Source organism: Magnolia sinica, chromosome 17, assembly GCF_029962835.1.
Source record: "Magnolia sinica isolate HGM2019 chromosome 17, MsV1, whole genome shotgun sequence".
Taxonomy (NCBI): Eukaryota; Viridiplantae; Streptophyta; class Magnoliopsida; order Magnoliales; family Magnoliaceae; genus Magnolia; species Magnolia sinica.
In genome coordinates this window covers 42476244-42548332 of record NC_080589.1, presented here as the reverse complement: position 1 = coordinate 42548332, position 72089 = coordinate 42476244, and the positions used below count along the sequence as shown (strand labels likewise).

At 40.3% G+C, this 72089-nt stretch overlaps 1 protein-coding gene across 1 annotated transcript; it reads left to right on the top strand.

Moving 5' to 3' along the window:
* Positions 1-32495: 32495 nt before the first annotated feature.
* LOC131231243 (protein TRAUCO-like) lies at positions 32496-65148 on the top strand. Its single transcript, XM_058227376.1, has 2 exons — positions 32496-33576; positions 64471-65148. Exons 1-2 carry the CDS (start codon positions 32577-32579, stop codon positions 64770-64772), a joined length of 1302 nt encoding a protein of 433 aa, XP_058083359.1. The 5' UTR covers positions 32496-32576; the 3' UTR covers positions 64773-65148.
* The last annotated feature ends 6941 nt before the right edge of the window (positions 65149-72089 follow it).

Sequence of the window (72089 nt, the reverse complement as noted above, 5' to 3'; positions counted from 1 at the left end):
CATACAAACATCATATTGGGCCGCACATATGGGCCACACAAAATTCATATTGGGCCTCACCAAATGAGCCATATATACATCACAATGGGCCTCATTCAAGGGCCACACATACCTCACATTGGGCCTCACTCATGGGCCACATATACATCGCATTGGGCCTCGCATATGAGCCTAATGGGGCAGCCCATGGTTTAAGAAAAAAAATGAATAGGCAGCTTGGATATACAACGCATTCTTCAGGGTGGGCCACTGCCTTGGACGGCATGGGTTAGAACACATACATTAGGGCCCCATGGATGCACAGTGTGGATATACATCAAGATAGGGTCCACGTCCAGCTGGACTGGATGGCATAGATGAAATACGTACAACATGGTGGGCCCACGTCCAGCCCATCAGGATGGTGTGGATGATACACTACATCATGTGGGCCCGGCACAGTTCCACGCTAGATGGTGTGGACCGCACACACATCACAGCAGGCCCCACCATCTGATGGCCAGCGTGGATGGGACACATACATCTGGTCAGCCCCACACAGCACCGTCCAGAGATGGATGGTGCAGATACAGAATACGTACATCAAGGTGGGTCCCACCCACTGCCAAACAGATGGATGGCGTGGAGAAAAACATACATCATGGTGCGCCCCATTCAGCACGTCGTCTAGATGGACGATGTGGATACAAAATACATAAATCAAGGTCGGTCCCACCTACCCACACATGTCATACATGTGGGGTGGGCCCACACCTCAAATAAATAGGCGGTGTGTATAAAATACATAGTCAGAGGTGGGTTCCACCGTCCCGAAACAGATGGACGGTTTGGATATAACACATCCTCATGATCAAGCCCACCATCTTGGATAGATGGACGGTGAGGATCGAATAAATACATCAAGGTGGGTCCCACCTCCACACGTACAACACATGTGGAGTGGGTCCCACATCCTAGATGGATGATTCAGATACCACACATGCTCACGGTGGGGCCCACAGAACTTGCTAACGCAATACAGCAGCTATATAGTTGGTTGAGGCATACTAGCCAATCCGCTTCTGTCCCACAGTCCATCTGTGGATGGTGGGGATAAAATACATATCTCAGGGTGGGTCCACAACAGTGTGGCCCACCAGATTTTTGAATCAAGCTGGTATTTGTGTCTTCCCTCCCGTCTAGGCCTGCCCATACGGACAGCCAAATGGCTGGATGAACGATATGGATAAAACACTCGCATCATGTGGGTCCCACGTCCCGCCATTAGACGGTGAGGACATCACACACTCATCAAGTAGGCCATCATGTAAGGAAAGGAGAGAAAGAGAGAGAGAGAGATAAAGAGTCGAGTGATGGAGGGCTCCGCCACTATGAACCCTCCTAGAATTACAATACATACATCAAGATGGTCCCAAATAGGATCCACACCATCAATCGGTAGGCCCCACTTGGTCCATCACAAAAATTAAAATCTAACCCTATAAAACTCACACTGATTTCCACTTCTTTAGTTCCTTGGAATTCTTGGCTCCTAAGCTCTCCCTTTGATGGAGGATGATAAGATTTGAAGGGTTGGATGGTGAGGATCTTCAGGTAGGAAGTGGGCCACACCTAGCTTCTCCTCTTAGAAAGCTTGGACATCCACCCTTGTTGCTTGGAAAGAATGGTGGAGAGAATGAGAGAGAGAGAGAGAGGAGATATAGGGAGAGAGGGATGGGTGATGGATGGAGTGATGGGTGATGGGTGGTATGGGTTTTGTAAGAGAGTGACATGAGAGGCATGGGTTGGTTGACCTTTGGGTTAGAGAGGGATGGGTGTGGTACTTAATTGATTGATGAGATTGATTTGATAGATTGTAGAGATTCTCTTATCGGGATTTTCAACATGCGACGTTTTCTCAAAATAAACGTGAGCCCATAACTCCTGGCCTTCGCATCAATGCGCAAGACCTAGCGTTGGAACCGCGGTAACTGCGCGGTCGGAAGGGTATAAATCTCGGATCGAGTCGACTTAGATTGATAGGATGCGACTCAGGGTCATACGCAAATGCAACCTACTCATCGCGGGTTGCCGAAATTCGACTAGGAGGACCCCAGAAGTCTAAGGAATGGTACCAACTAAGATACGTGTCATACAAATTAGGCCTGTTTCAAGGTGAGCTGCTCACCAACTATGGCCCAATCAATGAGGCTTAGGCTAGGCCTAAAATGTCCCTACCCAAGGCTCGACTGGGCCTGGACCAGGCCCAACCCAGAGCCTAGGCCCGTACCAAACTGAGTGTGGCCCACCAACACCATGCAGGGTGTGGCCCACCAGCACTATGCAGGGTGCGGCCCACCATGCTGTACAAAGTGTGGCCCACCTGCGCTGTGCAGAGTGCGGCTTGTTGAGTTGGCTAGAATGTGGCCCACTTGATTTAAGGTGAGGCCTGCTGTGGTGTGCAGTGCGGCCTATAGTGATTTAAGGTGAGGCCCATTGGGCATTTGGCTCAAGCGTAAGGCTGGGCTGTCTGCCTGGCCTGGCCCATCTTGTGCTGCCTTGTGGCTTGGCCCACAAAGGTCTGGTTTCGGCCCAGTTTTGGGTTAGTTTTCAACTCAAATTACTGCCCAATGCACAGCCCAGTTGAGAGTCTATTTTGGCTCAGATTGAAGGCCCATTTAAAGGCCTATTACAGCTCCATTTACGGCCCACCAAGAGGCATTTTCAGTACAGATTGAAGGCCTAGTTGAAAGCCTGGTTTCAATCCAGCTTTCGGCCCTCTGCACAGCTTGATGAAGGCCAATTTCTAGCCCTTTGCACAAACTGATGAAGGTCGGATTTCAGTCCATTCTAGGGCCCAGATAGAGGTCTGTTTTTAGCTCAGTTTAAGGCCTATTTTTCAGCTTGTTACAAGGCCTAGCTAATGCCTATTTTTAGTTCAAAGAGAGGCCCTGTTGGGGGGTGTTTTAGCTCAGGTTCATGGCCCACTTAAAGGCCTATCTTCTGCTCATTGCACGGATTGATCTTAGCCTGCTTTCAGCTCAACTAAGGAGTGTTTTCAGTCCACCCTTCTGGACTGATTTCGGTCCAGAGCATGGGCTAGGTTCGGTAATGGTCTTAGCCATAGTAACTATAGCCGGATGAAGATGGAAGGGTAAGGAGTTACCTGGTCATGACTCGGACCTGGCCTAAACTCGGTTGAGCTCGATTTGGAGCGGAGCAACACACGCACCCGCCCTCACTTCTCTCTCTCTCTCTCTCTCTCTCTCTCTCTCTCTCTCTCTCTCTCTCTCTCTCTCTCTATTTCTTTTCTCTTTTCTCTCTTTGGATGTCCCTTACTTCCTCTCTATTGTAGTGCTACAGATCTGCACTGACCCAACTTGGTCCGATCTTGTGCGGGCTGAGTTGGTGCAGTGCGACACTGAGTCCACTCGATCGCACCTAGCCACTCTCCTCACTCTCTCTCTATCTCTTTTCTCTCTTTTCAGCTCTGGTGTGAATCCCGAAGGCAACAGTGACCCTTTTATAGACATGGGAGAGAGACGTCCAACGATGGGGAAGAAAACGTCTCTTGCAAGGACCATCTTAGTAAATATGTAATGCATGGGGTCCATCTAACCCTGAGGATGGATTCCCACTACAATGGTCCACCAGGAAAGTAAACTTTCAGCCCTGGTGGTGTCCATCTCGTGATGATGGGTCGGATGGGTTAACGGAGAAGATGAAGTGGCAATTAATGGCAAATCATCCTCTAAGGTATTGCAGTATGATTTGGTCCGTTTAAGCAGACCAGATGGGACTGTTAATCACTGCGGGACCCACTTTTTGGGCCTTTTACGTGCATTTCAGAATATCTTACAAGATATTTTAATACTTGTTACCGCCCTAAGATGAGGGGCTAGGATCGTTCCACGTGGCCCAAGGAATTGCTAGAACCGTACCAGCACCCATTTCCCAAAAGGGAAAAACCTCCTTTTTTGCTTTCCTTGCTGCAACGGTTTGTCCGGCTGTTTTTGGCAACGAGAGAATGTACTCTGGGATTGCCTGGCCAATCCGATCATGGGTCACTCATGTGGCCCCCTATTGGTCCACCATCTGATGATCTTAGTCGTTCATGCAGTCTTGACCATTCCGATCTCAAATCCCCATCCCTTTGCATGGGTTCAGACAGACTATAAGGTTTTGGTCATCTGGGCCCCATGAGTCTGATGGACGGTGTGGATCAGTCTATTAGTGGCCAAGGTGGGCCATCTTGAGAGCTGACGTCTGTCAGATTTTTTAAAAAAAAAATCAAACAGGCAAGAGAAATCCTAATTTTTCGAGATGGGTCGAGTCAGTGCTGGTTTGACCCGCTCGGCCCGACCGGTGCACTTCGTGCATAGGTGCACTGGGTGCACTCGCACCTTGTGTGGGGTCCACCATGATGTTTGTGATCAATCCACTCCGTTCATTCACCTTAGGAACCCCTTAGGGGTCTTGGCCCAATATGGGGCAGAGGTGAGGCCCAAGTGGGTCGTATCACACATTCCAAGGTTTGATTGGTCAGTGCACTCTGACTGAGTGGTCAGATTGGCTCAAAAATGGGTTTCAATGATTAAGTGAGGGTTTAGGGCATGATGATTGTTTGGTTGGCCTCTAGCTAACCCTCTAAGGTTGATCATAAGTGCATTGTCCTAATATCCTTCGATCAGGTAATCTATAAGTTGTTTTAACTTAGAGTGTTTAGTTAAGCTTACCCTCCTGACTGATGTAAAGTTCGAATCTGCTCACAGGGCCTCTGATGGATGGCTTCAATGATGACTGGAAGCCCCATCCTACATATGTTGAGTTCAAGTTGTTTGTTAACTGACTCTGGATCCCATTGATGTAGGTTTTAAATGGTAACGCTCGTGTACCAGAGGTGTGGGGTGTTACATAGCCCTTTATCCATTTTTTTCTTGAAGTCTGCAGCTCCCTTTCCATCTAGTGGTGAGGGAGGTGTTGCACTGCCTGAGGCTTGCCCTAGGACAGCTTAACCCTAACTTGTGGCAAGCTATCTTTGGGTGTTATATCTTATGACACCAACTCGGCCACTCTGAGCTTACTGCGGATGAGCTTTTGTACTTATACCAGGCTAAAAGCAGCTCGGGTTCTTTCGGCTAGTATCGATCAATTCGTATACCGAGAGGAATGATATAGGGCGTGCTAGTCCAAGTCAATAAATTCTACCATCCAATAGATTTTATTGTTTTGAATATACAACTCGTCATTGATACTAACACTCAGATTCTTGTCATCCTTGGCTGACCATTCCTAACAACATCAAACGCCATAATCAATTGTAGGAATCAGATTATAAAACTATCATTGGGAATATGACACTTGAGTTGAACGTGTTCAACACAGGTGAAAATAAACAGGAGGACAATGTTGATGTCCACGAGATTAACTTGATAGATTCATTCGTGGAAGATAAGTCAGTTTTGACTTTATACTCTGACACCTTAGAGATGTGCTTGGCCCACTCCACCAATTTAGATGATGACATGATAAGGAAGATAGATGCCTTTCTTGATACTACGCCAGTACTTAAAACTAACCGGTGGAGCCTGAATTTAAAAGATTACCTTAATCTGACTCAAATCCCTACCGTTTAGTGTCAAGGCACCGAAGCTTGACCTGAAACCGCCACTTGTTGATCTAAAATATGCCTATTTGGGTTAAGATGAAACATATGCAGTGGTGATTTTTTTACACATGGATGAGAAACACAAGAGTATGCTAATTTCTACTCTTAAAGAACATAAAGGAACCCTTGGATGGACAATTACAGACCTCAAGGGAATCGATCCTCTAATTTGTACTCACTGCATTCACCTCAAAGATGATGTGAAAATGCCTAGACAACCACAACGTCATCTAAATCCAATTATGAAGGAATTGGTTAAAGTTGAGGTGTTAAATTATTAGATGTGGGTATCATGTATCCTATATCCGACAGCCAATGGGTGTGTCCAACTTAGGTGATACCTAAGAAATTCGAGATTACCATCATAGCTAATGCAGATAATGAACTCATGCCAACCATAGTCACTACTAGCTAAAGAATGTGTATTGATTACTGGAAATTGAATATCGTCGTGAGGAAGGACCACTTTCCTTTACCTTTTATTATATAGAAAGGTTAGTGGTTCATTCCTATTATTACCTCCTTAATGGGTATTCGGGCTACAATCAGATAGAGATATCCCTTGAGAACCAGGAAAATACCACATTCACATGTCCTTTTGGTACTTTCGCCTACCGAAAGATGTCATTGGATTGTGTAATACCCCCACCACATTTCAGCAATGCATGTTGATTTTTTTTTTTTTTGACATGATAGGATAATTTTTAGAGGTCTTCATGAACAACTTCTCTATCTTTGGTTCATCCTTCAGCAAGTGCCTTGAGCACTTGAAATTGATGCTAAAGAGATGTGAACAAAATAATCTTGTACTGAATTGGGAGAAATGTTATTTCATGGTTTAGAATGGGATACTCCATTGACACATTATATCGTCTAATGGAATTGAGGTAGATAAGGCTAAAATTGACATAATCTCTAACCTACCACCACCCAAGAATATACGCGATGTGTTTTGGAAGATAACCGCGAAAATTCTGTAGTACGGCTTTTATTGGCCCACTATGTTCAAAGATACAAACAAACTCTGTAAAGCATGCGAGCGATGTTATAAATTGGGAGGATTAATTATCTCGTCGAAATATGATGCCACTAAACAGAGGCAGCGATTTCATGGGACAATTCCCTCAATCTTTTGGAAATCTCTATACTCTACTCATCATGGATTCTATCTCCAAATGGGTTGAGGCAATTCCGTGATGGAATAATGACCATCGTGCGATCATTAACTTTTTAAAATATATTTTTTATCTAGGTTCGGAACACCTCGAGCCATCATAAGTGATGAAAGATCTCACTTTTGTAATAAACCATTTAAAACATTAACGAAAAATACGGTATTTCGCACAAAGTGAGCACCCACTATCATCCTTAGATGAGCAGCCAATCTAAAATATCAAATAGTGAGATTAAACAAATTCTTGAGAAAATGTTTTACTCAAATCGTAAGGATTGGTCATTTCGACTGACTGATGCATTGTGGGCTTACTGTACAACATACAAAACCTCTATTGGTATATCACCCTATAGACTTGTCTATAGGAAGGCTTGTCACTTGCTTGTAGAGTTGAAACATAAAGCGTATTGGGCTATAAAGAATTTCAACTTTAATGTCGACAAAGCCGGCTCACTACGTAAGTTACAACTTAATTAACTTGAATAAATCTGGAACAAGGTTACAATAACTCTCGGATATACAAGGACATGATGAAGGTGTTCCATGATAGGAACATTCTTTGAAAAACTTTCAAACCAAACTAGAAAGTCCTCTTGTATAACTCAAGAATTTATCTTTTTCCTGAAAAACTGAAATCTCATTGGACGGGCCTTTTTAAGTCAAAATGGTTTGTCATCATGGGGCTGTCGAGATAAAAAAAAATATATGGCAAATGATAACATTTTCAAAGAGAGCGGTCATCGCCTTAAACCATTTCTTAGGAAATTCAATTCAAAGGAAATGTTCATCCATCTGAATGATTCTGTCTATTATGACTGACCTTCTAGTCTTATGGAGGTCCATCTATCCATTTATTCATTTCTTAGGATTAGGTTAGAATAGATCATGTTTGTTTTAATTTGTTTTGTTTAATGCTAACCCCTTTAGATGGTGGAGACTTTACACCATCACATTGATCTTCTTTGGGTACTCTCTCTTACTCATTCTTATTTTATTTTCCCTGCCTCAAGTTATAATGTATTGCATATCTTTTTACATTGAGGAGAATGTAGAGTTTAAGTTGGGGTGAGATTAGATTTAACTAATCAGTATTTTCTTAGTTTTTGAGCAAAAATTTTTAAAAAAAATTCAAATTTTAGATTTCAAAATTATTTTTGAAAATTGATATTTTGTGTATCTGAATATATTTGAGTGTAGGATGATATGATATAAGGTAATTTTTTAGAAGTATAAAGTCTACTTAATTAGTAGATGTTTTAATAAATACTTTTTAATGAATTAATTGATGGAAAATTTAACCATCAATTGAGCCTATTTCACAATGTACATTTGACTCATATTCTTTTAAAAGTTAACTTGAACTCTTAGTAGTTTAATTTGTTTATTACTTAAAAATGTTAAGAACCAAGTAAGATGAAAAGAACAATTAAAGATAAGATTTAATGCTCAAAGAATGACTGAATAAAGATTTGGAGATTTGGAGGCGATTAATGAAGAATTCGAGTGCAAAAGATTCAAGAAAATCAGGTGCAAATGAGAGAAAAGACTTGAAAATTCACAAAGTATATCAACAGAAATAACATACTGTTTAGTCTCACATGAGGTTGGTTCAGTCCGACTGAATATGCACAGAATAGTCTAGTAAGAAACTGTGATTTTTAGAGTTAATTTGGCTCGACAATTAGGTGTGACCGAAGGCATGTTCGGTGTCACCAAATGAGAGTTTGGTGCAACCTAAGAGAGACAAAGACTTCAGGTAAATATTAAAGAAATTCAACTATAACCGATAAGTTAATTCGTTGCCAATATTCGGTGCGACCGAAACATAACAAAAGTGCAAAAATTTGAAGTCAGTTCCAAATCAGTGCAGATTTTTCATATTAAAAGGGGTGTTTTCGACTTTCCTAGGGACGAATTATGGTAGAAGGGATAGAATAAGGAGTTGTAGAGCTTATGTGGAGTCTTTCTCTAATCCTTTAGTTTTTCTTCAGTTTTTATGTTTTTCTTTTGAATTTTAGTTCAATAATGTATTTGGTTGGCTAATCTCTTAGCTAGGGATAAGAGGTGAAGCTTGTAGTTATTTTTTATGTCTTATTTACTTTGATTCAAGTGATTAGTTTGATTATTTAACAATTTTTTATATTTGGTTTGAATAAAGGATTATTTCTAGTTTACTTTGATACATTGTCGACTTCGGATGCATTAGATACTTAAGAAAGCTAAGAGTAATCACTTATCTATTTTGCAAATGATTGATCTATAAAATTCATTGATCTATCGTAGACTACGGGCATGATGAATGCTCCAAATTCCATGAGATTAATACTTTGGTGCTTTACGTGGGAACCAATTCCATTGAAGTTCAAATTTATTTTGATATATGAATGATGATTTAACCACTCTATTATCCAGCTAGACATGATATGACTTCGATTTCAGTTGAATTATGTGATTGAATCAAGTAAATTAAACATTAAGGATGACTATAAGTGGATCATTGGCACTCTAATATTTTATCTCTATTAAATTTCTTATCAATCACATCATTACTCCTTAAATCAGTTTCTATTAGTAGATTTAGATCTAGTTATAGTTCTGAAAGTATTACATAAATCTCACAAGTCCTTGTGTGAATGACCTCGGTCTCACCGAGTTATTACTACATCGCAGCCCTGCACTTGGGCTTTGTCTCGATCAGAGATAGAGAGTCATGAATGGGCAAAGAGTTTAATTAGGGGCATTCTCATTATTTCACATGATAGAAGACGTTTTGATCATTTCTCTATCAGAAAATGTCTATCCATAAAAAAGCGACGAATGCTAGACCACCATCACAGGGTGGTGGTGGTTCCAGGCATTGTTTGGGTAGAGAAATAGGGTGGTGGTTTTGGGCATTGTTAAGGTAGAGAAACTGATAATTTAAGGCATGTTTGGATTACTGGAAACAATAGAATGTGGAGTAAAACTCACATGATTACTTCTTTCCTTCAATTGGATATTGTCAACAATCAAATCACTATAATCCTTTGGAATCACCTCATAGTGTAGATAGGGGGTGGGTTGGCATGCACTACACCAAAATCCCTCTTTAGGAATGGTTGAAAACCGTTCTTAAACCAATTCGGAACGGTTTTCAACCATGACTAAATAGGGCGTCGCAAAAAATTAGGGACGGTTGAGAACCATTCCTGAAATAGGGCGTCGCAAAAAATGGGGACGGTTGAAAACCGTCGCAAAAAAAAATCCAATTTCTAGCCCAATTTTCAAACTTTCAAAACTGACGTTATATTCCACACCCATATGCCACCGAGAGATGGCTCTATCAAATTTTCAAAACCATTTGTTTGCATATATTCATTAAACAATCATCTGTGGAAGGGAACCATTAGTGTCCAAAAGTGCTAAGATCTCATTTGCCTCCAGTGGCACACCAATTGAACGAGTCATGTAGGACAAATGAACATCCATATAGGAGACAGACAAATCAGGATTGACACAACTCTTGCCATTGGTATACTGAAAACATTGTTACCTACACACTATAGCTGAGTATTTGGCTTTGTAAGAGGCTTGATAGCTGGAGACTCAATGTTCCGTTGATCCCTAGCCCATCAATCTTACTGCAAGAAGAGAACATGGCCTTAGAATAAGCAGAAAATAGGATAGTGTGTAGTCCAAATGGATCCTTGGATTAAAAAAGAAAGTACTGGTTACAATACATGGATTGAATTGAAGTTCCAGAGCATGATATTCCCTTCTAATCTTCCCCGCAGGGGTCATCACTGACAGATTTCCATATACTTAGCTGTGGTGGGAAGTTCAGGTTACATCCTAGGTTGGAACACAGCTACTTGTTTTAGTCATTGTCTTCCTCTCTTGTTGGTAGCAAGTGTCACTATATGGGGGGGCAAAAGAACACCTAACCATTAGCATTAGAACAACCCTGCAATTGGTAAATATTAACAGAGACTAGCAACCAGAGCTATAGTATGAAAACTATATGCTTGATTTAGTGATTTAGCAAGTTAACATGGCATCTTTGTTTTTATCTCTAAGGATATTACTTGAACCTGATTAAAAAATTATATGCCTTCTAAATTATGCAATGCGGGCAAATATTCTAGCCACCTACTTAAGTGCCAATATGGAGTGGAATGCACAACTGGAGATCCTTAGGGAATTGATTTCTGGTAGCTATAAATACAGGCTGTTGTATTTCGGTCCAGAAAAGTTGCCAAGTGAGTGTTGGCCAATGAATCCAGGTTTTATCTGTTATACTAGTTCATTGGGAATACTTGATTAATATTTTGGAGAGAGCTTTCAATTTCTGACTATGATTTTAAAAAAAAAAAAAACATGGAAACATACATTATAAAAAATTATGCTGGCACAAGGCTCATGGCCATCACATGAGATGTGGAGTGCCTTTTAAGGTCTAAAATTTTGTATTCTTCACAAGAAAACGTTGGGCCAAGTTACCTCCTCAACTCTTATGTTCTTCTAAATTGAAAACCCAGCAAACACAAACAAACACTTAATTTCTACATGTGCTTGGCAGGGCTGAAAATCAAATTAAACTATGCGTCTAATGAACATTACTTGATTTCTAAAGACAAGTCGCCTTTCGACTGGAGCAACCCATCCATCACAGAGAAGTAGGAGTGGAAACAAACATCAGCAAAGTCATGCACGTTAGTACAACCTCTCAATATGGGGCTCTAGGTACCATCCTATACATTAATTATAAAACCAATCATTCTCTCAGCAATATAAATTTGCAATGTAAAAGCACGACCATCGTAATTCAATGCTTAGCCCAACTAAATTCCCAATCAGGTCCGTACTCTATAGAGGTGGGCCATCATTCTGTGATTCAAAGCATTTATCTGGTGGGTTAGCTATGGATGGGTGATAAGGAAAAAAAAAAAATCACTTGTATTCGAAAATATATAGCAGCCACACAAGTCAGTTAATTTTTACCCTTGCATATGAAGTGGTGGCCCCACCAGCATCACATATGGGCAGTGGCTTCTTCCTGTTGCATTTTAAAGATTGGTTATATTTACTTTTTAACCATCATCCCATTTTGTCTAGTAAGCTAAAAATTTCAGTAAGTGCTTTTTCTAGGTTCAACTAATAAAAAAGAAAAGGGAAGAAGACAAAAGAGAATCGAAGAAAATTGCCTTACTAAAAGAATTGTAATGACATTAATGCAGAGGCATTTTCACACCGGGCTCGAGTGGGGTAGCCCAAGGGATGCAAGGACACACTCGGGGTGGGTGACCCATGTGATTTGGGGCCCACGAGGGAAGTCTCGTGTTTGAGACTCCTCACCGGGGGTGATTAATGCAGGAGCATTTCACACCGGGCTCGAGTGGGGTAGCCCATGAGATACGGGGACACACTCGGGGTGGGCGGCCCATATGTTTTGGGGCCCACAAGCCCACGAGGGGGGTTCAGCCGAGGTCCAAACCCATGAGATGTGGGGCCTGGGTTATGAGATTAAGGGATTAATTCTCCATACTCTAACAGTTCGAGCTTTTAGAGCAAGTAGTTAATTGTCCTGCATCAAATTGGTATCAGAGGGGGAGGTCTAGTGTTCGAGACTCCTCACCAGGGATGATTAATGCAGGAACATTTTACACTGGGCTCGAGTGGGGTAGCCCGTGGGATGCGGGGACACACTCGGTGTGGGCGGCCCATGTGATTTGGGGCCCATGAGGGGGGTTCAGCCGAGGTCCTAACCCATGAGATGTGGGACCTAGGCTATGAGATAAAGAGATTAATTCGTCATACTCTAACAGTTTGATCTTTTAAAGCAAGTGGTTAATTGTCCTGCATCAAACATATAATAGACATTGCTATAAACATTGACCAGAAATATATTCAATTTCAATGCTCTAGCATTTAAATAGAATAAACCAATTTGTAAAGAAAGTGTAAAGAAACCAATGAAAGGCCAAATATTTGCTATCACCACATGTTGAAATTTCTCAAACTATGTTGCATCCTATCTTTAGAACAATAACCTTTGTTATTAAAAGTAGAGCATCCAAGCTTGAAATGAATATTTTTATGTTTCTTGGGATAAGAGAAATGTTACTGCTACTAGATTTTGATTATTAGAATGACAAAAATAACTTTCAACCATATAAAATATTTTCTAATTGGGTTGCATGAACAGCTCAAGAACACTGGTGCTAAAAAGTAATTATCAACAAAACAAAGAGATCCTAGAGCACCAGAAATCTCTATGGCTGCATTTGGAAATTAGTGAGAGGGGAAATGAATTGTGCAAGAATAATTCAAAATGGATGAGATAAGCTTCCAAGGCTTTGTAAACCATACTAATTCAGTAGCATAAATTACTTGCTAAGTACTGTCTTTCTTTATTTTTAGTGGTTATTTACAAAGTAATGCCACTGACGGCAATGGGCCAAAGCCAACCTAGGAACCAAGAATAGGCCATGCCCATAACTTGCATGCAAGCCCAAGTACCTAGGGACCATAAGATATTTTAATTCATTAGCTAATCAACTTTAGTACATGAAAATTTTCAAAATTTGTTGTTAATCAATGGTAGGTTAATATCATTCCTTGCCTCTACAACTGAACCATACAACTAATAGGACAAACTTAGGAAAATCCCACTATTTGGCAGTTTGGATTTAAGGTAGTTGCCAGGCATAGGCATAGTTCCTACACTTGGCTCATCTCAAAACTCACTCTAGTCAGCCCGAATCGGCTAGATTTTGAGCCGAGTCTGTTGGAAACCCGAATTCACAACCAATTACTAAGGATGCAAGCATTCAAGGATAAACTGGACCATTGGATGGGTGCGATTTTTGCATGGTAGCCTATGTGATATGTTCTGTATCTAATGGTCAGGTCAATACTGTCCAAGTAAACTTATAGAATAGAAAACCAACTGTGCCATTTGTAGTTTTAAAAGAGAAAGACAGCCAATGGCATAAAATATATAGATGGGATCAATACAAGGAGCAAACCTGGCTGAGCCCCAAGTTCAATCACATGTAACTTTGATGTAATCTGTCCTTCATTGGTGGTCTTTGAGGCAAAGGCAATAAGAATGTAAGGGTTTTCATTTCCAGCAACCTGTTTAAGCCATGAAGGTTATACAAAAAAGTATCAAACCAAGTCAAACCAATATCTGACTTGCATTGGGTATGAGCTATAAAATGTATTATCAGCAGTAAGCATCAGTGGCAATGTATCTAACCAGAAAGATATTTTTCCATCTCCAACAAAATGTATTCAAAATAATCCAATTGGAATGAAGGATGAAAACGTTTTTTTTTACACAAACTCACACTCACACCCGCACCACATGGGAAATCAATCTCATGACCTCTAAGTTAAACATCTTAAAATAAATAAATAAATAAACAAACAAACAACTATATTGTTGTTGTGGCTCCTGACAAACAGAGTTCTAGATATTAAAATAATCAGCAGCTACTTTAAATGCCAGATAAATCAAACTCACAAGTACATGTCTAGAAAAATCAGACTCAATATTTGTTGTTGAAACCCTCACTCTACCATTATCGGTATGACACAAAATGTCAAGAAGCTACATGTGAACAGGGTTTCCTTCACAACATCAATGGGCCAACATGGCATATTTGTAAGAGATCCTAGCTACTCATGAAGTGGGAGCCAAGCATAAGCAAGCCCCAAGCAAGAGCCACACTGTTCAGATCGCCTTATGGTCATTACAATATGGGCCTTTACAATCGATTGATTGGATTGTACAAGTGAAATAATGCAACTACGAAAAGATGTATCCAGAGTTACTGGTACATGTTACCCTAAATAAACTTCATCTGGAAAGATGTATCCAGAGTTACTGTTCAAAACTTGCAATTTCAAAATAGATCCAAATCTGCATAAAGAATAATATAACCAAACAAATAACAAGGTTAGGTTACTAGAGAGTTAAGACTAATAATTTACAGAATTTAGCATTCACAGAAAAATAATAGCTCCCCATAAAGAATGTCTGCTTGACAGTAGACAAACAAGTAGGGGAAGACCAACAAACCTGATCTTTGACCAATGAACTGGGTAGCTTTAACAAACTCTCCAATGTTGGATAATGAGTCCATCATGTCCTTGTTTATTTAAGAATCACCAACATCATGCTGTCCACATTTATTAATGTGAAAAAGGAAGCGTGATACAGCACAAACTCATTATTAAGAGAATGTAAATATGACAAAATCACAAGGAAAAAAAAAAAAAAGAAGAAGTGAACATCAGCAAGTGCCTGTGAAAGTGTTGCATGATTATTCATAGGTAATCTTGCAACATATTGATGTGCCAGTTAGATTCCAACTAGAAGGCAAGCAAATAGTAATGAAATATAATTATGGAATTAACTATTTAGTATTTATCAAAATGGCTTTCTTAGGTTAGCAATTAAAGTATTTTCACTAATTTTTGCTTTTGCATTTATGTTGAGGCCTGTTAAAATCTGTCGTCTTTGTTATGTTATCAGTGTAGCATTTTTCAAGTTTGTTATTTGTGGTAGTACTACAAGAGACTTGGGTAATTGCTCAATGTGCATTTTGAAATAAATACAACCATTACTTCTTCCTCTACTCAAACAAACATTCCCTTCTAATGATTATGTATTATAGATGGAGTTGTCTAACAAATAATTAACTAAAATGAGATCAACTCATTTATAGGCATCTTCCAAACAAGGCATTAGTTGTTTACATATATAGGCTCTCCTGCATTTGTTCTGCATCTGGCCTTTGCTGCTACTGGAATTAGCATCAGCTCTTCTGATGACCCCTGCCACTTCTTCAACTGCACTTGCATGGATGTTTTCTTTACATTGTTTCGGTTGATCCTATGAGCATTTGCAACACAAAAGGAAGTTGATCAGTAAACAGGCCAACTAGGCAAGTGTGTGGGACATCTGAGTGGTGCCTAAGATGGCACCCTACTGTGAAGCTGACGATGTGCGGTGTGGTGCAAGGAAGCTCATCAACGGTTCATATCCAAGATGTAACTGCGCCCCACCTGATGAGTGGAATGGCATGATTGTACATCTGGTCATCTTCGCCTGTGGTGGCCAGCTTATTCACCACTCAGATGTCCCCACACACTCGTTGAGAGGACCAAGAAGGGCTTGTTTGGTTACCATCAAATTTCTGTTCCAATAGGCTATTTTGGATGTATCTATCCAACTGAGTCCTACCTAAATAGGCAATTCTGATACAACCCACAATAGAGATTGATGGACAATCACATGTGGTGGTGGTACACATTTGAAGCACTGTCACCTGTAGATTGATAGTGTCACATATGGCACATGTGAGACACTAAAAAATGGACGACAACACATTTAGCAGATGTGGGGGGCTTGAAGATGCACCTTATTATCTAGATTAGCTTGTACAGTATTCCTTTTTTGGATGTCTTAAATTATTTATGGCCCTTTTTCTTAATCATGGCCTGCTCAACATGCTAGCCCTCAGGTGGGCTAAGTTTCAGTGTGTCCATGTAATTGAAAATGCATGTCGGGAACCTAACAACACATAACATTCTGTGTTCAAACAGGAAGTTCGGCAACTCAAGAGATAACTGATTTTGGACCAACCTCCAAAAAAAATTGAGATCAAGCTCTTCAACACCTCTTGAGACAATGAATTTAATTGAGTCTTCCATATCAAAGCAGTACTCGTTGTGTTTGGAAATGCAAAAGCAGAATTTATCAGCCTTTCTCCCTTGGTCACCTTGTCTAAAACCTTGACCAAAATCAACAAGAGAGCCAACAAAAAAGTTGTTTGTTGCTTACAAATGGATACATGGAAGCTATCGACCAATCGTTGTGGTTACCTGTGGTTTTTTCTCCACGAAATCTTTTTTAATAATTGTTTTTTATTGTCTTGATCGGTTTGTTTTATGAAAATGAATATCTTCTCATTCCAGATGCAGTTTTCTGCATTATGCCCCGTTGTTTCTATTTCTGTTAATGAACTTCTGGATCTGAACCAGACCTATCTGACATTCCGGATCAAACACTTGATGCTTTGAAGAAATTATGCAAGATTGAAGTCATCCCATATTAGTTTTGTATGCTAGCCACATCTGTTTATTTAATCATGTACAAGAAATCCTACCTCTAGCTACAAATTAGTTTTGTATGCTAGACTGAATTGGAATGCTTTTGATGTTGAAATCAACAATGATAGGGCCTTCATAGGTTGGCGAAATAGGATTATTAAAGCCAACCATCAGAAGGCTATGACAATGGTATACCAAGTTTCACAACACTAGGCACAACCTGGGTGCTTCAGCCATGATTTTAAAAAAACCCAAAAGTCCACAAATGACTGTTAATGTGTTGATACCAACATGACAAACAGCATGAACAGATTCTTACATGACATCACCTTGGGATCTCTCAAGGCCTCTAGAGTTCTCTACTTGATGCGCACACGGGTCTCTATGAGTAAAACAAGATAATGGGAATCAGTCGCATAAGCTTATGTGAAAAGGATTATAAGGATTAACATGATGCTGATTGAGTAAAACAATATTAGGCTGCCCTATTTTTCTTCACATTACAAACTGCTATAAATCTTATTACCAGGAAACTACTAAACCGAAATATTGACATAAAGGGCAGCAAATGTTCAGTCTAATGCTTGCAAGCTCCCTTTCAATCGATAGTTCCACAACAAACAAACAAAAGGAAGAGTTAAGTTTTTGGAGCTCTATGTTTAATGCACTTCATAAATACACTACCATATCCAACATATGGAAGTTGAAATACTATTTCTAAGATCTGAACAACTAATGATTTATATACTTCTCATTCCAGGATATCAATTATAGTCATATTGCATATTAGCACTGAAATAGAATGATTTCTTCAAAGAACTAAAGGACTAAACTTGCATAATGAAAAGATATCCACCTCAAAAGCCAGAAATACCCAAACATACAATAAATCAAAAAAGTAGGAAGATAATGGTCACCTCTAATCATCCCATTGAAGGCAGTGTCTCCTATAGCGTATACATGTGGACTGTCCATAAGTTTCTGTCTATAGACTGTAACAAAATCATTTCCATAAAGAGACACCTCTTTAAAGAAGTGCGGGGGGAATGGCTAGCAGCAAAGAACCAGTGATGATCCTTCCTGTTGTTCCACCTGAGAATCTGATAATTTAGAACACCCAAATCTTCGTAATGCTCAGAGAACATATGGGCCCGCTCGTTTATGTTTGGAAATGATATGATTCCAAACAGATGATTCTCTCAGACCTCCAACAGAACCATCCTCCATGCTAGAAAGAAAAGCATATATGGAGAAAGCAGAGCTTACCCTGTATGATTCTCCATGCTTTTGACAACGTTAGCTGTGGACAATGGCTCTCCTCTCTGCGCTGAAGTAGTCATACTCAAGTCTTCAGATAGAGCACACAATATTTTCTCCTACAATACTTACCCAGTGCAAACAGTTGAGGTTAACTATAAAATAACACTCTAAATATAGAGAAGCAAACCATGCATTTACAAAAAAAAAAGAAGGAAGAATGAAGCCTTCTTAGATGCTACAATTCACCTGATGACATGGGTCTTGTACAGAGACATTCATCACTGGCACAAAACAAGTCTCTATTTGATACATTTACACAAATGAAAATTGGTGTGAGCTTCAAAGATCAAAGATACATTTCCTATCCAACCGAGCCTGCAAAGACATAGCTCCATATCCATTTGATGTTTGCATAAAAATTTCACAGAATCTAAAGATTCTAACCATTCTATATGTCTCCAGCAAATAAACAGAAAAGAAATACAGCAATTGTCTACATTAAGCCAAAACAGGACCATAGACTCAACAGCTAGGATCTCACAGTTCGCGAAACTTTTGATGCATAGACCATCCTCTGTGTTACCCATCATTAGCATTTTGGATCACTGAACCATGGGCACACATTTTTATCAACAACATAGTTCTATTCAAAACCAAAGCGAATAGATAAAACAAATATCCATCAGGACATTTTTTTTTCCTTACATTCTTTTTTGTTGGACTATGTATCAATTGGACAATCATCAGTAGGATTTGGCACCTGGGTGGCTGCTGAAGCATTTAGTAGTAACTTCTATACGTATAAGGTGCACATTCCATTAAAAAATTTCCTATGGGCAATAGGTGCAGAATCTATTATATGTAGAATGTGCACATTCCACTGTTGTTTTAATTATGAGAAACATTTGAGGAATTGAGAAATGCAAAATATTAATTATGTAAACATTAAAAGGCATTATTAGATTTAGAATGTAATATGGCCAAGATAATTGGATTACAAAAGTACCCACTTGATGATATATTTTCAAAACTAACAAAACATATCTATATGTGTACTCGTTGCCATCACTTGATGCATGAACAAAGAACTATTTATAACATTTAAAAGAAGCTCGTGATTTTGATGAAGGATGGTGAAAACAAAGCATGAAGCTCATGCTAGGAAGGGACACGAGCTGCATGAACTCACTTAGTGGGCAGTCATTGCCTGGGAATTTGCAATCGGGACAGCAACCATCAAAGGCCATCCTACAAGCTTTGCCAAACCAAAGTCAGGTATCTTAGGATTGAGATCCTTATCCAACAGTACATTGGTAGCTTTGATGTCTCTGTGAACAATTTTCAATCTTGATTCTTAATGGAGATATGCCAAACCTCTAGCTATCCCGACACATATCTTGTGCCTCATCGACCAACACGATTTCAGCTGACATTCTTCTGGGCCTATAGATATCCAAAAACAATAATCAGATAGATGCATTTTATTCACACATCATACACATCACGGCACCAATTATAAATGCTGGTGAAGCAAATCATACCAAACAGCGCACAAGGAAGTTATTTGATACTCCAGCAGCACATGATGCCTTATATGCCTAATCTACTTCACTCAAAATCATTAAAGGCAGAGAGAACTAATAGCCAATCTGCTGTTAGCATAGTGGTTAAGAGTAATTGATTTTCAAGAAAGTTGTGGTTTTGAACTTTGACAGATGTAGTTACTCATATTTATTCATTTAAAAACATTATCAAATAGCATACAGGGTTTTAAGGTGACCCAGACCATTTTAGTGTCAGGTTTTCGTCCAAATGGTCTGACGGACTCTGACAACAGTCCAATCCGGGTTTTAAAACATCTACAATATTAAATTTTACCAAGTCTTCATATTGGGGGAGAATAAAAAAAGCAGCCCATCTACGGGTCAATACACGTGCCAACATATGTACTGATGTCGGTAAGTATGCAAACTTGCTGAAATGTAGCTGATCATATGTATTTTTCAGCTTCCTCTCAAACCCGTGAAATTTCAAGCACAGGATAACTTGAAGTAAATTGCATTATAATAATAATTTAACACATTGATTATTAGAGAAATTAGGAAGAAAAAGAAAGCAGCTGCTGTTGAATTTCAATCAATTAAGCCATAATAAGTTGATTGAATATCGATAGGAAGTAAAACTTGGAGATGATGGAATGTCCAATAAGAAGTGAAAACATCAAGATAAGCATGAAAGAATCTGTAGCTAACCATATGTTAAGACTATCCGCGACCCGCTCTACATCAGAAGAATCTAAAACCATACCTGGGATAGCAATTACATAGGCAACTCCTTCAATTAGACTCCTGATATTGAGTCCAAAATGCTTCACAGTTCCATCATAGTTCAGCTCAATTTTTTGTATTTGCGAATTTCGGACTTGAACACTTAATGATTGGGTAAGATCGACAATTGGCATACATAGCCTCTCAAGAGGGTTACCATCTAAGAAGGCCATCATGCATAGACTCTCAAGAGGGCTGACAAAGTGCTTCAAAGTTCCATGTCTTACTTCAATATGTTAAAACTCTGAAGGACTACTCCCAGTAGAAGCTAATGCTGAAGCCACTGCAACTTCAGCCACTAGCAGGAGGTATATCAAATAGCTTGGCGTCCAAAGAGCACCCTTCATATAATCCACCAGCCAAGCACCAACTACATACAATTACTAAGACAGCCACTAGCCAAGCTTCAGTCATGCCTTCAACCATATGATAACTACTAACACAAAAAGATTATACCAAAATAAGAATTTCAACCACTCTTATCAGTCTTATTCTTGAATAAGAATCCAAAAAAATTATACCTTGGAATATTTAAGAGGTGAGTTGTGGCACACTTACACAAGATCCGTGCTATGCATTAAGCGGATCCTAAATTCTCCACAAAATCACATCTCTTTGGCATTTTAACAAACAACTCCCCCGCATTGTTTTTTTTCAAATACTAAGGAAGAGTTGAGACAAAAATAATAATAATAATAATAATAATAAAGAAGAAAGAGAAACATTAAGACATGATAAAGATGGAGATTAAGGCATCATGTGCACCGAATTGGTTTCACCCGTGAGCCCAAAAAACACGTCGATCCAAAACTCAGATGGGCCACACAAAAGGGAACATAGTAAAATTCATGCCCAAAACCTCTAAAATCACATAGCGGGGGGGGAATTTGATGAATGGCTTGTATGGCACATGCACAACAAGGTGGGCTCCACACACAGTCTGGAAGGTTTTATTGGTTGAGAGTCCCCTCCAAATTGTTCCCTGTGGTGTGGCCCACTTGAGTCTCAAATTGGGTGATTTTTGAACCGATGGCCTAACTTCAAAGGGCACCTCTAGTGGATGGGTTGGATCTCATGCACACATCATGGTGGGCCCTACAGAGGTCGAAAAATCAATCTTTGACAAGAAATTTTGTATAATTGCTATAAAAAAAAATAAAAATACAAGTGTGGATGCAACATAGAGTCAGTGCATGATGTTCTTGAAGAAAAGCTACGCACCTCCGCATGTTAGAGAGACGGAGAGAAGAATGTGAGTGTGGCTGATGCTTTGCTTTTAAGTTCTTCAGCACAAGACTTGAGGGAGATTATATTAAGAGGACCCACAACTCGGGAGATCTAGAGTGAGGGAACGAGAGAGAGGGAGGGAGATCGAGAGGGAGTCAGGGAGCGAGAGAGATGGAGGGAGATAAAGAGGGAGGGAGCAGGAGAGAGATAGGGTGAGAGATCGAGAGGTAGTGATTGAGGGAGTAAGGAAGCGAGAGCTAAAGAGATCGAAAACCAAGGATTGAGAGAGTGAGGGAGTGGGAGAGGGAGGGAGAGATCAAGAATAGGATTGCGTTGGTGAGACGAGATAGAGAGGAAGGGATGTAGTGGTTTTTTTTTTTTGGCACGGTTTTGAGCCGTTTCATAACCAAAACCATTGTTGTTCCTAAACGGGGTTTTTGGTGCAGTGATGGCATAGTTTCGTGGGCTCGACCATGATGTGTGTGTTATATCCACACAGTCCACCCTTCTTGTGTGATCAATTTATGTATTGAAACAAAAAATAAGGCAGATAAAAATTTAAAAAAAAAAAAAAAAAAGAACCACACCACAACTAGCTATAGGGATTGGCCGTATATTATTGAAAACTTCTTGAGGTCCATAAAAGTGTTGGATCTTCGTCATTTTTAGGACAAGCCCTAAAACAGTATTACAAAATGGATGGATTATGAGACCCGTATCTTATCCTGTACTGTTCCGTATGCCTCTGCGGTGCTCCCGGTCAAATTCCGGCAACCCGCGATCTGTTGTCGGCGTTTGCGCGAGATCCTGAGTCGTGTCCCGTATTCCAGAGTCGGCTCAACCCGAGACTTGTACCCTTGCGACCGCGCTGTCGCTATAGTTCCAACGCCGCGTCTTGCGCGTCGAGACGATACCCGAGTTAGGAGATGTGTGCCCGCGTTTAGTTCGAGGAAAAACGCCGCGTGTTGCAATCCCAAGAGAAATGTCTCATCAATCAAATCAATCAATCAAGTTTCATATCACATCATATCAAGTACCAACACCCATCTCTCTCTCACGTAAAGTCAAATCTCCCTCACAACCAAGTACACATCCATCACCTCTCACCCATCACACCCCATTCCCCTCTCTCTCTACATCACCTCGCTCTTCTCATTCTCTCTCTCATTCTCCAAAGCAACCCAAGCAACTCCAACGTCCATGGCTTCCATGGAGAAGCTTGGTGTGGCCCACCTTCCTATCTCTCATCTCCACCCTCTAAAGTCTACCTCAACCGTTAAGATCCACCCCTTGGAGCTCTAGATCGTATTGGCGGAAGAAGGGAAGAGGAGATCGACGGTGGGTGCTTTTTATTTGTTGATTTTGTGATGTGAGGGCCCACATATGTGGGACCCATCTTGATGTACGAATGTATAGGGAGGGCCCATAGTGGCGGGGTCCCTCCCCTCTTACGTTCGTCCCTCTCTCTCTCTTTCCCTCTCCCTCTTGATGTGTGGCCCACCCGATGCGTGTGACATATCCACACCATCCATCACCATGGAGCCCACCATGATGCTTGTGTTGCATCCAAACCATCCAACGGTGGGACCCCAACCGGCTGACTGATGTCAGTAAGTTCAGTGGGTCCCACGTGATCATATGTGTTGGATCCCAACCGCCCACCTGCTGTTGGGCCACACAACGATGTATTTATTTCATCCACACCGTCCAGACCATCTGGACGGTGCTGGACAGGTTGGACGGTCCTGTGGACCCCACTCATGATATATGTGATTCATCCATGCTGCAGAGCAGCTGTGGGACCACGCAATGCATGTGATTATCAAAGCCGCCCATCTGTCCAGCGTCAGGTCTGGACGCTGGCGTGAAAAAAAAAAAGAAAAAGAAAAGAAATGAAGAAGAAGAAAGAAAGAAAGAATAATAATAATAATAATATAAGTATTATACTAATATAATATATTATAGTTGATATTCATATCTGGTGGGTCTCACGTGGGACCCACCTGGTGAATGGAGTGGATTGGCTGGTGCGCCTCACACCAGAGACGTCACCAAGATCCATGGGACCCACCTGACGCGTGTGGGTTTTGATCCACACCGTCCACCCTTAGAAATGAGGCAGATTCAAATATCATGTGGACGCACACCATAACGTATATGTTATGTCCAGACCGTCCATCTGATGGACGAGCAGCAGCAAGGTGCTGCTGTGCTCGGACGTCGGCACTTGGGTCTCATCACGAGGTATTTGTTATATCGCAACCGTCTATCCACTGGACGTGGCCCCACCATGGCAGAGTAAAGGGGCCCACCTTAATTCGATGTGACGCATCCACACCGTCCAGATCTTGGACGGTGGGACTGGATTGACCGGTGTACCTCATGCCAGTGGGATTACGGCGGTACTTGCAACAACAGCCAGCCCCGTGGGCCCTTGATGTATACGTTGGGTACACACTATCTAGGGAGCTGGACGGTGGGCCACTTGGTGATGTTTTGGTCTTATCCACACCGTCCAGATGGCTGGACGGTGGGACCCAACTTTGATGAATGTGTTTCATCCCTGCCACATGGGCCTACCTAATATCTGGATGGAAACAGATGGGCTGGAATACCGTACGCCAGCTCTATAGCTGCTGTTTGACACAGCCAAATTCTGTGGACTCCTCTGGTGTATGTATTACATCTAAACCGTCCATTCTTATGGCGAGCTCGTCTCAGGGCTTGAGATTAAAAATAAGACAAATCCGATCATCAAGTGGACCACATTATAGGAAATAGTGGGTTTAAACGTCCATCATTAAAATCCTTGGGTTACACAGTTTGGACCAAAATGATATTTCTGTTCCTCTAAATCCAGGACTTTGTGACCTTATGAATAGATTCGATGGAAAATAAATCTTGTGGTGGGGCCCGCTAGAATTTGATTGTGAAAATTATTATCGCCGATGTTAGATGTGGTATGGTTCAGTTGATCTTTTGATATGATTCATAATGTTCTAAAAAGAACTTTAAAGTTGAATGAATGGTGTAGTTGGTGGGCCACTCATTGGGAGTAATGTTGGTTGAATGCCCACATTTATGGGCAATGTTGGTTGGATGTCCACATTGTGACCTTCCCTTAGGCCTTGTCAGGCCCATTCTCACCGATTGTCAAGGTCGAGTCCGATTGACGAGGCCGATTCCATTAGTCAAGGTCGTTTGTCGAGGTCGATTCCGATTAGCGATCGATTCTGATTGCTGTGGCCGATTGCCAATTTCGATCATCGAGGCCGATTATTGATCGATTCCGACTATCATGGCCGATTGCCGATTCCGATTATCATGGCCAATTCCCGATTCCGATTATTAATCGATTCCGATTGTCATGGCCGATTGCCGATTTCGATTATCGATCGATTCCGATTGTCGTGGCCGACTACCGATTAGCGATCGAGGCTGATTATCGTGACCGATTACCGATTTTAATTATCATGCCCGATTGCCGATTCTGATTATCGAGGCCGATTATCGATCGATTCCGATTATTGTGGCCAATTGCCGGTTCCGATCATCGAAGCCGATTATTGATCGATTCCAATTGTTGTAGTCGATTACCGATACCGATTATCGATTGATTCTGATTGTTGTGGCCGATTACCGGTTCTAATCATCGAGGACGATTATCGATCGATCCGATTGTTATGGCCGATTGCCGATATCGATTATCGATCGATTCCGATTGTTGTAGCTGATTGCCGATTCTGATCATCGAGGCCGATTATTGATCGATTCCGATTATTGTGGCCGATTACCGATATCGATTATCAAGGCCGATTATCGATCAATTCCGATTGTTGTGGCCGATTGCCGATTCCGATCATCGAGGCCGATTATTGATCGATTTTGATTGTTGTGGCCAATTACCGATTATCGATCGATTCCGATTGTTGTGGCCGATTACCAATTCCGATCATCGAGGCCAATTATTGATCGATTCTGATTGTTGTGGCCGATTGTCGAGGCCCAATGTGATGTATATGTGGCCCGTATTTGAGGCCCGTTATGATGTGTATTCAACCCGTGTTTAAGGCCCAATGTGATGTATATGAGACCTATGTAATGAGGCTCATTGTGATGTAATAAGGGCCAGGCGATGGAGCCCATTATAATGTATGTTAGGCCCATGTGAAAGGCCCATCGTGATGTATATTAATCTCTTAAGTAAGGCTCATGGTGTTGTATATTTAGCCCTTGTGTGAGGCCATGGGCCCACTATATATTAGGCTCTATGAGGGCCATTCCTTGGGGGCAATGTTGGTTAAATGTCCACATTGTCGAGGTCAATTGTCGATGTCGATTATTGATATCGGTTATGAGTATATGATATCATAGCATCATGATACATGCCCATACGCATCTTCTACATGTTTGTTATGAGATGTGGTTGATCATTGCATATATCATTGGGCAGGTTGTTATGTGTAATGTCTAGGAAAATTCCGTACAATGACCCGAGTACCACCTTAAACAGAAATCACCCAGGACCGAAACCTTTAAAAATTAAGTTAATTTTAGTAAGTGCTAAACTAGAGTACTTATGAAATTAGCACTAATGACTTTAAATATGATCTGCAAGACCCAAACCGTGCAGAAATATTAACACTACATTACACTAAAATCTAGAACCCATCCCTAAGCTCGGTTGCTTTCGGGAGCACACCAAAACTCTGTATCGGACCTGGACCGCATGTCGAAAGTCCGATAACCGCAAAACTATACAGCTATGACCGCATTACTGGACTTGACAACCCCCTCGGAAAGCAAGTCTTAATTGCGTCTAGAAATGCACAGCTTGAGCCCAGAGCAAAGTGTGTGAGAAACATGAATATCTTTAGAAATAAAATCCGAATTTAAGTAAACTGAGTCGTGTCGCTTGCGGGCCAAATATAAGGAATCAGACCGTTAGAATCTGACCCAAATACACCCTTGGATTAGGGAAAATTTCTCATACATGGCAATGTACTTGTGGCTCTAATCGAGTGACAGTGACCGTTGAACTGAAACCAATCCGCCATGGTCAATCTGTAAACCCAATCGGAGCGAAAACTAAGCCTGACCTAGATCCAATGTCAGGGAGCTTAAGTCCGACCGCATTCAGAAAATGGGCCTCCAGAAGTGCTCTGTTGGATCGGAATAGACATTATTTGGCTGTAACCTAAGCATACCTTGGCCCTGGGGCCATTCCCATCAATTCTGGGCCTATATAAGGGCTTTAAACCTTCTCTCTTTTATTCCATACGAATTTAGTAAACCCTAAGAGAGAGAGAGGAGAGAAAAGAGAAGGAAAGAGAGAGAAAGTGAGAGAGTGAGTTGGCGATTCTTCCTGGGATTCGATCCCGCTACTCCACGCACTCAACCACCATTCTTGTATCGCTATACAGGCGATTCCGATTCCGTTCTTAGGTAAGAAAACCTAACCCTAATCTGTTTTAGGGTTTCAAATCTTGTAAAGCGTGAAATAGCTAACCTATTTCATACTGTAGGTTGCCATTGTGCCGTAAATATAGACTCGGTATACAAACTGAGTTCGATACTTATTTATCGGCATAAGGTGCGGACTATAAACATTTAGGTTATGGTTTTCAAGGCTTTTAATGTTGGTTAATGATTTATAACTGACGTGGGTGCCATTTCACATGCCAAATGCGACGTTTGTTTCGCTTTTCAGATATATATAAACTATGTTGAGTTTAGTGTATTCCATGTGTTTGATAAAGTGACTAGATTCGTATGGAATCTGGATTTGTGCTTGCCATGATTAATTGTCATGGATATATGATTATTGTAAATGCAACAGCTCCTTGGCGAAAGAATTTGCCCTAATACATATTACGGCCAACATATGTCATGTATGTTAGAATGTGTAGCCTAAGTGCTTGTGAAAATGTTCGAATGAATATGGAAATATGATTTATGCTTACCATGATTGTTGGTTGCTAATGCATGATCGTTATATGCATGGCAACTCCTTCATGATAGGATTTGCTACTATATGTGTTTTTTTACTAAGTTATTATAAGTATGTAATATGTGTAGTCTAAGTGTTTGATAAAATGCCCGAATGTGAAAATGTTTATTTAAATGCATGTAATGAGGGTGTTGGGATAGGAATCTCAATTCCTTTAGCTATGGTTATAGTAATCTTTATATAACCTATCTCTCTACATTGCACAGTATGGATGAAATGACTATATATGATACTATGTGTAGTATGTGTTTGATAAATTACTTAAGTACGGTTTATATATGATTTCGGTTATCACATACTGTTTTGGATTACTATATGTGAATGCTATCTTTGGAATGTGATTGGGATTACGATGTAGTCCAGGCAATCGGTAATTGTCTATGAACAGTGGTTGAACTACTTAACTATGACAGACACACCCGATGAATCCGAGTCGTACACTGCTTGTCGGCAGTGGTTAGGCCACGCGGAGTGCTTGTGCACTCCATGTCGATTGGCTCGACGTACGCTCGTACCAGTCGAGCTTGTCAAGTAACCCGATTGACTCAATGTATGTTCACCATGTATGGACGCTACTGCTTGAAACTAAGGTACCCAACTCACCAGTGGAAACCCCTGTAACCTTGGTACCTCGATCCGCTAAGACTCATGAGTTGGACATGGTGGTATGGGATACCGTGGTCGAGCTATCGGCCTACGCTGGGGTGACGAGCCTCCTCGTAGTGACCAGTGAGCAACCAAAACTCGTGAGCCGAATACAGTGGTATGAGACATTGTATTCGAGCTGTTGGCCTACACTGATAAGGTGACGAGGCCTTTGTAGTGACCTCGAGCATACTCTAAGACCGCGTAGAGGCGACGAGCCTTTACGTAGCAACCAAAGTATATACTAGGCCTGCACTGATAAGGTGACGAGCCCTTTGCAGTGACCTAGAACCGTAACATCGTATGAGATTTACTAGGACCGACGACCCTAGAATGGATCATCGTTTGGGAATTGATATAAGGGAGGTACCTTAGCTTCCCAATCATGTTGTATGAATAAACCTATGTAAGTAACCTGGCTAATCACGTGCATGCACCGCATTACGTGTGCATTTAGCGTAGTAGGTCAAGCACTGAGGAAGTGTTTTATGCGCGATTGTGAGATGAAGTCGCTGAAGGAGTGCAGGCGAGGGCATGCATCATTATTTCATATCATTCTCGCATTAATCACAGTACTTAGGGATGTTTGATTGTGCTGTCTTATCATTACTGCTTGACTGAATTGATAACATGTTAACCTTTACTTTATTGTTCCACTGAGTTGATCACTCACTCCCACATTATGGGACGGTGTTGTACACACCAACCAGACCCTGTTGTGGGTTCAGATGATGGCGTAGCCTGCGAGGCGGAGCCGAACTTTGAGGATGATGAGGAGGCATTCTCATACATGCACTATTCAGGGGGTTTACGTAGACCGTTTTGAATCGACGGGGCTTCAGGGTTTATGCTTGTAGAGGATTGCCACTCTTTTGACATTTTGTAATTTGAATCAGTACTTGTAACTATTTAACCTAGCAATGAGTTCATACTTTGGAGACTTACAATGGTGTGTGTGTGTATATATATATATATATATATATATATATATATATATATATATATATATATATGGATATGATCTCCCCTTATCACAGTTTTCTGCTTGTGAGAATTCAACTGTCTCTGAAGTATGATTCGTTGATTTAGCTTAATTTCATTCATGTTTTATGCACTAACATAGACAACATTAAATCATCATTACATTTGTTGCATAAGTACTGCGTTGGAACTCGGGAGTTAGGTACCTGCTCAACCCCCGATTTTTAGGGCGTTACATTATGAGACTCCCTGACAGGCAGAAATGGTTTAACATGAGCGCACGATATGCACAGGATTGATGCATGACTGGATTGTATGATTCATGCATCTTGCATTGTGTGCCTTAGCGACATCAGGGCCATAGCCTCCACAGGCATATCATGGATAGTCGGATGAGACATCGAAAATCTGTTCTAGCATACGGGCGTCATAGATGTCCCTGGGTGAAAATTCCTAAACCTCTGTGGCCAGGAGACGCCCCAACGTCGAGACCGAGTGGATATATATAAGCGCGTGAGGGCTGAATACCAGGAGGCCGCGTCTCCTACTGTGTCGTGGTCGGTTGGGAGGGGGTGTGGCCTTACCCGCCCGAGGGTAAGGGGCATAACTAGGCTAAGTTTGACCAGCTCGTGAATGGGTCCGCTATCGATGTGCCGGGTAGATATTAATTAACTACTGCCTAGGTGAATGGTGAGGTCTCTTCCACTTGCATGGTCGCGCATCAGTGGACGACGATTTGCATGTAGAGTGTACTAGACCTCAGTGATGATCCCAGAGAAAAACCGTACTGATATGTGGACTTATCAAGTAGGAGTTGCATATTCATTCATTCATTCATTTACATCCACTTGATTGGTGGTGCGCAACTAATTATTGTGTACCTTCGTAATGGTAAGGATTTCGGTTGAGCGTGCGAGTAACCTGAGATCAGGAGTCTACTACATTGAGTCTGACTATCCAAATTTAGGTATGAGACTGGTTTAGATAGAAGTTCTTTGTGATGGACCGCATAGCTTGCGATATTACGTACAATCATCCCGACTTCACTCCAGCTTAGTCATTTCATTCGCACCGCATATTGCATTGCATCATCATCTGATATTTGGCTTACTGTCCCCGCATTGTATAACTGATCTACATTGCTTCATCAATATATGATATTATTTTTATTATTATTATTTTTGCATCGTATAGCCTGGATAAGGCTGATAGTATTTATGGGCCTATCAGCGTATTTTCGCATTACTCTGATATCGTATGATTTATGATCTTACTAGTATTTTTGATATTGTATGACTATGGGTTTATCAGTATTTACACTTACTCTGATATTGCTTACTTGACACTTACCTTGGGCACATACTTTCACCATCCACTAAGCTTTCTATAAGCTTATGCACGATAGATGCGTGCATGTGGCGTTAGGTTGCAGCAACGTTGAGCTTGGAGCATGCAGCTGACCTCCGGAGCTTTGATTTTGTCATATGTATTTCCCTTTCAGTACTGTATTCAAATGTTTATATTTGTGGATATGTAATGATGATGTTGCCTTTGTGATTTGGGTAAACTTGTGGTTATGCTCATTACGAGTTAAATGTAAGTTGGAAAATCCTCCTTATAGGATCTCATGATCGGAATATGATGTATGGACGCTGGGAGTCGAAAATGGGGTATTACGGAGGCTGTCGGCACTGGAGTCAACGATTGAAAATTTTGTGAGTCCGGTTTCCGAGTTTGGGGCGTGACATGAATGATGTGGATATAATACATATGGGCAAAATTACATCCAAGTGCATCTAACTATTAAAAATGCATTACATGTCGGTTGTGAATATGAAAGCAGGGTACATACAATTAGTACTTAGTTTTACTTTAAAAAACAATGGTAAAAGTCATTATTACTTTTTTGTATTACACATTACATTAAGTTATTATGATTTGACATGATCCAAACAGTCCTATAAAAACTCATAGTATAAAAAAAGGATGGTAAAGAGAAATAGAGACAAAATAGGGGATGGAGGAATGAATAATATGAAAATCTTAAAAAAATAATCCCTATTAAATGCTCACTACAAACATGATATATATATATATATATATATATATATATATATATATATATATATATATATATATATATATATATATATATATATATATATTTGGCCCTGTGATTGGCTTACATCATTAGTGACATTGTCAGCAGACCTACAGTAAATGTAAGGTGCCAGGATATGCCCCAATCAACTTGTCACAGACGGTAATAACTTAATGTTTGTGCCAAATGCTTAGATGTGCTTCTTGAGAACTCATAATACATTATGTGATTCCAAAATCTGAATGGTTTACATGAAACAGCACCTCGTGAAATTGTCCGGACCCAATTTTTACTTTGATCCAAAACTTTGGTAGGCCATGAAAAATGAAAATAAATTGCTCCCTTGATTTGCATTTATCTTTGTCATGGCCCACTAGAATTTTAGATTAAGATAAAAATTTGTCTTAGAATTTCATGAAATTCCGTATCACATGAACTGTTTAGATTAGACACCCATAATATGTGTGCAAAGGTGCCCACATGCATAGCTGCGACTCAGTGTGTGTGTATACACACACACTTTATAAATTATAGTTGCAACCTGGGGATTGGGATTTCATAACTACCCTCCAGTTGGGAACTGAAAAGGATACGTGTGCCACACAAGGATGTATGTGTTTTATCCATTAGGGTACGAAAAAAAAAATCCAAATCCCATGTCAATGATAAGTGAACGCCTACCATTAAAAAGTTCCTGTATAACTACTGTGAAGTTTATTTGCCGTCCAACCCATTGAGTAGGTCACGTTGACTCGAATGAAGGTAAAATACAAATATAAGCTTTGATTCAAGACTTTCGTGGGCCATTTAATCACCGCTGCTTTCCCGTGGTATGGTACATCTGAGATTTGGATTACCTAAAATGAGATGGAAAAATTGGATGTACGGCGCGCATAAAACACGTACATCGCTGTGGGGTCCACAGATCCGACCAGTACCGACCTCCGTACTGGAGGGGTCACTATAGAATCCGAGTCCCCCATTCAGGTATTTTACACGCTGGCTGAAACGGGCGTTGCTCCGGTTCGGAGCCCTTTTTCCTTGTCTTTTCCCAATCCCGCTCCCGCCAAAGCATCTCTCTCTCAACTCTCTCTCTCTCTCCAATGGAAAGCCCCGTTGCCCCACGGACCACATACAGAGACAACGACGAATGCCCCAACACTCCGACCACGCACGATGACCACACCCAATCCCTTCATCCTCCTTCACCTCCACAACAACCACAATCACCACTACCACAACAACAACAATCACAACCAAAAGAAGAACCCATTCATCTCAAAACCAACAACAAACAACAGCCAGCATCCTCCTCTGATCCCTCCTCCTCCAATCCACCGTCTGATGACGCCTCTGACGAAGAAGAAGATGCTGCTCCCACCCAAAAGAGGCAAAAACCCCTCTCTCCCATCTCCTCCCCCACTTCACCGTCATTGACTACAATGAAAAAGCCAACAACCCCAGCATCAGCAGCAGCAACAACAACAACAACGAAAAAGAAGCAGTCCAAGAAGAAAAACAACAATGTCTGGACTAAACCCACCTCCCGAAAACACAAGAAGAAGCCCAAACCCACTCCCGTGCAAGACGACACCGTCCTCATCACGCCCATCCCACGCTTTCCAGACAAGTCCGATGACTCCCCTGATGCCCGAATCTGCCTCTCCAAGATCTACAAGGCTGAGAAGATCGAGCTGGCCGATGACCGCCTCACTACTGGCAGCTCCAAGGGCTACCGCATGGTTCGGGCGACCCGAGGGGTTGTCGAGGGTGCGTGGTATTTCGAAATTAAGGTCTTGAAGTTGGGGGAGACGGGCCATACACGCCTTGGGTGGACAATGGAGAAGGGGGACTTGCAAGCACCGGTTGGGTACGATGGGAATAGTTTCGCGTACCGTGATGTGGACGGAAGTAAGGTTCACCGGGCGATGAGGGAGGCATATGGGAAGGTGGGTTATGGAGAAGGGGATGTCGTTGGATGCTACATTAGTCTTCCGGAGGGGGGCTTGTATGCGCCCAAGCCACCGCAACTTGTTTGGTATAAGGGACAACGGTACGTCTGTGCTCCTGATGGGAAGGAAGATCCTCCCAAAGTGATACCTGGTAAGCAGGCAGCGATATCTGTTTACATATTTCATTTTTCTTTGGTTGGATTCGCTCTAATTAGAATGAATGATTATGTTTTTGCTTCTTGTATCGACTACATGCTTGATAATTTCTAATATTCTATTGGACCATCATTCTGTACAGGTGGGGTCCATCTTTCATTAATTCATACCATCCATGTGGCAGGCCCCACTGTTAATGGGAAATGGGCTATCCACCGGGAATTCCCGCCATCCCAATATTGGACACGTTCCTTTTTCTAAATGGATCATTTGCCATGTTATCTATATAACTGCCCATCTGCAGCTGCTTATTGAATGGATTGGATTATCTTATGAGAGAGCTCCTTGGGAGCATTGCCATTCCATGGTGTGGCCCACCTGATGAGCGGTTTGGATTGTTGAAAATATTCACCCACCTAAATAGAATGCTAGACTTAATGGAAATGCATATAATTAGGGTGAGTATTGTAAATTACCTCCTGGTTCGAATTTTATTGGTTGTTTTCCATTTTCGTTTGGATTGAATTTGTAAGGGCGTTAAGCATGTTCTTGCATGATTCGTGAGATTCAGGTTGAGTTTAGGAAGATATGGCAATTTGCAAGTTTGAAACTTATGTTCCTTGCATTGAATATTGACTTCTTCCCCTTCCTGTTGCTGTGATTTTTGTTTTTGAGTTAATTGTACATGACATGTTTCAGTTTTACTCAGACTGATTTGCATTTTTTTACAACCTGTTTTGTCAGTGAACTTACGAATTTGTTGCAAGTATAATTGTTTCTCTGCTCTGAAAAGTGTCTTGTTCTTCTTCGGGTCGTTATTTTTGTTTGTCTAATGTTATTTTACAATTTTCATTTTTGACTGGATTGATATTTATTAGAGCGAAACAAAATTTCTTATGCATTGCTGTTTTATGTTTTTCATTTCACATATCTCAATTTTCTGTGAGATTTTACACTTTTACGTATTTTGTGTATCTCAATTTTGCACTGTTTGGTATTTCTGGGTTTTTCAGTGGTTTGTTGTGGACGTCTTTGCTTTATATCTATCTTCTTTCTTTATCTCGAAGAGGTGTAAATGATAGTACTCTATGAAGACTGGGGCACGTAAATCATTCACATCATTTGTTTTTGTTAATTAAAGTATAGGAGATTTCAAGGACTCGATATCTGTACTACAAGCTTTTGTCATGCTTGTTTGAATGGTTTAACCATCTATCTATTTTTAGTGATTTGCATAATTGACACTTGAAGTTCTTGCATTGAAAAGGTTTAAGGAGCATCTTTAGAAGTTCATCGTTAATGGTCAGGGTGAAATATGAAGATAAATGAAAATGGTGGGACCATTTGGAAGCGTTAATCAGATACCTGTTCCTCTGTATCTTATATTATCCGCTGGCAATCAATGCTGTTTTGTCCAATACAAGAGTCCTTGCAAATTGGCCTCTAGTCCTTTCAAGTGCGTATGCTTCCTTTTTAGAAGTGTTGATATCGGAGGAGGTCAAAGCGGTGTCGACATCTGAGGAGGTCAAAGCGGTAGTGAGTTCCATGTGCGGGGATAAGGCTCCTAGTATGGATGGGTTCCCTATTTTATTCTTCCAGAAGTTTTGGAATGTGTTGAAGAAAGATGTGATGGGCTTCATTGCTGAATTTTTGGAGCACAATTGTCTTTCTCTCCAGCTTGGGGCCTTTTTTATCTCTTTGATTCCTAAAGTGGAGGTTGCGGAAAAGCTCAAAGACTTTTAGACCCATCAGTTTAATTGGATGTCCTTAAAATTTTGGCCAAGATTCTTAGATCTAGATTCAAGGAAGTTTTGCATAAGGTTATATCGTACAACCAGGGTGCTTTTATTGTAGGTAGGTAGATTTTGGATATTGCGCTCATTGCCCGCAAATTTGTTGATGCAAGGTATAAGGAGAGGAGAAGCGGGATCGAAAGGCTTGCGATCATGCCAATTGAAAGGCTTCCGATCATGTCAATTGGAATGTTCTTGATTACATGCTTCTTAGATTGGGTTGTGGTCAAAAGTGGAGGGGGTGGATGAGGGCTTCCGTGTAATTGGCCTCTTTCTGTATTCTGGTTAACGGATCTCATAAAGGGTTCTTCAGAGCCTCTAGGGGCCTTCGGCAGGGTTATCCTTTCTCCCCGTTTGTTGTGATTGGAGAAGCCCTTAGTATGATGCTTTAGATGCGCGGATTAGCTGTTACCTCGGGTAACACCTTAGTGGGTGTTGCCCTAATCGTGTGGTGCCCACCTTGTTGTATTTTTTTTTTTTTTTTTGTATATCCATGCCATCCATCTGTTTTTCCATCTCATTCTAGGACACGATCCCAAACCTTAAGAAGATCCAAATCTTAGCTGAACCATACCACTAGAAACATTGATGATTGAGCATTAAAAACTTTGTGGGCCACAAAAGTTTTGAATCAAGCAGCTGATCTTTGTATTTTCCCTTCATCCAGGTCTTCTTGACATTATCAACAGGTTGGATGACAAATAAACATTAAGAAAACCTTATGATGGGCCCTTGGGAATTTTTAATGATGAAGCACTTAACCACCACCGTTTCCTATGGTGTGGTCCACTTGAGATTTGGGTCTACTTAATTTTTGGGACCACGTCCTAAAATGGGTAGGAGAAACGAATGGACATCGTGGATATACAATGCATTATCAAGGTGGGCCCCACAGTAAGGTTAACACCTAACAACTAATCCATTCCCCGGACAATGGTCTTTTTAGTGGCTTCAAGACTTTAGATATCAGTCCTCAGATTAGTCATTTACAATATTGTGGATGACACCCTTCTATTTTGCAATGTGGAGGTGACTTCGGTGGATAACCTTCAGAAAATAACCATATGTTTTGAGGCATCGGGTTTGAAAATTAATGGATTGGGAGGTTCGATTTCGAGATTTGGAGGAGATGGGCCAAGTTGCGGAAAATTGAAAAAGATAAAAAAATTTCCAATTTCTCACAAATCGGTTGCAATCTTTGTGTCTAAACATAAAATCAAACGTGTATGTAACCTGATCTAGTGATTCTTATTTTCTTTTGAATGTATTGCTTGTGTTTCCACACGTCTTCTTTCATTTATAAATTATATGAATAGACTTTGAATATACTTGCATCAATTCAGTTTGACAACACATGGATTGGGACCCCATACAAAGAAAATCTATCATGTGCACTTGTTTTTTGTAATGTTTTGATTTATAAGTGTGTATTGATGTCTTTTTTAACAATCATCGAAGTTTCATAGAAAACTTAGACCAATTTCCCAATGTTTCCCCTTGTTTCCAACAACAATGATACATTACATGTTACAATTGATATATCCCATGCAGTAACCGATACGTATCCGTATCCCAAGGGTGCGATACGTAACGCGATACCGATATTTTGAACATTGGTTCCAGGGACGGGTTACAATCTTCGAACTCCAGAAAATCATTATAAAATTGTCAAGTTTCTCAAGATGAACTCAGAAATTGAAAGAAAGATCTTCGAGCGAATCAAGTTTCTTCATATTTCCTCAATCAAGGACTCCTAAACAAATTATGAAAACAGTTGAAAGAGCAACTAAAACTTGACTGCACCCCCAACTCTTTAAGGATCCTAAACTCGACTACACAGCCATCCCCCCGTTACACACACACAAAAGAAGAAGAGAAAAAACAGTAGAATTATAGAAAGCTTTATGGGATCTTGAGAATGCCCAAATACACTTACTGAATATTTGAATGAAAAAAAATAAATTTGCAGCTTCAATCTCTGTTTTCTCATTGGGGCAGCTCTTGGCCAGTTGAGAATAACCTTTAGAATTTTGTAGTGCCAATAGGGCCAGCCATAAGCTGTTCAATCTGGCAATCAGCTAATCCCACTGATATCGGATATGGGCTGTTCTATAGCCCATCTACAGCCCATCTGTATTTAGGACATAATGGGTATTCTTGATTTTGTTACAAATGGCATCTGCAACCCATCTATGTTTAGGACATCTACCAATGATGAATACATAACATCATGGCAATTTATAAGCATCACTAATAATTAAGAAATTCTAATTCCCATATGCTTTTAACTCCAAACTTAGGTAAAGTCTAACAGAAAACAGTATGCATAATTCTCACCTAAGAATGGTCTCATATGCCATTGAATACATGCATTACAAAAAAAGATAGTTCATTTTCCCCTTTTTTTTTTTTCCTAGACATTTTTCATATTTTTGTGGCAAGAGAAGGAAACGAAAAGAAAATGGAGCTGATTTGGGTCATATCTATTCATATCAATGTGACAAATATCGCTGAGAGTTTGAAAATATCTCAATATTATCGTGAAGGAAATACACTAAACAATATTATCGGAGATTTTCAAAATATTGGCGGGTTTTAAATATTGCATTTTTTAGTGACAATAGTAAAAACCTTAGTGAATTTGTTACATAAACATATTTTTAAAATTTAAATTTATAATAAATTTAATTTATAATAAAATATTTTTAGTTTCAACGATATTTCCCCAATAATATCTGAGAGAAACCTCAAAATTTGAAAATCTCCAAAGAAATTTCATGACCGAGATATTGCCAAGAATGAGATTTGTCACTATGGCCCACATTTTATCGTTTCGGGAGGGTTGATACGCCTCAAAACCGATATTCAAAACCTTGCTCTAACTTGAAAAATGCTCTTATAGAATTATAGTAAAAAATACTAAAACCTTGAAAATTGCCTATGGTTTTAGACGAAAAGGTGAAAACATTCATATATGTTCCCTTGGGTGAATCTTTTGAATGTGTAAACTCATAGAGTTACGATTCAACAATGTTCACTTGGTTTTGTTGGGTTTTTGCAATAGAATTGAAACAACATGACACAGACGAACTTCTTTTGACTCGGAAGAGTGATCAAGTCATGCAAAAACTCGACAAAACTCGGTCAAGTCAAGTCAAGTCAAGTCATTATCATCATTCATCATTGTCGTCTCATTTTTGTTGTTATATTTTTGTTATTATTGTAAAGGACAAGTAATGTAGGACAATTAGCCACTTGCTCTAAAAGCTCGAACTGATAGAGAGTGGCGAATCAATTCCTCTATCTCATAGCCCAGGCCCCACATCCCATGGGTTAGGACGTCGGCCGAACCCTCATCGTGGCCCCACTTCACATGGGTCCACCTCACATGAGCCACCCGCCTCACATGGGCCACGCACCTTGAGTGTGTCCCCACATCCCACAGGGTACCCCACTCGAGCTTGGTGTGAAAATGCCCCTGCATTAATCACCCCTAGTGAGGAGTCTCAAACATGAGACCTCCCGCTCTGATGCCAATTTGATGTAGGACAATTAGCCACTTGCTCTAAAAGCTCGAACTGATAGAGAGTGACAAATCAATTCCTTTATCTCATAGCCCAAGCCTCACATCCCATGGCTCCTCGTGGGCCCCACTTCACATGGGCCCGCCTCACACGAGCCACCTACCTCACACGGGCCGCCACCTCGTATGTGTCCCCATATCCCACATGCTACTCCACTTGAGCCCGATGTGAAAATTCCCCTGTATTAACAAGGCTTCCAACTATTTGACTTAGTATTGCTAAAAAAAGGGGTTAAGTTGAGCAAGTCACAAGTCAATTTGGAGTATTTTCCAACCTTGGTTGAACCCACCTGGTACATGGCATGCCCAGATCTCACACACGTGTCTCATGGTGGTACATGTGCTACGGTTCACCTCTTCATCTTTCCTTGCTTAAATCAATCGAGCATTTTTCATGTTCTGGGTAGGCTGCCTAATTTTTCTTCCTCCAATTTTTGACTATATCTGCTATCAAGCATGGAGGAATAGTAGGGTTCTACTAATCAGCACAAGTACAGTTTGCTGATGCACAAGACTCGAGAATGTTGATTCCATGGTTTTGTGATTCAAACTACTGGAGAGACTGGCGTTAGCATGTTCATGTTTCCTTACCATATTATCATATAAAAATTAGAGACCCCATATCTCAAATACGCTGACAGTAAGGGTATTTCTTTTATATATCCCTCCCTTGCAATTCTGTTGGCATCAGTTCCATTCCAAATTTCAGTTGTAACTTGGGTATTGATACCTGGGATGATCCCTAGAAAAAAAAAATGCTATTTATCACCTCTATCTGATTCTTTAGCAGTTTACTGCTCCCAAAACAATCAACAAATTCCACAAACCAAGTTGTCCTGTTGCCTAGCAGGTTGCTGTGCATCAAATATTTTTTAGCTTCTAGGGCTTTCCATGCGATGTGTGCTAACTCTGGCAATGATGAATGGATTAACCCTATATCATTTACTGAAAATGTCTCTTTCCTGACATGTAGTCAAGAATGGAGATAAGTGTTAGTTATGAAATTGGGTTCTAACTTTCATGCTTTATGGCAGAGATGCTATTATGAGGCTCATGTCATAGAAGTTGTATTGGTAGCAGTCCTCATGGGACGCAACAAACAGGTGTGGTGATCAAGGACCCTTTATCTGGTGGCAATTGTTAAAAAAGAAGATGGAAAGTGAGTGAAAAGTTGAATATCCGGGCTTTGAATCATGGAATAATCGCTATCTTGTAAGATAGTGCACCCTCTACATTCACGTCTACATAATACAGATTGTAAAGGGGTTGCAATAATTTTGCCTCTAGGATTAATTAAATCCACATGTTGCACAATAACTTTGCTAATGTGAAAGGCAACTCCAAACACACCAAGTTAGATGTGCCAAAAAAATATTGCTAATATATAAACACACTCTCACTTGAGAATAACAATGCAAGAATACTCTAATTGTGAAAGTATGATTATTTGAGTGTGGGAGTTATACGGAGATGGGCATATGGAATGCTTTCTAGAGGAATGAACATGTATTGAAGTCTCTCTTAAATAGAGAGGTGTCTTTTGGTGGCAACTTTACCCCTCACCATGACACCTAATTGGACACTTTCTTGTCATGAAAGGATATCATTTTAACATGGCATCTTTTGGACATGATAAGATATCGCTTGCACTAAATCATGTCTTAACCATTGTTCATCTTCTTTTGAGTTGTAGTGAATTCTTACTTTCTGTTGCTTCCTTTTGAATTTAAAAAAAAAAAAAAACATCCATTGCCATCCAATCACCAAATGACACATGGCAATTATACGTGATATTCCATGGAATGTCGAGAATTGTACCATCCACTTGGCACCAAAGGAGCATCCCACATGTCGACCACACATGCGCTAAGTGTCTCATAACCAAGGGCATGCATGGAGACTTGAAACCCAGTACCATGTGTGAGAACATAAAACATAAGAAAGGAATGAAGACTAGGAAGGATTATCATAAAATTATATAAAAAAGACAGGGATGACTTTAGAGCAACTCCAAACCAACCTTTGTACCGAATAAGAATGTCGCCTTCGTGATAAAAACGAGCAATCGGAGATGGTTTCAAAGGCCTATACGGTCAAGGCTAGTCATCATAGTCAACCCAAAGTGATTTGATGTCTTAAATCAAAGAAGGATATTAAGAAGGATGAGAAGAATTGGCTAAGAAAGGAAAGTGCATCTTTTGCGGCATTCCTGGTCACTAAAAAAAGGAATGTTGTTGCTATAAGAAGAAAAAGACAGATGAATGTAGCTGAAAAAACATTTACGGGTGTTGTCTTGGAGGTTTTCATGATGGAGAATGGTAAAGTGTGATGGTTGACAGAGGTGCTACAAGGTACATTACACATGATCAAAGCGCATTCTCTACCAACAAAAATGTGGGGGATGGACATTAACTCTTTATGGGCAATTCATCTTTGCTAAGGTTGTAGGGAAAGGGACCGTGAACATTAAATCATGTTTGGTAAACTCCTTACCTTAAAGGATGTGCTCCGTGCTCCAGCCATTCAAAAGAACCTGCTTTAAAGCGGTGTGCTCATAAAACAGGGATTTAAAATTATCTTTGAATTTGAAAGTTGTAATAACAAAAAATTGGACATTTGTGGGAAAAGTATATGCCTACGAAGGAATGTTCAAGTTAAATATAAGTATTGAAATGCTCCTTTTGTTTATATTGTTGATTCCCTTTTTATGTGGTATGCTATATTAGGACATGTGAATTATCAATCTCATAAGAATATGAAAGTTTTATATATATATATATATATATATATATAAGTTACAATTAGTTCCACCCAATCTCATCGATAGTTTAGAAAAATGCTAGTTATGCACTAAATCTAAAATAACTTGTTAGCCTTTTCCTAAGATAAACAAGAATAGTGAGACTTTAGGACTAATTTGTAGTGATATATGCGGGATAAATAGTATAATTATTAGATGAGGTAAAAGGTATTTTATTACTTTTATTGATGATTATTCTAAATATATATACGTTACATATATCTATTAAGACATCAGGATGAAACTTTAGAAAAATTTAAACTTTATAAAATAGAAGTCGAAAATCAATTCAAGAAAAAAAATTAAAATACTTAGGTCAAATTGAGGGGAATATGTAACGCCCCGAAATCCAGTGGTCAAGTATACATCCATGATCTTTGAATTCCCGAGTGTCATTAATTCATGCGAAAATGTAGTTTAAAGGTTAAATTAATTGGCATCAACTCACTTATTGAAATTTAAACAAAATAGTGCATAATAGCTGAAATTTAAATGGTAAAATACAATTACACTAGTGTACATACCCTCATTCATGCACAACCCGTAACTTCAATTAATGGAGGTCTCAAAATTTATGCCTCAAAGCAATTTCATAGCTCAAACTTCTGTATAACACTCCAATGATGATATCAAAATCTAGGCGAGTTAGAATAATCTTGATCATCAATCACAACAGCCTTGGTGACACCTGCATTCATGAGATTTGGTCGGTGTTTTAAAACACCGTCCTAGGTGGGAGTGAGTAGCTAACTCAGTGTTACTATTGCCTAAGTTAAATATAATATCAACACGATCAAGTTCAGGTAACGAAGCATAGCATCGCAAGCACTCTCCTAATCTACTTGTTTAATGCATGAGTGCAAATGCATGGATGCATGTTCCAAAAACTTTTAATGTGGGGCTCTCTTGCCTACCATGATGTGGGGCTCTCTAGCTTACCACACTATGCTAGGGGTCAAGTTATTTGTTGGGGTTCTCGTCGAACAACCAGACACTCGATGACACCCTGTGCACATGGATGCATGATTGTTATGCCTTTATTAATCCATATTCAAGCAATAGTATTAGCGAAGCCAGACTACCACAATTGTGATACGAGTCAAATACACAAAAATCACATGGCTCGTGACTAGGGTCCTTTCAGGGTTGTCCCCTAATGTCTAAAGTCATCAATTTCATAGGTAATGACATTTGCCCAGGACATAATTCAATAAGGTAATGGGTCATTACCCAAGATCAATGATGGCAAGCTCGTCACCTCCATCGGTGCTTAAGACTTATTGCAAGGTTTGCTCACCTACACAAGTTAGAGACAACATAGACATAATGTCCCATACCACCGTGCCTGACCCATAGCTTTAAGCCTGTAACGAGTAGCTCGCTGAATCACAGTTATAGTCGGCTATAAATGGTGACTATATATCAATGGTAATTATGGTATACTGGATTCGATAGGATGTGTGACAACGTTCACAGAATAATGATTATCTTGGATTGGACTAATTTGGTGGATCAAGGTAACATGGACTAGGCCGGCCTTGGGTTCAAAGCAGCCTGCGAGTAGCCCAAGCTAGAGTCGGTCAGCCGTGTTCTGCCTTCATCGATTGAACCAGTCAGTGACAACCTAACCTAAAGTAGGCGGTCCACAATTCCAGTGGTTTTCTAGAGACTAATCTCAAACAAAGCAAGTCCATAATATCTTAATCACGTTCATAGGCATGAATTAATCATATTTCATCAAATTTGTTACTTAGGAATTTAACAAAACACTTAACGTGCGAAACACCCAATTTCACATATACACAATCATTCCTAAATGTATACCAATTTCATACAACTCAAGAATCATGTTATCAACTCAACACATATAGCATATAAATCGCAACCATATAATAATTCTAGCATTTGAATACATATAATTTTAATCAAACACAAAATTCACCAACTGAAACCATTAGGGGTTGATAAAAGTTAACTTAAAAGAATAGTCCTCACCTTAAGATATGATTCCACATACTAATTATGTCTAGGATCTAAAATTTGAAGAAAACCCTAAAACCCTACATGAATTTCAAACGAAATTCAATTGGAACAAGAAAGACACGATTTCAATTTCTCAAATCAAGTGTATGACGAAAACTTACCTTCAATTATCACCAGGCGTCGATCAAACGAAAGAAACAACGACAAAATCGAAGTATTCTACCAAAAACCCCTAAGAAAACCCTAGAAAACTTTGAAATTTGAATTCTAACCTAAAACCCAAATGAAATTCATATATATAGGTTTTCTAGAAAAACTGAGGTGACTCACACAACTCACACTCCTGGATCTTGATCTAAATCACGCGATCTGGGGTACTATCTCAGACATCTGATCCATGTAGATTGTCAAGCCCACTAAGGCGAATGTATTCCTATAGTTTCGTGATTATTGGCCCACCAACGAGCGGTTTAGATCTCATTTGGACGTTCTGAACACTTTTAAGGCAATTTAGGGAATAAAAAACCATCGATCTTGATACCAGATTTGTAGCGGGCATGTTCAGGCATAAGATGTAACTTACAAGGTACATTTATTTTATTGTATAAGGACATTTAATTGAATCGGGACGGTTCTCATGTCGTGAGGGTAATTTTGTCAATTCGACTCTTAGACTTAGAGAAATCAAGATCTAAGCCATTGGTTAAGCATGTTCTTTGGTGAATCTCCACTCTGATTTAATTACTTGGTTTGATCAACGATGGTTTCCTTAGCTCGTGACCTACGATTTATAAGTCACAGGGTTTAACATAAGATTAGGGTGATCAGGAAAAATCAGTGGCTTTCTAAAGGTTTCAAATCGAATTTGTAAGGTTAGATTTGTGTCCAAGGATTCTATGCAATTCTAATGGCGTCGGGATTCTAAAATTAGAGTTTCATATTCCAATTCCCGAAGTTTTTGAATCTTAATTCAGACGTGTGCATATGTTTTCGCCTATTGAATTGGATAAGTTTCTAATGTTACCCAAGTACATTTAATACTTGAGTATCGAAAAATCTAGAATGTTACATAATATCTATCAAATAAATTTAATGGATTCTGTGAGCTCCAAGGTATAATACATCATACCACAACTCTTTACACTTAACAAAATGGTGTAGCTGAAAGGAAAAACGTACCGTAGTAGAAATGCTTAATTCAATGTTAGTTAACAGTTTAAACAATTACGTGTGAGGTGAAGCCCTTATGACTACATGCTATATATTAAATAGAATACCTAATAAAAAAAAATTAGATTAGTCATGAACTATGGAGAAATAAGAAACCTAACTTCAATTACTTAAGGTATGAGGTTGTAGGGCCTATGTTAAGGTTCCTAACTTTAAAAGACCTAAAATAGGAAATTGGTCCATAAAATGTTTTAGCATATAGGTTCTTAGTGGAGGAAGAAAATGGCATTTTATTGATAAATACTATTATAGTATCCAAAGATGCAACTGTCTATAAAAATACATTCTCTTCAAAACTTGTGGTAAGTTCGAGTTCTTCTATGGAAGCTCGACCTGATATATAAATCTTAGGTTTGTGGGAGAAACTAATACAAAACCTATAAAAGATATACAACTAAGGAGTGAAAGGAGAAGAAACCAACTATAGAACTTAGGGTCTGACTTGTATCTCTATCTAGTGGAAGGTACGAGAGAATCCTTAAACGATAAACCCATGTTGATAATGAATTTAGAAGGTGATCCTAACTCCTTTGAAGAAGCTATGTCTTTTAGAGATGCTGCGTTTTGAAGGAAGCTAAATCTTATGTAACAACACATGGAAATTAGTTGACCTACCACCAGGATGTAAACCAATTAAATGTAAATGGATATTCCAAAAAAAAAAGAAGGAAAAAAAGAAAAAAAGAGAGCAGATGAGCTGACAAATAAATTTAAGATTACATTTGGTTGCTAAAGGATTCAATTAGAAGGAAGGGATGGACTTCTTTGATACTTATGCACCCATGACTAGGATCTCTACCATTGGATTACTAATAGCCTCAATGTCCGTTTATCAATTAGTAGTGTACCAAATGGATATAAAAATTACCTTTTTCAATGATGACTTAAATGAGGAAATTTACATGAAACAACCTAAAGGCCTTTTCTTACCAGATCAAGAAATGTTTACTCATTAAATCATTATATGATTTAAAACAACATCCCAAGCAGTTGCATGAAAAATTCGATAGTGCAGTCTTATCTTATGGGTTTAAAATAAGTGAATCACATGTGTCTACTATCAAGTTACAGGTAAAAGAGGTGTAGTCGTATGTTTATATGTCAATGCCATGTTAGTATTTGCTATTGATATAAATTTCATGAAAGAAGTTAAAAACTTCCTATCCTCAAGCTTCGACATGAAAGACACCGGTAATGCAAATGTATTCCTTAGAATTAAAATTCTGAAAAATGAGGGAGGATTCACCTTAAATCAATCTCATTACATAGAAAAGGTCCTAAAAAGGTTTAATTGGTACAATTCTAGTGTAAAACTAGTTAGTAATGGAGCATAAGCGAATAGTGTGTAGTGTAGCATTTGACAGTTTAGAGTCCTTTTGAAAAAGTCTGCCTTTCTTCATTGACAATTGCCCATTATATAGGTAGATTACAAGCTATTTAGGGAAGAAATACAAGCTGATCTTCAGCCCCTACCATATATACATCTATCTAAATATACTGTACAGCTAATATATCCTAATTAAGGAAGGAATAAATCTGTATAACTGTCATATCAGTCAAAGCTGTAGATATTAGCTGTAAATCTGCTATTAGCTGTAAATCTGCTGTAGATATTAGCTGTAAATCTGCTGTAAATCTGTAAATCTGCAAAGCTGTAAATCTGTAAATCTGTAAATCTGTAAAGCTGTAAATCTGTAAATCTGTAAAGCTGTAAATCTGCTGTGTAGATTGATATTTCCTTTGACAGCATTCACCCCTCTGAAGCATAAGGCATAAGCTACATAGCACTACTTCTAGATTTTTAATCAAGGTTGCGCTTGGTTGTACCAATTTTATGATATTTTGCACCAAATTAGATTGATTAATAATGAAATTTCATGATATTTGGTGCAACTAAATGCAACCTAAAGTAACAGGAAAGGGCAATGATTAAGTATAAAGGTGAAGAAAGAGCAATGAAACTGATTTAATACTGTTACTTATATTATTTTACGAAAAACATTGAAAAGATTAACAAATGTTTATTAAATATAGAAAAATGTAACAAATAATTGAAAACATTTATTGATTTTAATGTTGTAGTGAAAAATAACTTATAATGTGAGGTATGTAGTGTGTAGAATAGTCTACGTAGTGTGTAGCATATGCAAATTATCATGTAGCGTAATCTACGTGCGACTTAAGATGTGTAGCATTAAGACTAAGCTACGCCACATAGCGTAAGCTATTTAAAACACTACTTATAATACTATAGGTAGTCTTATGTATGCTATGTATTATACTAGACCATATATAGCATTTGTTATAAGTAGAACAAGCAGATTCACTAGCAACCCTAGTGAAGACCACTGAAATGTAGTTTCTAGAGTCTTTAGTTATCCGAAGAGGACCCTAGACTATTCTTTGCATTATGTGGGTGAACCCACTGTATTGTAATGGTACATTGATGTGGACTGGAACATGAGGATGATAGATCCAAGTCCATAAGTGGACAGATTTTCACTCTTGGAAGTGCCGCAGTATCATGGGCTTCAAAGAAGCAAACATGTATCTCATATTCCACCATGAAATTTGAGTTTGTGGCTTTAGCAATTACAGGGAAGCAGGATTTTTAAGAAGCCTCTTAATCGAAGTATCATTATGTGATCAACTCATACTTGCTATTCCTATTCATTGTGATAGTGAGGCAACACTATCAAGGGCATAAAACAAGATATATGGAGGCAAATTTGGGCATATAAGTATAAGACAGCTATGTAAGACAACTACTAAGCGATGGTGTAATAGTTACGAATTATATTAGGTTATTGGAAAATTTGGCCGATCCTTTGACAAAAGGGCCTTGTAAGGGGTATGGTGTGGGAAACATCCAGAGGGATGGGATTAAAGACTATCGAAAAGATCATCCATGATGGGAACCCAACCTAGATTTGAATAGTCTTCGACTTGTAGGTTCAATGTGGTAAGAACAAAGTCATGTGTAGTGATTGTAATTTGTAAACATGCACAAAGAACACATGGAGAAGAAGTTCATACTCTCCAAAATTCATCCCAGCATGTGTCCATAATGGTTAAAAGGAAGGTTGAGTTCTTAATAAGAATTTTAAGGAAAATAAGTGACGTCTTGAGTTACAGAAAACCTTTACAAGAAGACTCACTTATATAAGTTTGGAAGTGGGCTGCTTCCGACGTGATGAAGGCTTTTCTAAGAAGAACTTATCAAGTTAGGAATTATGCACAAGGCCAGAAATGCGCGGGCCATTATGATCATAATTTGAATTTAAGAATTGCGTGTTGTATCCATTTTTATTACACAGTCCTTAGTTGACGATTCATCCACTAAGCACTCTGATAAAACGTTGACATGCTTACTCTAGGTCCATGTTTAAATAAAAAGATACCTTTACAATTTACATGTGCACTGGCTTTTCTGATGTGCCAAATCGTACATGCATTTCAAATATTTTGAAAATGGGGGGTAATTCTTGGATTTTGAAACGTTTTTTTTAAAATAAAATAGTTTTCAAAAATATTATTTGTGTGGGCTGATATCCAAGCAATAGATTTGGACAGAGTTAACACGATCCCTTAGCCCAACAACATGGTGAGGAGACGCTTGAAAGGAGAAGATTTGGAGAGAGAGAGAGAGAGAGAGAGAGAGAGAGAGAGAGAGAGGCGTTGGAGAAGAATGAAAGGGAGAGAGATGGAGGGACATTCTAGGGTTTGGAACGTCTCTCCGTATATTTTAATATTAAAGTGCATGGTCTAGGTGCAAGCCCACAATGACTGGCCCACACATATGCACGCATGAACAATTTGATTACAAGATGTTTTCCAACACTTTCACTCAAGCTGAAGCATATGCATTAATTATGCTGAACTTGTTAACTATTTCGGAACCTTGTGCGTGTGAGAGCCCCTTGGTGAATATATCAACAAGTTAATCTCGAGATGATACATGTTCCATAATAATCTCCTTCAATGTAGCTTTCTCGTGAATGAAGTGGCAATCCACTTCGATGTGCTTTGTCCTCTAATGGAATACTGGATTTGTGGCGATGTGAATGGCTGCCTGATTATCACAGTATAAGATCTTCGGAGTTCTATCAAACAATCTAAGTTCTTGAAGAAGGGACCTAATCCTAATCGGTTCACTTATGGCATGACCCATACTCGATCTTCGCCTCTGCACTTGACCTTGCCATGACAGTCTACTTCTTGCTCCTCCATGTTACGAGGTAACCTCCAACAAAGGTAGAATACCCTGAGGTTGACTATCTGTCATGGATCCAACCTAGTTTTCATTGTTTTTGTAAAGGAGGACTTGTCTAGGAGCCCCCCCCTTTTGAGAAGTTACAATATATTATATAATAAACAAAAAACCAAAACAACAAAAGGGAGGCATGACCCGCTGAGCTAGCGAGCCATGACGCCTAAGAAAACCTTTAGATTGATTAACACTACCGGAGGGCATCTCTAGAGCAGCCCATTCCACAACCAAAAAATGAACCCTTCGTAACAGGTAACCCAAATCATGAGAATCCCCCAAGAAGCACCTCCCGTTGCGTTCTTCCCAGACCGTCCACCACACTGCCACTAACACCGTATTCTAAAGAACATTTTTCTGCTTCCCAAACTCGGTTCCCTGCCGCGAATACACCAGGGACTCGGTAGAATAAGGATGGACCCAAGCAATCTTGAACCAAGAGAAGGTGACGGGTTAGATCTGCTGGACAACCGGGCAGTGAATGAAGAGGTGGTTTACTGATTCGGCTTCTCTCATGCAGCAGAGACATGTTGGGAATGCACATCCCCCTTTTCCTTAGATTGTCAACAGTCAGCACCTTTTTGATACTCACTAGCCGGCTGAATACCACGAACTTAGGAGGAATTTTGAACTTCCACAGACGATCCAACAAAGAGAGCGAAGGGAGGGCGGAATTCCTATAAATGACATTATATAGGGATTTAACCGAGAATAAACCCTTCTTATCGAAGGTCCAAGTGAGACTGTCGTGGGCCTGCTAATCAATGGGATTGCTGCTGAGCAAGGATAGAAGGCTCGCTAGCTGATTAATCTCTTGATCATGGAGATTTCTGCGACACCGAATATTCCACACGAGAGAAGAACTAGATGACGATACACAATCGGCCACTAGAATGTCCCGGCTAGAAGCCAATTGGAAAATGAACGGAAAGGCTTCTCGAAGTGGAATTTCCGATCCAAATGTGATTCCAAAAAGATGTATTTTTACCATTACCTACCGAGAACCGAATACTGTTGAACACCTCCTGCTTCATCTCTAGCACGCCCTTCCAAATCGTTGAGGCTCTATAAGCGGAAGAATCTCTAGTCCACTAGCCACCAAAACACTGACCGTATTTGCGTTTAACCATCGTATTCCACAGAGAGCCAAATTCAGTCCCAAGTCTCCAAGTCCATTTGTCGAGGGCCCGATTCATAAGCTTCAGGTTTTTGATGCCGGCACCACCGTCACGTGTGTGCGAACACACCCTCTTCCAATCCACCAAGTGGAAATTCTTCTTATCAGCCTTGCCATACCAAAGAAAGTTCCTTCTTAAATTTTCAAGCTTGTCGAGGATGCGATTCGGGCATTTGAATAGGGACATGTGATAAAGGGGCAAACTGGACAGGACTGCGTTAATCATGGTCAAACGTCCCCCTATAGAGAGATACTTGCATTTCCAAGATGCGAGGTGCTTCTCGAAACGATCTTCGACTTTATCCCACAGGAATATTGGGGGCTTGCCCACAGAAAGAGGAAGACCAACAAACATCGTTGGGAGAGAACCTGTCGAACAGTTAAAAATGACTGCAAACTCGGCGAGCTCCTCCTCTTCCATATGAATACCAAAAATGGTGGACTTGGCCAGATTGACTCTGAGACCCGAGACCGCCTCAAAGCATCGAATAATGGTGCGGAAATTACCGGCCATTTCCAGAGTGGCATCGTAGAAGAGGAGCGTGTCGTCGGTGTACTAAATATGAGATATGGGAGGCATTCCTCTGATTTGACAGCCGCCAATAATTCCACTTTCTACACCTGTGGACAACATCTTGGACAGAGCTTCTCCCACGATTTGGAAAAGAAAAGGAGACAAAGGATCTCCCTGGTGGAGACCTCTAGAGTTAGCAAAGTATCCCTTGGGGGACCCGTTGAGAAGCACCGAGGAGGAGGCTGACCCCACACATTCCATAATCCACCCGCACCACTTCTCACCAAAACCCATTCTCTGTAGCATAAAAAGAAGGAAATCCCAGTCTACATGATCATAGGCCTTCTCGATATCCAATTTGCAAAGTATACTTTTGGACTTAGCTTTGCTGATGGAATCTTGACATTCGGAAGCAATCAGGCGCTATCGATAATCTGCTTGCCTGGGATGAAGGCACTTTGATTATCAGAAATTATATTCCCCAACACCCCTCTTAGCCGCGATGCAAGAATCTTCGCCAAGATCTTATAGGGCCCTCCTAACAAACTGATGGGTCTAAAGTCCTTCAAAGCCACGACACCCAGAGTTTTCGGAATCAAGGCAATGAAAGAGGCTCCCAGCTCTTTAGATAGACGACTTCTGCCTTGGAATTCCGAAATAAAAGCCATAATATTGTCCTTAAGAATCCCCAAAAAGTCTGAAAAAAGCGGATTGGGAAACCATCTAGACTTGGTGCTTTATCACCTGGCAAGGCACAGATTGCCTCCTTAACTTCAGCTTCTGATATCTGATCTTCAATCTGATTGGCTTCCTCAACAGAAATTTGGGAAAACTGAAGATTGCCCAGCTTCGGCCTGGCCCAATTGTCTTTACAAAGAAGAGACTTGAAATATTCAATTGCTTCTGCACAAATAAGGCCTTGATTTTCGATTCAGACTCCATCTATTTCTAAAACTCTGATTTTGTTAACTCTCGCCAGAACATTCGCTAAGTAATGGAAATATTTTGTATTTTTATCTCCTTCCGCTACCCAGGAGGACCGCGCTTTTTACTTCCATAAAATCTCATCTTCGATTATTCTGGAAGAATAACTAAGAATGAGGTTGGATCACTGAATCCAATCTTCTGCTGTCATCGGAACGACTTCAGCGGCTAAATCTGCTGCTAGAATCTCATCCAGAATGGCCGAAGTATCCGACTGCCTTTTGTTGAAAATCTCTTTCTTCCACTCTTTAACCTTACCCTTCAGGAGCTTAAGCTTCTTAAACAATCTGAACCCAGCGAATCCTTCGACCGAGAAACCGTTCCACCAATTCTCTATCAGCTGCTGAAAACCTTCTATCTACAACCATTGAGGTGTCGAATTTAAAAGGCTTTGGGCCCCAATTATCCTCCATGATGCTGAGGAGAAGGGGACTGTGATCGGACGTAGGCCTAGGGAGCAAGGATTGACAGGTGAGGGGAAAGGCTTCTAGCCAATCTGAGGAAACAAGAAACCTGTCTAATCTAAGCCCAAATGGGGGAAGCCCTGTCATTCGACCATGTATAGCTAGCTCCGTTGAGGGGGAGATCGATCAACTCCTGGTCGTTGATCCACTGCGAGAACCCTCTCATTGCCGAGGAGACTTCCCCCCCACTTGATTTATCCTCCGCATACCGAGTGATATTGAAGTCCCCGCCAGTGCACCATGGCCCGCTGAACAGCATCCTGGCTTGATTTAGCTCCTCCTGGGGCCATACATAGAGGTGAAAAGACATTGGAAGTTGGACGAAACATCTTTGAGAATAATCGAAATTGAAGATGAACCCACCCAACTGCGCTGAAGGAACCAAACAGTAGGGTTCCACGCCATGACAATACCTCCCGAACTTCCAATCGCATTAAGGGCCACCCACTTAACATCCTTTGGCTTCCAAAGGGATCGCATAAGGGCATCACTGAAACTTGATACCTTAGTTTCTTGCATACAAATAATGTCAGCTTTACTTCTGAAACAGATATCTAGGAGCCCCCTTTTAAGTAACACGAGATTGTTTGAACGGACTCCCAGTGGGTTGTATGGGGCGGGTGCATAAATTGGCTAACCATTCCAACTGCAAAAGAGATGTCTAGATGGGTAACTGTAAGGTATATAAGCTTTTCCACCAGTCTTCTATATTTTCCAATTCTTTAAGGAGCTCCTCGTGCTCTCCATCTAGCTTTGCTTTAGGATCTATAGGAGTGTCACAAGGTCTACATTACATCCCAACATGCTCATCTCATCTAGTAAATGAAGAGTACATTTGTGCTTGAGATAACATGATGCCAGTTGATGATCGTGTTACTTCAATTTCAAGAAAGTACTTAAAAGAGTGCCGAGGCCTTTCTTTTGGAATTGCTTCTGGATGTGTCTCTTGACTTCCATGATTTCTTCACCATCACTACCAAAGATGACGATATTGTCTACGTCAACAATTAAGATCACCACTCCATTGGATCTGTGCTTAAAAAATATTGAATGGTCAACTTGGTATCGACGAAATCTAAAGTCCAACAAAGAGCTGCTAAACTTTTCAAACCATGCATGGGGGGATTGCTTGGGACCATAAATAGCATTCCTTGTCTTGCAGGAAGCCATTCTCCCTTAAGCAATAAAGCCCAGAGGTTGCTTCATGTATACTTCCTTAGAAAGGTCGCCATTGATGAAAGCATTCTCGACATTGAGCTGATAGAGAGGCCATGACTTGTGTCCTGCAATGGACATAAACACTCAAATCGAATTGAGTTTGGCAATACGCGAGAGCATCTCTTCATAATCTATACCAGTTGTTTGGGCATACCCCTTCGCAACAAGATGGGTCTTAAAATGCTCAACTAAGCCATTTGGCTTATGCTTATTGGTGTAGACCCACCTACAGTCGCCAACTTGCTTGCTAGGAGGAAGAGTTGTCAAATGCTAGGTGCTAGTGCGATGTATGGCTGACATTTCCTCCTCCATAGCACGCCTCCAACTAGGATGAACAAGTGCATTTTGGAGCTAATTGGGGACCACATCACGTGACAAGGTGAGGGCAAATGTGCGACAAGGACTCGGGCAATGGTATGAAACAAAGAGATCGGGTGAAGAGTGGATGAATGAATAACCTTTACAAAAGGCGATAAGAAGATCCAAATATGTAATGTCGGTTGTAATGGTAGGGACCGCCTATGGTAGTGAGGGTGTGGGACTTGAGCCTTGCGTTAAACTATCAGGCCCAAGAGGGGGCGTGGAAGATGATACAATAGATCGAGGGTGAGGTGGTAGGTTGTCTGAGACAGATGACAGTGTTTTGGGGTAAAACAGGACATCTTATAGAAATGAGATGTTTGCACTAACAAATTCACGATTTATGGTAGGGTCCAAGCAACGGTGCCCCTTCTGGGTATGATAGCACCCAAAGAAGATATGTTTAACAACTCAAGAGTCAAGCTTGTCAGTGAGAGTACCGAATGTATGGACAAAAGCAACATAGCCAAACACTTGAGGCAGTACAAAAAAGGATCGATATGGAGAAACAAAACTGAGAAAGGTGTGGCCCCATGAAGAACAAAAGAAGGTTGTCTATTGGTTAGGTAGCAGGCAGTAGGAACTGCGTAGCTCCAAAAATGTATGGAAATGTTCATATGAGTTAAAAGTGAGTGAGCTACCTCCAAAAGAAGGTGATTCTTCCGTTTGGCCACCCCATTCTATTGAGGCATGTATGTATAGGAGGTTTGGTGTGTAATACCACAAGAAGACAAATAAGATGTGAAAGTAGAGGACATATATTCAGCAACATTGTCAACAGAATTTTTAATTTCCACATGGAATGATTTAAAATGTTCAAATACTTTTGATCAATCTTGCAACAAATAAATCTAAGTCATTTGAGAGAAATCATCTATGAACGTCACAAAATACTGAAATTTATTTAAATTAGGCACCCAAAGGGGACCCAAAATATCTGAATGTATCAATTCAAATGGAGATCAACTCCGGTTTATGGTATGAGGTAAAAAAGTAGTACGGCCATGCTTAGATGGCTTACATGCTTCACAATTTATTAATTTAAGACGAGATAAAGAGAGAACCGGGCTATGGAGAGACTTTATAGAGGGGTGATCTAGACGAGCATGCCAAAGCGCATGAGAAGGAGATCCTGCTGAAAGGAGAGTTGAGTCCACCCTTCCTAGCTCAAGATAGTATAGTCCATGTTGCTCACGCCCCCACCAATCATTGCCTTGGTTCAGAGGTCCTGCAAGACACAATGAGATAGAAAGAAAGTAATTGAGTAGTTCAAAGACTTGGTAAGTTTGCTAACAGATAAAAGATACATAGGAAATTTGGGCACAAACAGGGCAAAGTCTAACTTAAGCTGAGCACTGGGTGAGGCAATTCCTTTACCAGGGCCGATGAAAGAGATTCATTGGCTAAGGAAATTGGCAAACAAGAAATTGTGCAATCAATGAAGGAAAGAGGGGTGCGTGAACTTGTCGTATGATCCATGGCCCCCGAATCGATCACCCATGATGACGATCCAGCAAATGCAACCGAAGCATTACTTAATGGTGCATGGGAGGAAGAGGCATTGACATGTGTATCTACAAGAGAAGAGCATCCAAAGAGTTTCTCTAGGTCTGAAAATGAGAGGGTAACCGATGTACCTGCAGAAGAGTGCTCCCCCTGAATGAAGACTGGGTTGGCTTAGGAAGATCTCAATGTACCATTTTTCTTCATTAACTTCCAACACTTGCCCACAGAATGGTTGGTTTTCGTACAGTAAGTGCAAAAACGTTGCTGCCCACTTGTACACCCATGACCACGACCTCCTCCACTCCCACCATGAGAGGGCGGACGACCCCCTCTAACATTGTTGCCTGTGTCGGCGTAGGGGGCAGTATTGTCACCAAGAGGGGTAGGGTCATTAGTGGAGGGAGGTGCGGATACACAGAACACATACAAAAACATTAGAGAGGGTTGTCACTTGTTCACTTCCAAGAATTTGGGTCCTGACTGGGTCTAAATAAGGCCGAACGCTGGCAAGAAATAGGGCAACCAATATTTCTTCACGTTGGTATTTTTGTTAGGATAAGTCTTGGGTGAGTGGATGGTGAAGAGCCCTTTCATCTGCCGGGCCATGGAATCGTGCACAATGTTCATGTAAATTGTCCCATTGTCTAATTGTTTGAAATTCACGGAAGATGTCGTAGAGACGTTGCACATTCTTCCCCATGGAGTAGAGTTGCCGTAGACTATCCCACGTCTCTGGTGGTATCCGTATACATCACATTATTGTATACTAGCTCTTCCATACTGTTAGATAGCCAACTCATCACTTGGTAAGTGTCTTCTTTCCACTTGGAGAAGGTATCGGATTTCTCACTTGGGCCATTGTTTGACAGATGTTTGTGTTTGTTTTTTTATTGTAGAAAAATTGTGACTGAACAAGCCCATTCTCTACCCCACATAACTTAATCGATACAATTTGCAGATTCTCAATTTTAGTTTCAACTTGGGACACCATTATCAATCAATCACAAAATTCAGAGTAAACTGAGATAAGGAAAGATGGTGAGCAGTTTAACCAAGAAAACGCAGATTGCGACGGAGATGTGGGCCACAAATTAGATCGCCGAGATGAGGAGCATAGATGGATCGTAACCGCTGCAAGATTTGGATAGCTTCTGCTGTTCAGACTAAGAGGGAACAAGAAATCGACAATGGTCCCTTCGCAGAAGCAATGAGGGCAGCGTCGAATATAAGGTGGGCCACAACCTTCAAAGAGAGAGAGCAGTGGCGATGGGATGATCTGATACACAAATCAGCAACACAGTGGGCCAACAATCCAACAATCAATGGCAGAGACAACCTTTGGATCCAACTGATCCAAACACGCCTTGCGAACCAAGAAGATCTAGATCCAACTGATCCAACCAATCTGTTCGCACTGCCCGCCTGCTTTAAAAAACCCAGATCCAACTGATCCAATCTCGCTGCACGGAGAAGAGGAAGACACAGGTCCTCTTACACCCTTAATGGCAGCATGGAGAGGAACCCAACTGGTTCCACATTTACACCACCAAAACAACAATCAATGAGAAGACACGGTGAAGGAGAGAGGATGTGATCAGCAGGCCACACTAGGATCCCTAAGATCTGCTTTGTTACCATGTGCAGGTTGATATCCTAGCAATAGATCTGGAAAACATTAACACAATCCCTTAGCCCTGTGGCATGGTGAAGAAACACTTGAAGGAGGGAGGGAGGGAGGGACAATTCTCAACATTATTAATCATTTACGAAAAATTATTGCTATTATCATAAATGGGTGGTTGGCTTTGTGGTTATTTTCTGGTTCTCACTCCATGTACACATTTTTTTACACCTTGGTTATGAGACGCTTGGCTAGTGTGTGGTCGACACATGTGCAATATGTGGTGTGCCCATGTGGTGCCAAGCAAATGGTACAAGTCTCAACATTCCATGGAATTCTATGTGTGTCACTTGGTGCTTGAATGGCAATGGATGTTTCCTTTAAATTCAAAAGGAAGCAACATGAAGTAACATAATTCATTCAAATTCAAAAGAAGAGACAATGGTTAAGATGTGATGAGGCATAAAGTGATCTCTCTTCATGTCCAAAAGATGCCATGTGTAAAGTGATATCTCTTCATGTCCAAAAGATGCCATGTGTAAAGTGATCTCTTCATGACCAAATGTGCTATGATAAGGTGTCATAATGAAGTGTAAAGTTTCTCCAAAAGGCACTCTCTCTATTTAAGAGATATAATTCAAACCGTAGAGCATTCATAATGCAGGGGCATTTTCACACCGGGCTCGAGTAAGATTGCCTATGGGATGCAGGGGCACACTCGAGGTGGGCGGGGCCCACAGGGGAGGTCTCGTGTTCGAGACTCCTCATCGGGGGTGATTAATGCGCATTTCATACCAGGCTCGAGTGGGGTAGCCTGTGGGATGCGGGGACACACTTGGGGTGGGCGGCCTGTATGAGGCGGTACCTATGTGATTTGGGGCTCACGAGGGGGGTTCGGTCGAGGTCCTAACCCATGAGATGTGGGGCTTGGGCTATAAGATAAAGGGATTAATTCGCCATACTCTAACAATTCGAACTTTTAGAGCAAGTGGTTAATTGTCCTACATCAAATTGGTATCAGAGTGGGAGGTCTTGTGTTTGAGACTCCTCACCGGGGGTGATTAATGCAGGGGCATTTTCACACCGGGCTTGAGTGGGGTTGCTTGCGGGATGCAGGGGTACACTCGGGGTGGGTGGGGCCCACGGGGGAGGTCTCGTGTTTGAGACTCCTTACCGGGGGGTGATTAATGTGCATTTCAAACCGAGCTCAAGCGGGGTAACCTGTGGGATGCGGGGACACACTCGGGGTGGGCGGCCCTTGTGAGGCGGTGCCTATGTGATTTGGGGCCCACGAGGGGGTTCGGCTGAGGTCCTAACCCATGAGATGTGGGGCTTGGGCTATGAGGTAAAGAGATTAATTCGCCGTACTCTAACAGTTTGAGCTTTTAGAGCAAGTGGTTAATTGTCCTGCATCAATTCATTTCTCCAAAGAGCATTCCATATACTCATCTCCATATAATTCCCATACTCTTATTTATACTCTTATACAATCATACGCTCACAGTGAGAGTATCCTTCTATTGTTATTCTCAAGTGAGAGAGTGTTTTTTTCTTTTTCTTTTTTAATAGTGATGATTTTATTGCAAAGAGGCTAAAAGCCTGAAGAATTACAAGAAAAGATAAAAGAAATGAGGAATTGAACTATAAATCTTCCCAACTTTGAGAAAACTGATCCACCACTAGTGCCTTTGATTCAAATGTCTATTCCATGAGCCACTCTTTTGCCGTATTGCATACATCCAAATAGGATTTTCTATGATTTCTAAAATAGCGATCATTCCTTTCCAACCATAGAGCCCATATTCCAACCAGAAGACATAGATGCAATAAATTCTTCTCTTTCTTCCCTATACCCCCACCATGCCAAGATAAAAAGAAACTCTCAATTGGGCCCGACATGACCCATTGAATACCGAACTTGTCCAAAACCCCCTCCCACATCTTCTTGGAAAACTCACATTGGATATGATTCACTGGTTCTTCATGTTGATAACAAATGAGAAATGTATTCGGAAGGATCATGCATTTCTTGCACAAGTTATCCACCTTAATCATTTTGTTACTTCCCACTAGCTAAGCTAAGGTGGGCCACCTTTGGAGGAGCTCCATATCTCCAAATATATGCTATGTGGCTCACCTAGCTACCACATAGCCCACCACTTATCCTTTTGTAAAAAGATTTGATTGAGAAAGTACCAAACTTTTCGTCTAACCACTTCATCGAGTTGCTTTGTGATAACACTGGACGCACCTTATACAATACCTTTAATAACCTCAAAACTCCACCTCATCCTCATTTAAATTCCTCCTGCAAGGAGGGGCCCAAGTGATTGCATCCCTATGACTAGAAAAACGTCTAGCCACTGACACATTTACCTCTTGTGAGATCCTTGCTAGAAGGGGAAACCAATGTAATGCCTCCCACCCAAACATCCTCCCAGAACCTATTACCCTTCCCAAAACCCAACGAGAAACCCACTCCTTCCCAAACCTTATTTGTCAGAAGTGCCACTGCTTTCCAAATAGCCGTTGCCCAATACAACAATGATGCCTTAATCTGCCTACTATCTCCTTGAACTCCATACTTCCTACCCACTACTTCTCTCCATAGACTACCCTCTTCCGCCCCAAACCTCCATACCCATTTACCTAGAAGTGCTAAATTCATATCTCTTAACACCCGGAGATCTGCCCCCCTTGATCCCATGGCTTACATACACTCTCCCACTTCATGAGATGAAACTTATGCTTATCTTCTGCTCCCGTCTACAAAAAAGCCCTCCCAAGTTTTTCAAGCTTGTTGACCACTGCCTTTGGACATTTAAATAATGACATATAGTGCACGTGTGAGTTAGACATTGCTACCTTAATTAACGTTCACCTTCCGGCCAATGAAAAATGCCGAGTCTTCCAACTTGTTAACTTGCTTTCAAGTCTCTTGGTAACCTTGTCCCATAGATGTTTTGCTGGCTTCCCTTTGCATGATGGTAATTCAAAATATGTAGATGGAAGTGAAGCTTCCCTACAACTGAAAGTTCTTGCAAAAAATCCTACTTTGTCAAATTCACCCCCAAATTTTTGCTTTTATCCGAATTAACTTTCAAGTCTGAAACCACCTCAAAACATACCACTATCATTGAGAGATTATCCATCTCGATTTCATCCACCTCACATATAAGCAGTGTTTCATCCGCATATTCTAAATGAGATACTTGAAAATGAGAATTATCAACTTTAAAGCCTTTAAGTAAACCAACCTCTACTCCTTTATCCATCATCCCGCTCAAAGCTTCCATCACCAACACAAACAAATATGGCAACAAAAGATCTCCTTGACGTAGGCCTCTTGATGCCTGAAAGAAACCATTTGGGGATCTATGAATCAGAAGTGAAAATTTTGCTGATTTCACATGCACGAATCCACGATTGTTATTTATCTCTGCAAACCAAACGACCCAACATGTAGTCTAGAAAATCCCAATTAACATAATCGTACGCTTTCTCAATGTTCAAGTTGTAGACAATTCCTTTCATCCATTTTCTGTAAGCATCAATAACTTCACGAGCTATCAATGCACCATTTACTATTTGTCAACCCTTTATGAATGTGCCTTGCGATGTAGATATGACATACCCTAACACCATTCGAAACATTGATTCTAAGATCTTTGCCAATATCTTATTAGGACTACCCAACAAACTGATTGGTCTAAAATCTTTCAAACTTTACACCTTTTTTTTTGTTTCTTTGGAATTAATGCAACAAATGTAGCCCCTACTTCCACCACTATAAAACCTTTGTCAAAGAATTTGTTCACAAATTCGATGGCATCCATCTTCACTAAGTCCCAGAATTTTTGATAAAAAGCAATCGGGTATCCATCCACCCTAGGAGCTTTGTCACTCCCCAAATCCAAGATTGGCGCCTCTATCTCCTCTACTGAAAAAAGCTTTCTCGAGGGATTCAACCGTCTCCCTCGAGATGGAACCAAATGGGGTGAGAGCGTTAGCATTAGGTTTTTTTTTTTTTTTGCATATCTGATTAATTGTGTTTAGGATTGCTTTTAATAGCGTGGATTTATTGTGCAACATGCGATTCTGATTTATCCTAGAGGCAAAATTGCTGCAACCCATTCACAATCTACATATCCGACTATGGAGGGTGCAATTACTGTCTTAAAGATAGCGATTATTTTGCGATTCAATTTCCTGATGTTCAACTTTTCTTCCATTGTCCATCATCTTTTTCTAAGATGCATTGCATGGATGGACTATAGGACAACCACTATGTGATTGGACAACTGTTAACATCCAATTATGAGTTTTTTGGTTGACTGTGGACCGTTGCTCTAACCAATCCCTTTGTAGACCACTGATTGGATGGCTACTACATTCCATCACCTTGCTTTTGGAATATGTTTCCCCCATGGGGTGCTACATTAGATCTATAGCCTTGACCTGCATAGTAGCTTCTTTCAAGTACTCATGGGCTTTGGGTTTTGTTATTCACATATTGTTGGTTTAAATACTATTGAGAATTGTTCAGACAATATCATTGTGTAAACGGGGTGTCAATGGACCGGGTTCTAGTTGGGTATAGGGGTACCGATACCCTTACCCACCAACAGGCAGTGTTTACTGTATCGGTATCACGTTATGTGTCGCACCCTTGGGATACAGATACATATTGGTTTTCGCACTGGATATATTGTTTATATCAGGTAACGTATCGCACTTTTTGGGAAACATTGAGAATCTGGTCAAAATTTTCAATGAAATTTCGAGGATTGTTAAAAAAGACCTTAATACACAGTTTTAAATCATGACATCACCAAAAAAGTGCACATAATAGGTTTCCTTTGTATAGGGTCTTAAGTTGTGTTGTCTCACGGAACTGATGCAATTATATTCAAAGTGAATTCATAATAGTTATAAATGTAAGAAGATAACACAACCAATACATTGAAAACCAAAAGAAGAGGTAGAAATTTAGGAATATACCTGTTACCAATTTGGGAGAAAATTGGAAAATTTTGAATCATCCCCAATTTCCCCCAAATCGGACCTACCCTCAAATCTTCAAATTCGAGTGTATGTGATGATCATTTCATCAAACACTCCTAAATACTTCAAAATTGGACACAATTGACTGCTGTTAGAAATGAAATTTTGAGAAAAAAATTGTATTTATATAGAATTTATTTTAATTTAAAATGATTTTTTTTTTCCCAAAAATTGGCAAAAACTTAATAAATCAGTAGATCAGGCATCATACATGTTTGATTTCATGTTTGGAGTGCAAGATTGCAAGCAATTTGGGAGAAATTGGGAATATTTTGAAAATTTCCCAATTTCCTCCAAATCGGGCCACCTACCATCAAATCTCAAAATCTAAGGTTGAAATCCTTGATTTCCATGCAACACATGAAGAATTAAGGATTTCCTATGATTTCACACTGATTTTATATGATTTAAAAAAAGGATCAAAATGTAAAATAACTCACCTTTTGAGAAATGACCCCAAATGTAAGAAAATCTTGATTTTGATTTGAAATGTAGGTTTTTCTCCCAAATTCAAGCAAATGATGGACTGAAATCCACCACGAACACGTTAGAAGCAGGAAAACCGAAGAAAAATATGGAAAAAATTGGAGGGTGTTTTGGACATTTCCCATGCGGTTCCTGGAATGTATCGAAGATATCTTTTGATATCAACAAGTATTGTCAATATCAAGAAATTTTTATAAGGGAAAAGTTGCGATTCCTCGGGATATCGTGAGATATTGCTGATACATTGTGATATGGTGTGATATTTTGAGCAATACGTAGGATTTTTTTTTTTTTTTTTTCCATTTCCAACTGTACTCCAAGGATGTTTCATATCCCTGGAGTGATACCGATAATATTGGCCAATATCATCGATACTGCATACATTGCCAACGAGTACTGCTCCCATACCCATACTCGGGTTGGGCCTAAAATGCGCACCCATACCCATACCCTCTAAGGTGTTGGTGTACATGTTATTGGGTACCCATTTATAATTTAAGATTTAAAAAAGACAAACCATTAACTCAAAAATTTTAATTTTATAACACATTAAAAAGTGACTATGATTTTTCTTCAAAAAACAAAAAAGTATACAATGAGAGCTTGTTTATTTTGAATTAACGAACTAAAAAACAACCCTTCATGTTGTTTTTAATCCATCACATGATTAAAAGCTCAACCTATAATGGTGAAATTCTATACTTGGAGTACAAATAATTAGCATATGAACTGTCCAAATTGTGGACCCCATATCAGATGAGAAAGAACCAAAAGTTAAGATTGTTTAATTTTCTGTTCATCAAATCGGTGAATGTTTTTGGGAAGGTTAAAGGTGAAAAATATCTGATGTTCCTATTTCAACAAGGTCTACAAATTGAAGGTAAGAATTGTTCAGCTAATCTGATTTTGGGAATGTCACTCAATGACAGTGATTTTCTCAATTTACTCGGTTTAATTTGAGATATTGTTTGCCACGTGTACAATTTCTGTGTGCCTGCACATCATGTGATACACAGCCCACATAAAATAACTCTCCATTTTATTATGACTCTTGATTTGGTATGTAAATTCTACAAGGAGACTTGATATATAAATTCTAAATGGATATGACATGCTGGGAGTTTACCACAGGCCGTTTTATACATTAGGTGAGCCAAATGTCCACATCAAAATAGATAATTGGTAGGTTTGATCTAGACAGTACACTATTTCAATACATGGAATATATTATCAATTTATATATAATCAGGTCCAATATAAGTTGGGGTATGCCCGCATCCAACCCATTTATTAATTGGGCTCGAAAAAAATTCCAGACCCACATCTGCACCCAATTAGTTACACCATACCTAGCCCATGTTGGGCCATCAGGTTCGGGTGCCCATTGGGTGGACCCGGCCCGTTGACAGCCCTGTTGAGAATTTTTCAAGTGATCCGAGTTGAATTGTAGTTTTGGGTAGATGATGAACATTTTGTTTTTAAGTGGTAAGCATGATTGCAATTTGTTAGTAACTCTAGTTTAGGTGGGTCCAATGGTGGAGTGTGGATGGATTAATGTCTGTAAATTGCATGGTTTGCAGATTTCCACCCAGCCAAAATTGTTGAACCTTTTTCCCTTTTGAGTATTCTTTTCCACGGTCCTGTTGGTTGCTGATTGGATGGTTCAGATTATTCTGTGGCTGATCGATGGTAGCATTGACACAATGACTGGTTTCATGTTCCATGTCGCTGAATGTCAGAATTTTTATGGGAACTTGCATATAGAGGACTAGTTCATACAGATAAACTGCTCATTCTCTTAGTAGCACTTATGAAAGGCTGCCATACGTATTCCTGCAGGAAGTGAGATATCTTTCTTCAAGAACGGAGAATGTCAAGGCGTTGCATTCACCAATCTGAATGGTGGCCGATATTATCCAGCTGCTTCCATGTACACGCTCCCCAACCAGCCCAACTGTGTTGTGAAGTTCAATTTTGGGCCAGATTTTGAATTCTTTCCGGAAGACTTTGGTGGCCGTCCATCCCCAACGCCCATGATTGAAGTTCCTTACCATGGATTGGATGTCAAAGTTGAAGGTGTCGCTCAGAATGGCCAATCTGCAGAGAAGAAAACATTAACAAAAGATGAAAAAGAGGGGTAGATCTCTCTGTAACGTGTTTTCCTCTTCCCATTCTTTCTATTTTTAACTATGGGAAATTCACCAGGGGCTTGTAATGATACTAATTTCTTCCTCTTGTTTTAGCCTGAAATGGTTTTAACGCCGGCCGCCATTCTTGCCAAAATACGAGCACATATAACTTAGGATGAGCAAAGTTTTAAAGAAGACTCTTATATTAACCTAAAGAAAGGAAATTAGGCAGGAGTTGCATGAAAACATTTGAGTAGAATGTTAGCTGGATCTGTTGTATGAACTGCAGTGGGGACAACCTGCCCATGTGTGCTGCCCGCCAATATTGAAGCATCTGATTCCAGTATTGTATACAGTACATGTTTCTAAGGCCTCACTTTGCCTTTCATATCAATTGTTAAGTGTGTGATTGGATGGAACCCTATGCTTCCTGATGTGGCAGGTGTGTTTTTGGGGCCATTATATGTAGGGTGGGTGATGATCAAGTTGTTTTGGTCAGCAGCAGTGTTTTAAATATCGACGATGTCGGCTGATATATTCCGTGATATATCTTGGATCCCACTTGTGCGATACGAAACGCGCAAGTACTGGGATGTATCTCGCATGTTCAATCCGGCGAGCATTTTTTATTTTCAATCATTTTTTTTTCTATAAATCATGTTAAATCAGTGTCAAATTGTTACATGAGAAATCATGGATTGGGAGCTTCAATTTCGAGATTTGGAGGGCTGTGTTGTAGAAAATTGAAAAAAAAAAAAACAAAAATTTCCCAATTTTTCACAAATTGGTTACAATCTTTGTGTCCAAATATAAAATCAAACATGTATGTAGCCTATCTAGTAATTCTTCTTTTGCTTTTGATTGTATTGCTTGTGTTTCCATACCTCTTCTTACATTTATAAATTATATGAATAAACTTTGAATATACTTGCATCAATTAAGTTAAATTGCATAGATTAGGACCCCGTACAAAGAAAACATATTATATGTACTTGTTTTTTGTAATGTTTTGATTTGTAAGTGTGTATTGATGTCTTTTTTTAACGATCACTGAAATTTCATTGAAAAATTCGACCAATTTCCAATGTTTGCCCATGTTTCCAACAACAATGATACATTATGATACAACTGATATATCACATGCGATAACTGATAGTATCCATATCCCAAGGGTGCGATATGTAATGCGATACCGATATTTTGAATATTGGTTGTCAGGAGTGGGGGAAGAAAGGGACAGTTGCAAAATTAACCAGTGGTCAGGTAAAAAAGTTAGTGGTCAACATTCAACACATTCACGTGATCCCACCTGTGACTGCACTCGCCTTAGTTTCAGGACAAGACATACCAAGTTGGATATTCAACTTGTACTATATTATCAGGTATAGGGACATGTTTTTCTCATCCAGAACATGCTCCTGCTAGGCCCTGCTGTGATGATTGGAAAATCATGTGCCTGTTAGTGGACTGCTGAAAATGGATACAGCAACTATCCAGATTCAACTGGGAAAAAAAACAAAGACTGGTGGCTAGGATCTTTCAAGCCCAAAAGACGAAGATGAGGCCAATCCTGGGTAGTATGCTTATTAAACAGCACAAGGTTTGCTCAAGTACATCGTGGATTTTTTATTTTATTTATTTATTTATTTATTAACACAGGCACACACCCCCACACACTCGTGCCGTAGTGGAATTTCACCACCTATGGGTACCCTAAGAGTACCACCGTGGAGATGAATTTCAATGCAAAATGTTGTGACTTCAGCATTTGAATGTGGGCCATATTCCAACAGTCCAAATGGTTTATATGACAAGTCTCACTTTTTGCAGTGGAAAGGCAACAAATAAAGGCTCTCAATGGGATAATTTCAACCCTTTGATACTTGGGCCATTTTCCTTTGAACATGAATAGTTGCCATAAATAATAAATGGTTTAAAGTATTCAATCTAAGAGTTTTTATTATTTTATTATTTTTTATTTTTCAACATCTCATATTTAACTGTTTGCGGAAAAAAGGCCCAAATCAAACGTCTAAAGCCCACATGTCCTGCGTGTGAAGCGCTTAAAGATGGATGACAGCCTTGTAGCATATGTGATGTATGTAGGGCATTTAAAGATGAGAGTGCCACATTTTCACATGATGCATTAAGGTGTGTGGTATGTTGAAACGTTGGTCACTAAAAGATAGGTGATGACACATGTTGCACGTGGCATGTGTTGATTTAGATGGATGGTGGTACATGTTACACATATGGCACATTGGCATGTGTGTGTTACTTAAAAGATGGTCGGTTGCACATGTCAGGTACTTGGAAGATGGCAGAGCATATGTGAGTACCATGTGAGGCACTTTATTAAAAGATAGGCCATTTCCTCTCATTTCCATCAATTTCTTAGAAAATAACTTTTAAGTCTAGGCGAGGAAATGAAAAAGTATCATTTTTGGAAAATCAAAAGAAAATAAAAATGACATTTTGGCAAGTTATATTAAAAAAAAATAAATCCAAACGTGCCCTTACAGTATGTAGACCTGTTAAGATGTATGTTGGTACTATCTCCTTTGAATTTCGGGTTGTATTTCATTGATCTAAAATCATTTATATGATGGGCCTAATGGTAAATGAGGGATATAGAAAGGAAAAAATAAAAATAAAAATTCCTCTAAATAAACCCAGGCTATTGTGGGAGCCCCAAAATAAATCCCCTTAAAAACTTACTTTTCTACACCTTAAGGTGCAGGATTGAGGGGATTATACTTTCTCGGGACGAAAACGCCCCTCTAGTCTATATGGCCATTGAGATATTTTCAGTATTAGGCGAACTCACGAAAACGCTTGTAACTCCCTTGGTTGGATCAAGGTGATCTTCAGCTCATTGGAAAGGTAATTCAACGAGCTTTCAACTAGGATTAGAATATATCATTTGGAAACTATTTAACATTTCAAAAGTGGGCCCAAATTTCCTAATGGTGTAACTCAATTCTCCATGACTTTTGAGTCAGATGATGATAGAGAAGATAGTTCCTGATTAATGTGTTTTTATGGCTCATTGGAATGTGTATCGAATTACCTTTCCAACAAGCGAAAGATCACTCAGATCCAAGGTGTAAAGAGGGAGATCTAGTATGTTTACCCAGGTTACGCGGTTCTGACCATGCAATCAATATGAGTTACTTCATCAGGGAGTTTAGGCCCACTTTTGAAAGGTCGAATGGTCTCCAAATAAGATTATAGTTGTCTTAGTTGAAAGCTCATTGAATTATCTTCAATGAGCCCAAGATTGCCCTGATCCGACCTATAAAGAGAGACTTATCAATGTTTTTGTGGGATCGTGCGATGATGGAAAAATTAGCGATATTGGACAACATAGATTAGTGACCATGGTTAGTACAAATTAGTGATTGTGGGCAATACAAATTAGCAATCATGGTCACTACAAATTAAAGATTAGTGACCATGGGTAGTACAAATTAGTGACCATGGGCAATACAAATTAGCAATTGTGGTCACTACAAATTAACAATCATTTTTCCAACATTGCGCGATCCCATGAAAAATTTCATAAATCCCTTGCTACAGGTCTGATTAAGGTTATCTTAAGCTCGTTAAAAACATAATTTAATGGCTTTCAACTAGGACTAGAATAATCTTATTCGAAGATTGTTTGACCTTTCAAGAGTGGCCTCAAATTCTCTTCCATAACATTGGTCCCTGAAGCAGGGATGAACGTGATGAGGATAACTACTCCGAATCCACGGAGCTTCTCTGGACTCCTCACAGAGACTTCTCGAATCCACGAGGAAAGAAAGCAGAAAATAGAAATAAATTCTAATAAATTCAAAATTGATTAATTGATGAATAAAAAACGAGTTCACGACCCTTTAAATAGGGGTACCAAGCAATGGGAAAGAAATCAGAATCAAACTACAACTTAAACTCCTAGAATCTGTGACTTACTATAAATAGTAAACTTACTATTTATAGACGGTCGTGAGGTCTACTAGTGCGCAAGGTTTTCAGCCAAAAATAGTAAGTATCCTATTTGGCTTCACCAAACCATTCTCCTAATTATTCTAAGATCTTTTCACGTTGGGCGCAACTCCTAAAGCCAGACGGATGAAGAGTTATAATCAAACTAAAACTTACTATTTATAGTAAAAATGAAATTAAAATAGGGAAACGAGCGTCGATCTAGGGGTTTTTCGTAATTCCGGGCTGCGTAACCTGGCATAGCGGGGTTGGTTGGCTAGAGTAGCTCGTTCTACCCCAAAATCATATATTTTACGTCAGATAATTCATTCCGGATTGTGAGATACTCCCGATCTAAGGTTCGAAGGTCCGGATCACTTCTGTCGTCGACCGGGCCTTTTCTGATCCATCTTGGCCATGAAACTATCCGCGACCCGCTCTACATCAGTCCCCTCCACTTCAAAAGAACTCGTCCTTGAGTTCTCATCCTGCTTTGGTTCATGATACTCGATCAGGTCTGTGACATTGAAAGTCCGTGAGATCACCATGTCATCTGGAAGATCAACAACATAAGCGTTGTCATTGATCTTTTGAATAATTGGGATGGGTCCAATTTTCTTATTTTTCAACTTGTTGTATGTCCTGGTCGGAAATCTCTCTTTGCGCAGATGGATCATAACGCGGTCGCCCACCTCGAACACTTTTTGTCGCCGATGCTTGTCCGCTTGTTCCTTGTACTTCTTGTTCGAGGCATGTAGCTTAGTCTGCACTTCTATATAGATGCCCAGTCTGCCATATGTTCTGCCGCAATGCTCTTACCTGGGTGCTTGGGTAGAGGAATCAAGTTAAGTGTGTGGCGAGGCACTCGTCCGTAGATAATCTGGAATGGTGATCTTCCTGTCGAGCGGTTCACCATGTTGTTGAATGCAAACTTTGCTTGAGACAAGGCCAAATCCCACTACTTCGGTTTTTCTCCTGAAATACAGCAAAAGAAGTTTCCCAACGTGAGATTTACAACTTCGGTCTGCCCATCAGTCTGTGGGTGGTAAGCACTGCTGAATTGAAGTCGTGTATCGAATCGATTCCATAAAGTCCGCCAAAAGTGGCTAATGAACTTCGTGTCACGATCGGAAGTAATGGTCTTGGGGACCCCGTGTAGCCGTACGACCTCCCTGAAAAATAGATTTGCCACGTGTGTTACATTGAGGTTCTTTTTGCATGGGATAAAGTGCCCCATTTTGGAGAAACGATCTACCACCACGAACACCGAATCTATGCCACGTTGTGTTCGTGGGAGACCAAGCACGAAGTCCATTGATAAATCCTTCCAAGGACCGTCAGGCACAGGTAATGGGGTGTAGAGGCCCGTATTCTGAGATTGCCCCTTGGAGGTCTGACAAACATGACAACGTTGTATGACTTTTCCCACATCGCGTACTAATTGCGGCCAGTAATACCGCTCTTCCACAAGAGCTCGCGTCTTGTCTCGCCCCAGGTGTCCACCAAGGCCACCTCCATATAGCTCCTGAATAATCTGCTCCCTCAGAGAACTTTGGGGGATGCACAATCGATTCCCTTTGAAGAGAAAATCGTCTTGTATATGAAGGTCACTGGGGTGACCTTCTTGGCACTTCATCCAAGAATCTTTGAAGTCCTCATCCTCGGCATACAGTTCTTTGAGACAGTCGAAGCCGACTACCTCGTTGCTCATCATAACAAGTAGTGATGCACGACGGCTAAGTGCATCAGCCACCTTGTTCTGCTGCCCTGACTTGTGCTTCAGAACGAACGTGAATTCCTGTAAAAATACAACCCATCTAGCATGCACACGATTCACGTTAGTCTGACTATTAATAAACTTTAATGCTTGATGGTTAGTGTACAAAACAAACTCTCTTTGAATCAGATAATGTCGCCAATGTCGCAGTGCCTGAACAACTGTGTACAACTCAAGTTCATAAGTCGACCACTTCTTTCGGGCTTCGCTGAGCTTCTCGCTGTAGAAGGCTACCGGCCTGCCTTCCTGTGATAATACTCCTCCAATTCCGACGTATGAAGCGTCACACTCAACCTCAAACAATTTATCGAAATTAGGAAGCACCAAGACCGGTGTTGTAGACAAACGATGCTTGATCTCATGAAAGCTCTTGTCAGCTTTATCGGTCCACTGGAACGGTCCTTTTTTCATGCAATCTATTATAGGCGCGATTATGGTGCTAAAATCTTGCACAAATCGACGATAGAAAGTCGCCAACCCGTGAAAACTCATCACCTCATGAATGTTTGTCGGGCTCGGCCATTCCCTAATAGCTTGCACCTTTTCATCGTCCACACGAATGCCTGTGGACGTTACAAAAAATCCTAGAAACAATAAGTTGTCAGTTAAAAACTACACTTCTTCAAGTTGAGGTACAACTTGTTAATTTATAGGACCTACAACACCTGCCTGAGATGTTTCCTGTGCTCTGCCTCGTCCTGGCTATATATCAATATGTCATCAAAATATACTACAACAAATCAGCCAGTGAATGATTTTAGAACTTGATTTATCAAACGCATAAAAGTACTTGGTGCGTTCGATAGGCCGAAGGGCATGACCAGCTACTCATAGCCACTCATACAACCCTTCCTTGGTCTTGAATGTCGTTTTCCACTCATCACCAGGTCGAATACGAATCTGATGGTACCCACTCCTTAGATCTGGTTTAGAGAACACCTTAGCCCCTTCTAACATATCGAGCATGTCGTCCAACCATGGTATTGGGAACCAATATTTGATGGTAATTTTGTTGATTGCCCGGCTGTTGACACACATGCACCAGCTTCCATCTTTTTTTGGCGTTAATAATACTAGTATGGCACATGGGCTCATGCTCTCTCTCAAGAGACCCTTACAGATCAATTCCTCCACTTGCCCCTAAAGTATCTCACACTCCTTTAGACTCATCCGATAATGAGGGCAGTTGGGCAGGCTAGCCCCAGGGACGAGGTCTATATGATGTTGGATGTCCCTCATGGGGGGCAATCCATCAGGTAAATCCTCAGGCCAGACTTCTTTGAATTCGTTTAGTAACAGTCTTAAACTTGGAGGGATGTTTGAGGGTTCTTCTTCCTCGCCCTTCACCACTATGGCGTATACCTCGCTGGTTTCCTTGGATTCTTCCATGAAATCCCGAATGGTCAAGAGGGAACTCTCCTCCACTTTAGAAGCTTCAAGGTGGTTCTCTGATGCCATAGGGGCAAGGACTATTTTTCGACTATCCTTAACGAATACGTAGATATTATCTCATCCCCGATGGGTCGCATCACGATCCGACTGCCAGGGTCGACCGAGTAACATATGACAAGCTTCCATATCGA

Bases quoted from the DNA above. Each gene is read 5' to 3' on its own strand.
- LOC131231243 (XM_058227376.1), top strand. From the start codon at position 32,577: ATGGAAAGCCCCGTTGCCCCACGGACCACATACAGAGACAACGACGAA. The intron at 33,577-64,470 runs GTAAGCAGGCAG...GTATTCCTGCAG, and splicing joins TCCTCCCAAAGTGATACCTG to GAAGTGAGATATCTTTCTTC.